The sequence below is a fragment of the Coloeus monedula genome (genome assembly GCF_965178545.1).
Source record: "Coloeus monedula genome assembly, chromosome: 10".
In the NCBI taxonomy this organism is placed as follows: domain Eukaryota; kingdom Metazoa; phylum Chordata; class Aves; order Passeriformes; family Corvidae; genus Coloeus; species Coloeus monedula.
This window is the reverse complement of record NC_138790.1, coordinates 22386667-22443883: the sequence shown is the minus strand read 5'-3', so window position 1 is coordinate 22443883 and position 57217 is coordinate 22386667. Positions and strand designations below refer to the sequence as shown.

The 57217-nt window shown below is 41.3% G+C and overlaps 2 protein-coding genes across 4 annotated transcripts; both read left to right on the top strand.

The window, feature by feature from the left end:
- The first annotated feature begins 3935 nt into the window (after window positions 1-3935).
- Window positions 3936-31036, top strand: PRKCI (protein kinase C iota). Of its 3 annotated transcripts, XM_082288164.1 has the most exons (19): window positions 3936-4334; window positions 4841-4885; window positions 11461-11582; window positions 16024-16113; window positions 17462-17512; window positions 18635-18720; window positions 19748-19888; window positions 20734-20788; window positions 21274-21332; window positions 21800-21976; window positions 22700-22797; window positions 23775-23861; window positions 24452-24587; window positions 25095-25182; window positions 26099-26224; window positions 26328-26407; window positions 27348-27437; window positions 27735-27850; window positions 28559-31036. In XM_082288164.1, the coding sequence occupies exons 1-19, from the start codon at window positions 4219-4221 to the stop codon at window positions 28644-28646; spliced, it is 1851 nt and encodes a 616-aa protein (XP_082144290.1). In that variant the 5' UTR covers window positions 3936-4218; the 3' UTR covers window positions 28647-31036. The 3 variants fall into 3 exon arrangements, with proteins under 3 accessions (XP_082144290.1, XP_082144291.1, XP_082144292.1); XM_082288165.1 differs by lacking the exon at window positions 4841-4885; XM_082288166.1 differs by lacking the exons at window positions 3936-4334; window positions 4841-4885; window positions 18635-18720 and having other exon boundaries at window positions 11536-11582.
- Window positions 31037-34901: 3865 nt separating this feature from the next.
- Window positions 34902-53925, top strand: SKIL (SKI like proto-oncogene). Its single transcript, XM_082287687.1, has 7 exons — window positions 34902-35002; window positions 35911-37828; window positions 42643-42740; window positions 44122-44363; window positions 44569-44810; window positions 45821-46045; window positions 48836-53925. Exons 2-7 carry the CDS (start codon window positions 36722-36724, stop codon window positions 48995-48997), a joined length of 2076 nt encoding a protein of 691 aa, XP_082143813.1. The 5' UTR covers window positions 34902-35002; window positions 35911-36721; the 3' UTR covers window positions 48998-53925.
- Window positions 53926-57217: the final 3292 nt, after the last annotated feature.

The following is a 57217-nucleotide window of genomic DNA, read 5'->3' as shown; positions in this document are numbered from 1 at the left end:
CATAAAGAGGGGCTCAGAGAAATAATCAGAGAGAGCTGCAATATACTAGAAAAAAAGCAGCTTTGCCAAGTTCTTAACAAACCACCCATTGGATGCTGCATCAAAAGGGAACATTATCAGGAGTTTCAACTCACACAGCTGGAAGAAGAACAGGACACTGCCAGGCTGCCACCCTCAGCTCCCAAAACACGACTACTCTACAAGCAGAGGGCTGCACGTGATGCTGCAGCTCCTGAGGACCTGCAACAGCTAAACTTTAACAGATACATGGTCACCTAAAGACCTCTTGCCTACCCTTGCATTGGGCACTTACATGGACTTTGCCATCAAAGAAAATTCGTGGCAATAACGGATGCTCTAAAAGCAGAGATCCCTGCTATTAGAACTGAAGAAAAAATATGATTTGTTGTTAAAAAATCAGGTCTGTTGTGCATTACTGATGCCAGTTGTCTACCTACATCAGGGCACAAGTTAAGACACACGGGTTCCCACTCCAACTGCAATAAACCCAGCATCATTCCTAAAACCCCTTTCTGTTAATTTCACATCATGAAAAGTATCTTAAAATAAAAAGTCCTGTCTCCTCCAGCGGACATTAAAAGCACTTCAAAATATTTACACCTACAACTTGTCTAGCTGGTTTTTGCAGAGTTATGCAACCAGTGAAATTAGCTTAAAACATTAGATGTCTCATTTCCTTCATTCTCAGCCGTGTTTTGGGTGTGTTATGAGCAAGATATGCAACATATCCCACTTAGTAAATATTTCATCACAAGCTCACTCCAAGAGAGCCGTTAATCCTTTAGCTCAAAATTATTTCGAAAATAATATTGTCATTGCTCAGGTTGTTCTCACAAAGGATGTACAATGAAAACAGTAAAGAGCTCCCAAATTTTTGGTCAGCATCTCCATCTATCCTCTGACACCTCACCTCGAGTGGGCATCAAATGTTAACTTACAAGAAAATTAATTTTGTTTAATGATGGAGACCTTGCGATGATGCTCCCTGAACAACTTTAACTCAAAACAATCTCTGTAATGCAAAGCAAGTTTTAGAAAACACATTGACTTGCAACAACCACTACGCATTTAAGTGAGCCCAAAACACAAAACACAACAGAAAACTATATTGAAAATATGTATTTATTCAAGCAGTAACAGTACAAGACACCACATAACTTCGGGTTACATTGTGCACAAGGTAAATATTCCAAAGTTTTGTTTCTTTATATTTTTCTTGGTCAAAGCAACCACCTGAAGTAAAAAAATACCTGCTATTCTATACCGATTAAGAAACTACCCTCACGGTGGACACGCGAATGTCATTACTCATGTTGTGGAAAGTTTTGGTAAATGCCATGGTAATAACAAACCCTGCTGAAAACCCACATCCACAACCACAACCATCCCCAACCACACAGTTTATTTCTTTTTTCATTCACAACCTCTCCCTGCAACTCCAAGGGGACAAACCACAAAAAAAACCAAACTAAACAAAAATTTCCTCCAAGGCTAACCCCTACCGTATTCCGTATTTGACAGAGGGCTACGAAATAATAAATAAAATAAAATGAATAACGAAGGTATGCTCTGTGGGAATACCCCCCACGGCATGCGGAGTACCGGCCCCGCGCTGAGGCGCCCCGGTGCCCCTTCGCCGGCCGCCCCCCGCCCAGGCCAGGCTGACCCACCCTCAGCCCCCGCCTCGCCCAGCCCGGCCCCGCCACCGCCCCCTCAGGAGAGCAAAGGCAGGCGGGCGGGGCCGGCCCGGCGCCGGGGCGCGGTCAGGGCGCGGGTTCCCCGCCCCCGCGGCCCGGCCGGGGCCCCGCAGCTGCTGCTGCCCGCGCTCCGCGCGCCCCGCCGGGACACTCGCCTGGGACGCGCCGCTCAAGGCGCCGCCGCCGCCGCCATTTTCTCGCCTCCCTCACGGGGGAGGTGCCGCGCGCGCGCGGGGCGCGGCCGCCGCCGCGCACGTGACGGGTCCCGCCGCCATGTTGGCGGCGGCCGTGAGGGGCCGGTGCTGAGGGAGACCTGCAGCGGGCCCGGAGAATTGAAATATGCGGTGTTTTCAGCCCAAATAACCTATCGACTTCTGTTTGTAACAAAACAGGGAGCCTCTTTCAAGTGCCCCCCGGATTTAGCAGCTGTTGCTTAGACACTGCCAGCAGTGCATCCATCCTAATCACAGTGTGAGCATCTCGGGTTTCCTTTTGGAGGCTCTGCTTGCTTCCTTCCACCCTTCCTGCCACTCACCAGCTCAAAGCACTGGGTGAATATGAGTTAAAGTAATCATCTCTGTTATCTCTTGCATCACGCCTCTTTGTTTTGGCACCTGATACATACACGCTTGCAAATCTTTGTACTGTACGTACAGGAAGCCTGTATTTGGATGACTATGGGAGGTGCCTTCAGGCTAAATCCTCTTAACTTCCACGCCTGACTGAGTTCAAGAAGTGTCTGGACAATGCAGTCAGGCACGTGGTGTGGCCCTCAGAGATGTCCTGTGCAGGGCTAAAAGCTGGACTTGATGATCCTGATACTCCTTTGGCCATCACCACAGGAGCCAGGCTGGGGGATCCCCATGGAAGGGTTGGGGCTGTGGGGGCCACACTGGGGGACCCCAGAATGGACCTCTGGAATTCCATTCGGAATGGAAGTCTATTCGATACCGACTGCACAGGGAGGTAGTGGAGTCCTCATCCCTGAGGTGTTCAAGGAACGACAGGACATGACACTCAGTGCTCTGTTCTGGCTGACAGGGTGGGGATTGATCAAAAGTTGGGACTCAGTGATCTTGGAGGTTTTTTCCAGCATAAATGATTCTGTGGTTCTATGATTGGGGAGCGAGGGGGTGGGAAATTGCCACATATGCACCAGCTAGTTGGGATAGGTAAGTTCTTTGCAAAGAAAAGAGACTCAGCAAGTGTCTAACAAAATTCAAACACCTCCCAAGGTATTAGGGATGAACTTAAGCTGTTGACAGGTGAAGCAGTTGCACTGAGCACAGGTGGGATGCCTGTGACAAGTAGTGACAATTCCACAGGTCTAATGAGGATGCCTCATTTCTGTAAAAGATGACGTGATTCAGCAACCTGCGTCAGGGCTTCATCACCCTCACAGGGAAAAATTTCTTCCTAATATTTAATCTAAACGTTCTCTCTTTAAATTTAAAGCCATTCTTTTTTGTCCTGTCACTCCATGCCCTAGTCCCAAGTCCCTGGCCAGCTCTCTTGGAGTCCCCTTTAGGCACTGGAGGGTGCTCTAACGTTTCCCTGGAGCCTTGTCTCTAAGCTGAACAGCCCCAACTCTCAGCCTGTCTCCAGAGCAGAGGAGCTCCGACTCTTGCACCCTCTCCGTTGCCTCCTCTGGACTCGCTCCAGCAGCAACTCGTTCTTCTGTAGATGGACCAGACCTCAGAGCAGGACACAGCACTGCAGGTGCTCAGTATGAGGTGGAGAATCCCTGCTGCCCACGCTGCTGGGGATCAGCCCGATCGGTACTTGGGTAGAACAAGTTTTCCTCCTTGGCTCGCTGTCACGGCAGCACCCGCGGCTGAAGCATCCCACATCCAGCATCCCGCATCCCGCATCCCGCATCCAGCATCCCGCCCCGCCGGCGCCACAGCCGCGCCACCGTCCGCAGTCCCGTCATGCTTTGCGCTGGGCCGTACCAAGTGTGGGTGGCGGAGTGACGCACCCCGCGGTGCCGCCCCCGTTCCGGACGCGGCGGTGGGAGCGGAGGGACCCGGGTGCGCGTTCGCACCCGCCTGACCGGGAGCGGCCGCTGTGGCGACTCTGCTACGGGGCCTCCGGTTACCTGGGTGCCGCCGCTGCCCCCCCTCCGCCGCGGCGTGGAGCATCCCGCTCCACAGGTGTGGAGTCCCGCCGGGGAGAGCCCATGTAGAGCGCGGGGGGACACCCACAGGACTGACACCCACATCCGGGGGCGGCGGAGCTGCTCCCCGGCCGCTCTCGGGGCGGCTCCTCCGCCCCGACGGGGGACATCCGGCGCTGCCCTTCCGCGCCGCCCCGCGCGGCTCCGCGCTCCCTCCCACCGCCGCTTCTGCGCGGTCCCCTCCCGGCCCCCGCGCGTGGTGCCGCCCGGCGCGGGCGGGGCGCGCTGGAGGCGCGGGGGTCGCGCAGCCGCCGCCCCGGCCTGGCTCGACCCTGCGGTTCCCCCGCTCCGAGCCTGCGGCTGCCCTGGCCCGGCCCGGGGGCGATGCCGACACAGCGGGACGGCAGCGCCGGCAGCACCATGTCGGCTCCGGGCGGCCTCGGGGGCAGCCTCGGTGGGGACGGCGCCCACCAGGTCCGGGTGAAAGCCTACTACAAGGGGTGAGTGCGGGCGCCGAGCCCCCGGGGGCGGCCGGGCGGAGAGGAGCAAAGCGGCCCCGCGGGTGTTCGGGGTACCCGGCACGGACTGCTCTGGAGGGGCTCCCGTGGGTACTCCGGGCTCAAGCCCCGGGTATCCCCGGACTTGCAGGGGAGGGGGGAAAGAGCGGAGGAAAAACACTGCGCGACCAACCAGCCGTGCTGAAACGGATGTCAAGTGCAGGACTGGAGTTAGGGTTCAGGGGGGAAGCCAGATCCTCCCTTCTTCTGGGATGGCCTTCCCGCTGAACAAGGATGTGCCTGAGCAGCCTCTGCCCTGCTCACCCTGCTTCCCGTCACCCCCAGGCCCTGGCTGTCAGTAATAAGTACATATTCCTTCATAACACACGCCAAAAGTCGCACTTGGTATGTTCGGAGTGCAACTTTGGTCCTGGTCTCTCTATGTTAAGTAATGTTCAGGACTAAAGGAAGAGGATGTTTGTATGAAAATTTGTTTCATGGATTTTTAGGCTGTTTGCCAGGCACCGAGCGATTTCCAAGGGAGTCTGTCAATGGTAAGCCAGATGCATCTACTGTCAATTATGCTTTTTCTGTTAAAAAAAAAAACCCAAAATACTAGGTGTCTGCAGAATGGAAATCTGAATTTTTGGGCCTAATTCAGTGGCTGTCCCGCAATAACACATAAAGCAAAAGAAACATCCTGCCTTGGGCTCACAACACCTTATTAAATAGTAACAGTTACAAGACTTAATAAGTTTCGGTGCAAGGGTTGCCAGTGGTTCATTGGGCCATTAAGTCTGAGGGGAGGTGATCTAAGCAGAAAACAATGTAGGTTGCATTTTTGGATTGAGTGAACACATGATGCCCTTGATAGCTTCCTTCCAGTTATCTGTGTTACCACAAGAAGAGGTGTACTACATTTTCAGTATTTACTCTCTGCTGTCTCTGGCTGTGTAATTTTAAGGAGAAGTATAGGAACCACACTGAGCATTTGGTATTTGCTGCTGTGTTTGGTTTCTGGCTTGTGTCTGCTTTGAGACTTTTCTTGACAGAAGTCTGTTGAAGTTACTGTAGAGACTGGCACAATCTGTGGCTTTAAAGGACATGTGAGACACTGTCAAAGTATGTGAAATTCTGAGCTCTTTGTTTCACAGTCCCTTTAATCCACCTTTAAAGAAGTGAAGATGCCCCTGGCTATCAGCTGGCAGAAGTGTTCATTTGGTCAGACAGTGAACTAAAATGGGAACTGGTCTGGGTGAAAACCATTTATTTTTCTTCTGTTGGGTCAGTTTTAATCTTGATCACGTCCACATGCAATCACATGGGTTCTTGCTTTAGCACAGGGAGGTTGTGGAGCAAGGACAGGGAGGAAGCAGCCTGGGGTTGTGGGAGTGAGGAAAAAATCTGCTACATTGGACAGGAATGCTGGCTCATGACACTGGTAATAATTTCACAGGCATTGGAATGTTTCTTTTGAGTCCCGTCCATTGACTTTTTATCTGTTAATGCAGTTATCAGTTTAATAATGGCACTGAGTCACAGAGGGTGTTGGTTAACCATTGTGAATACCAGCAAACTAACAAGCTGAATGCCTTAGTCATGATTTATTTTGAGATATAAGCAAATTATTCTCTCCACTTTCTTACAACAGAAAGTCTCAAGCCCCTTCTCAGACTTGCACTATCAAGTGGGTATCAAAGCCAAACATTTTATCTGCACTTACCCTGAAATGACTTGGAGACTGAGGACTAAATGCTGATACCAAAGGCAGCTTTTCCCCCATTCTTCAAATAAACTGTCTCAGAGCTGGATTGAGGAATTAATGGGAAACAGTGTTAATCAGGAAACGTTAATCTCTCCTAATTTCCTTTTAATGGAAGCATTTGAGTGGGTTGTAGAAGTTATTGGGCAAGTCTGGCTCGGAAGGTCTTTTCATCTTCCAAAAAGAGTTTCTGGTTGAAAAGAAAAAGGAACAAAAAACCACCAAGCCAACCCAACCCAGCCACTTAGAAGCACAGATTTGTTCTTGAAATGTTTGGGAATCTGATAGTTGGGATACTTGCCTGGGGCAAAGAGCTGAGCCTGAATCCCCAAAACTTGGCTGGGTCTGGCCGGGAGCCCAATTACTTTCCTCAGCCAAGACAAAGACTTCACACAGGACCTTTTGAAGAGTCTTTGTTTCATTGAACTGTACAGTGGTAATTCTTTGTCTTAAATTCATGAAATATGTTAAAACAGGATGGAAAATTTTCCTAAAAGCGAACAGAGATCATGAGAATAAGGGGATGGAGAATTCCCAGAGACTTGGGAATTAAGGCATTCAGTTGAGTTTTTCCAGGTATTTCCTTCTCTCAGGTAAACTGTGCTTATCTTTCACGTAGGACTGGTTGTTTAAAATGCTTAAAATAGTGTTATCTATTTTAAAGAGTTACTGTGATCTGTGCAGTCTGTGTAACAGAGGTTCCTGAGGCAGTTTTTAGGAATTCACTATGTTATTCCAAACATGGGGGTTTTTGTTGATGCAGTAACAAAGTATAGCAGCTCCCAGTGTATGGCACTGATCAGCATCTGTAATTACAACCATTTCAGTGCTCTGATGATATTCAAAGTTTACCTTTTGTCTTACTTCATTTGCTGGAGATGCTTTTTGTCAGGTCAGTATAAGAAGTTGTTATATTATTCATACATATGTTGTGGGAGTAGAGAACAGGTGGGAATAATTCACTGCTCATGCTCAAGGAATCCTGTAGAATTCATGCTGATTTAGAAAAGAAGCAAAACCAAACAGCTATAATAATTTTTCTGTCATGATTAGAACTGCTAGCTTGTATTCTTTCAGTGCCTGACATAGATTTTATGCTGGTTTTAGCTGCGTAGGCTGTAATGTAGGTTAGATTTTTAATAAAAAGGGGTAGATACCAATGCTTTGCCCACCTTCAGTTTGATTTGGTTGAAATGAAGAGCACGCCTGACAGTCCTCTCATGATACATGTTAAACCTGCTTATTTTCTTGATTTTAATGTAATTACATGAGTGGAAAAAGTGTGAGGAGAAAATAAATTTTAGTTGTTAAATCAAAATGTACCTCCATAAAGATTTCCAGAAAATTTATTTCTTAATGATTGTTGAATTCTTCCATAATTTATTTTTATTTATCTTGGGCGCTTTTTGATCAATTCTTCGGCGCAGTGACTTCTGTTGTCTGTTGACATTCATGTTCTTCACAGGAGAGTGTTCAGCTTAAGAAGACTTTGGACTAAGCCTGTGAATACATTTTCCCCCCTTCTTGCTGTTTCAATATTGATTTAGCTTTCTGACAATATGTTTTTCCAGAAAAACAGACTCGCACAGGGGAAAACAATGCTTTAAATGGTTGTGAATGGCAGTGGCTGCACCTCACAGTACAGAAATGACACTGACACAGCAGAATTCCCCCAGAGTCCTGTGGGGCTTCATTGCAGTGAGCTCTAATTAGACATTTTCAAAAGCCTTAATGACTGGCCCAGGTGTGTGATACATGCATGAATATGTAGGTAATATGTATGATGTATCTGTACATTTCCACGTACATAATAAGGGGTATATGAGGCTGCAGGTGGAAAAGTCTAAAGCAGTAGTGTCTGTTCTTACAGGGTGGTTCTCTCACAGGAGTTTAAGCTCAGTGAAAATGAGCTACAGATAATTGTATTTAATTGTTGGCATTGGTTTGGGGTTTTTTGTGTTGGATGGTTCTTTTTTTGTTAAAGGATATTACAACTCTTGGATGATTTGTAAAAGAAAATGAGGAAAGCTGTTTGATCTCAGGAAAGGTGGAGAATATGGTCTTCTAGATGTATTTAAAATACGTTCTCTAGTGTGTTTAGATTTACCATTTGCCTTTTCTCAGTCTTCCTAAGATTTATATTTACTGATTCTGATATTTGCAGGATATTGACACAGGCCTTCTAGTAGTATGCATTAAATTATCTTTATTAATATTTATGAAAGATAGAAGTGATAGCATTTTCAGTGAAAGTAATTCAGGACAAGTGCTGTCTTGTTTATTTGCATGTTTCCTACACACAGGTCCCTGATTAAGACCAACTATAATAGTGCTAAAACAAATTGTAAAAAGTCTGGTGCTTCCACAGTAAGAGTTAATTGGCACCTCCAGATGTGGTGATACAAATGTGTGCTTGAATCAGATTTTCTTCTAATTTCCTGTGTGTGCCAAGAGGTGACAAGTAAGGATGTTTATTTCACCTTGGAATAGTTTCATGACAAACACGATTATTCCAGGCAGTGTATAACCTTATCTTCATCACAAGGAAAGGCCTATTGTCAAGAAGAGTTTTCCCACATCTCAGTAAAAGAAAACATTTTGTATCTTTAATGCAAGTCAGCAGGCTATGGTCCATATTAACTTTCCTTTGTCCCTTAATTTGGCCTACTAACTTTTATTTAAAATACAAAATTTTGTCTCAATAGAGTTTAGCTTCTCCTTGGCTTGAGTGAATCCACCTTTTTCCTGGAGGAAGGCATCATCAGTGCTATTAGGGGCAAGAAGTGTGGAGACACGAAGGTGTGACAACAGAATCACTGTGAAAGTGAGACCTGTGTCTCAGGAAATGTCAGGGTCATCAGTGGAGTTCAAATGGCAAAATAAAGTAGTAGGAAGACCTGTAACCTTTCAGTTCCTGTGTTCGTAGATGTTGTTTGTGGAACCTTGTTTATACTTAACATCATCTTTCTCTTGTAACATTGCTATTGGCTAGAGTTCTCTGAAAGACTGGTACTGTCCGCTGTAGCAGAAGAGATATTCCAAATTGTTTAGTAACTGATACATGTCCTGCTGGAGGTATTAGAGTACTAATTTAGAGAACATGCTTAAATTCTGAAATAATTAAACTCTCAGGTTCTGTGAAGGACAACTGGTTTGCCACTTGAAGATACCAACAAGTAGTAAGAGATTTTTTTTTTCAGTTGGTACCAGCTTTTACTTTAGAGATATGAAGAGATTCCAAGGCTGTTCAGTACATCTTAACATTGTGACTTTTCCTGTTCACTGCAGTACAGATAAATCTATTTCAAGTGAACTTGAATCATCAAATTTGAAAATATGCTGAACAGATTTTGATAATACATATATAATTTAATCTTCGGTTTTTGCTGAAACATCAGTGATTACAGTCTTTAAAAGTGTGGTCTGTAACTCTGTTTTTCTGGCAGTAACAGTCATTCAACAAACTTTCTACTGAATAGTTCAATCCCAAAAAAACCTACAATGTAAATACATAAAAATATAGATACTTTGCTTCTCTTCTCTGTTCAGAACTAATTTTTTGTTTAAGAACATATTCCAAAGTGGATATATCTGTGCTAAAATGTCAATAAATGAAGGAATGGTAAACTCTAGCACCAAATCAGTGGAGCTGCTAAGTAAGCAATGCCTTTTTTCCTTCCCGGAAAAACAGGAAATACGGGTTAAGGCTTTGCCTCCTAATACAGGGTTGCTCTGTGGTGGCTGCCAGTGTGTCTGTGACAGTAACACACTGTCAAATCCGCCTTCTTGGCATTGGGTTCCCAGTTGGTGTTTTTAGAGAGGATGTGAAGGGAGACCTTTGTGTCTGAGAGACCTTTGCCATGTTGGATGGATGCAATTGGGACTTTCAAATAAAGCCCTGTTTGGTCTAAATGACTGTGCTATGTCTAAATACTGGGGTTCAAATGTTGTTCTGTTTCGCATTTTGTCTCATGTGGGAAGAACAGGAGTGATTCCTCTACCAAATCATGTAGCAGCTTTTTGACTGCTTTATTCAGATTATTGAAGAGATGTCATGTTTATCCTGGACACACATCTGCCCTATTTACTGGAGTCTGTCCCCTAACTAAACCCAACTGATGATGCTCATAAATCCAGAAGCAGGCTCGCTGTTCTTCCACAGTGCTTAGAAATTGCCAGTTAAATTTATTCCTGCTGCTGCTCTAAGAGGAGCCTCAGGCAAGCAGTTTATTTTTTGTGTGCTCTCTGCCCCTCCTGAGCGTTGTTCCAGCTCCATGACCACAGCATTTTATGTTAAGTCACCTTCTTGATCCCAATCTGCCCATGCACATGATGTTTTAAAGATATTAACTTGCTGTGTATGTACACTTCAATCTGGTAGGAACCTTGATGCTATTTCTGACCAGGTGAAAACTTTGTTGCTTCAATAATTTACTTTAGCTCTCCTCAACAGTCATGGGTGCTGGCACCCACCGGAGCAAATCCAGCTGGATGAGGTTTTTATGGGAAGATTAATCTTGTAGCTCAAACATGGGGCTTTTGTGCTATGTTTGAGGAGTGTGTTGTAAACAGCCTTCCTCTAGCTGTACCTCACAATTCCTTTGGTTAAGGGACTGACCCCTGAGTCACCTGTTCCCCTTTAAGGCCCAGCCAACACAGTGGGTCAGCATTTTTGCTAACTTATTAAAATCAGGTTAACTCATTTTTAATTGTAATCCTCACAGAAATACTCATTCTGCATAACAGTAAAGCAGTGCATTTCAATTCTAAATATATGTTTCTCTGTCAGCCTTCCCCTTCATTATGTGAAGCACCACTCTTCTTTTAAAGGCACTTTGAATATTTGGCACATCCCCCCAAATCTGCTAGGAAATCTGTTTAGTATTTGTCATTAATTTTTCATAACATCTACACAATCAAAATTTAGTTGGGGTAGATGTATGTGTTTTTACATTTTGATATCTAATAACAAAATAACTGTTAAAGAGGAAGTAAAACCAGAAATATGTTATGATCATAATATAAAGCATTTGCAGCATTTCATTCTTGAGTTTCCACTGGTGTAAGAGATCTAATTTCTCTCTGTGGTTAATGTCTCCTGCAACTCACTTCATAGTTAATTTGGGCATAAAATCTGAGGTTTTTTGAAGAAGATACCTGGAGGATTGAATGTCAAGTAATAAAAATCACTTAGAGCCTGACTTTGCTATAAGAAGGGAACTTAGGTACTTTATTTTACTTTAACATTTTGGAGGTAGTTTAATCAGGGATGGGGTTTATATTAGTGGTATATGGAAGGTGATAGAGATGATGATCAGTGTTATGTTTTGTGAAATAGTTTCTGAACTTTATTTTTCTCTTGCTCAGGGACATCATGATAACCTATTTTGAGCCTTCCATCTCCTTCGAGGGACTGTGCAGTGAAGTTCGAGACATGTGCTCCTTTGACAATGAGCAGCTTTTCACCATGAAATGGATTGATGAAGAAGGTAGATCAGTGCTCATCAATACATTGCTCTACATCCTACCTTTTCTTTCCCTTTCATCTTTTCCTTTCCCTCTGCCTTCATAAGATAACCTTATAAAACATAGAATCTGACTCCAAAAATAAGTTATCCAATGCCTTCTTAAGTAGAGCTTAATAAAGAGGTATTTGTTTCACAATACTTAGTGTGTAGCTTGCTCTCTGTCTTTTAAACCAAACAAGACCTCAGTGACTATGAAAATGTTAATTCAATGTTAGGACTTCTCATGAAGGCAACAGAAAGTATTCCCTTATACTGTTGAAGATTCTGTTTATATCTTATATTTTTGAAAGAGTTAAACAGACATTAGGTTTTACAAATTGCAGTATTTATCTAAAATATTGATACAATTTAATGTATAGTTGAGTTGTATGTGTAACCAAAAACATTTTATCTCAAGTGTTATTATCAGCTGTTACTTTAGCAACCTAAAGTCTATTAACACACAGCTGCTAATAAAACTTTTTCTAAATACCAATGACATGTAGTAACTTTTCATCAAAGCGCAGAGACAACCTTGACTGAGAACTCTACATCTCTAGTGCTTACATTATCCATCCTAAAGTTTGCCTTGGATGAAAAGAAGTCCAGTGTGTTCTCCCTGTTAACAGATGTCATCCGTTGAGCGGTGTGTGTACAGTGGTATTTTTTTTTAAAGGTTATTTGTAGGTTCTGTTTTCTCAGTGGAATTAGTTCATTTTACACGTAAGTTTTGAGCTACAGCTACAACGAAGAGCCCTCTGAATTATGAGACTGCTGTGGAGTTATTTTAGCTGATGCAGTACATAAAAGGCTGCAGTGTGCAGTGATTTGTTGGCTGTGGTTGGTGTTTGCATGCAGTCATCAGCATAAATGGTGCTTATAGAACTGTTTCCTCCCATTTAAAACTGGGCTACTGCCAATTTATTCAGAGCTTAAAGTTAAACATGGAGCAAAGCTGGTTTTTGGAAGTGCCATGTAGGCAGGTGTGTTGAAGATTACGTGGTCTTGGGAGTCTGAGCAGGTGGGGTTTTTTCTTCCCCTCATCATTCCAAAGTTATTTATACCAGGCAGATGCAGTACAGTAAAATGAGCAATGTTTATGGCTGAACTGTGCAGCAGAGCTACTGGGAGTGAACATTTACTTTATAATAAGCTGGCTGTGTTGTTTTATCATCAGGAAGATAATGGACTCGTCACTGTAGAGGAGTTTGCAGTGTCAGTCATAGTAAAAAGTATATATATAATTTTTTACTAAACATTTTGTACTGATTCAATAATTTACATGAAGCCACAGTTTGTTCTGTCTCAATTTCTGCTCTTTAATTAGAGTTACTTTTGTAAAAGAAAAAGCAAGGCTGCAGTTTGACTGAATTATTTTCATGTGTTCATATAGGATTTGATTTTCACAAGCAATCCATGTTTGCTTTAATCGTTGACAGTTTAATGTCAGGGGAGAAAAAGTTAATCTGCCAATGAGGAGTGTGTTTAAAACAAATCCTCCTGTCTTTAGTGAATAATTCTTGCATGTACAATGCATGGCTTCTTGCCAAGCCCCCTGCCTCCTCTCTCAGCACCACTCTGTAGTGTTTTCAGTTGATACTCTTTCTAGAAACCTGTTTTCCCTTACTGGAAAATTCCTATATCACATCCTCTTCACCAAAACTGAAGTTTGCTGTTTAACAGTAGCATGAGGAAAGGTATGTGCTGTGGGCTGGTACTTGTTACACTATTACTCATGCTTTTTATAGTGTAAGAGAAGATAAGGGGTCTGGGGCATCACTATTTCCTGACTAAACTGGATTTACCTGGTCACTAAGGTTTTGATTTGTCATATAGTAAATGCCTTTGCAAGATGAGGGCATCATGTATAACTACTCTGATTTCATAGAGGTAATGGCACACAAAGACTGATCTAATTTAATTGAGCGGAGTCATCTCCAAAATCCTCAGATGCAACTGGAAAACAGAATGAACTTGATTAGATTTTAGACAAATTTCTATTTTTTCCATATATGGTCAGTTCAGCTTCTCTCTGCTTTCTGAAACATCCTGTGGGATGGACCCTGGCCTTGTGTGTCACTTCAGTCTGTTGTTTCTCAGTATATAACTCAAAAGTAAGTATTTTCCTATGTATCCCAGTTGTCTTTGACTGCAAAATTTGTACTACTCAAGCTCGTTGAAAGAGATGTCCATAAACCTTCTGTTCTGAGTTTGCTTGTTCTTGAGACCCTCTTTTGCTTCTGCCAAAAGGAAACACAGAACTGTTTGCACAGGTGTTGGAAACAAAAGAAGAAAAACTAGTTTGTTGATTCCCATAGTGAGTCTGAGTAAATACAATTGTTCCTTCTCCTCCCACCCTGCTCTGCACAGTGTGCGTTTGTGCCGTGGGTGGGCACTGTGGTGTCCAGGTATCCAGCTGTTGGGGGGAGTGGTTTGGTGGTAAATGACTGTAGGTGGCTTCAAAGAGTCATCTTTAGGATTTTGGTGTGCAGAAAACAATAAAGACAGAACACTGAAAATGGACCATTTACATTTATTACTGATATTTTAGCAATAGAATAGAATGCATAGAATCACAGAATGGGTTGGGTTGGAAGGACCTTTAAGATCATTTCATTCCACCCCCTGCCATGTACAGGACACCTTCCACAAGACCAGGCTGCCCAAAGCCCCATCCAGTCTGGCCATGGACACTTCCAGGGATGGGGCAGCTACAGCTTCTGTGGGCACCCTGTGGCCAGGGTCACACGGCTCTCACAGGGAAGAATTTCTTCCTGATATCCAATCTAAACCTACTCTCTGTCAGTGAAGTCATTCCCCCTGTCCTGTCACTCCAGGCCCTTGTAAACAGTCTCTCTTCACCTTCCTTGTCGGCTCCTTCAGGCACTGGAAGGCCACAATTAGGTCACCCCAAAGCTTCTCTTCTGCAGGCAGAACAATCCCAATTCTCCCAGCCATTCCTCACAGCTGAGTCCTCCATCCCTCTAATCAACTTGGTGGCCTCCTCTGGGCTGGCTCCATCAGGTCCATGTCCTTCCTGTTCTGGGGAGAAGATACATTAGAAACAAATGCATTGTGATACATTAGAAACAAAACAAATTATCTGGAAAAACTTCTGGGGGCTGAGTTTAAATACCCCCAGCTGCTGGGTATGTGATTCCACTGAAACGCCTTAGCAGTGCCTGTATTAATTTAGAAACCTTGCCATATAAAACACAAAGAGAATAGCTGAGAGTCTGTTGCATGAGAACTTTCTAACTGTGGCATCGACGGAGGACTCAAAGCAGTAAAATTTCCAGATTGGATCCAGTTTAGCTGGGATGGAAATTACTTTGCCTTCTTCCAGTTTGGTTACCCATAACCAGTTTGCCACTTAAAGACATGGAAAGTAGTATTTCTGTTAAAAATTAGAAATATGGAAAGGCAGACTTGCTGTATGGGATTTGGGCTAAAAATAAACTTGTGCTCATGCTGGAGGACGAGCAGGCAGAAATAAATCCCTTGTTCTTACACAGAACATCTTGTGTAGATGAAAAGGGGGGAGGAAGTTAAACTAATAATGAAGTATTTTCTTTCTTTGGGGCAGTGATGACTGGGACAACATTGTTTTAAAAATGTTTCAGTTACAGTATTATTTTGAAAAAGGCTTATTCTTTTAGGGGGCTTCTTTTTTTATAATGTTACTAATCTGCATCAGACACCAAAGAAAAGACAGTCTTGTTTGAGAAACTTTATCATCAAGGATTTGGCATATAATTTAGTCTGCACCATCACAAATGGTCAACAAAACTGCAACGGTTTTACTAAAAAAAATAAGAAACAAAGCAAACCAACTCCCACTTTTTTTCTGCCTTGGTGCCCTTTCTTTAAAAGATTTTATTTCAAATAGCCCTGTGAGTGTGAAAGTAGTAGTTACAAATCAGAAAAATGGGGTGTTGTACTTAGATTACATTATTTGTCAAAAATTTCCATTTTTGTTTGAGGAGAGACTTGAGCATTGACTGCTTTTGCAGCTCCTGGTGCAAGTCTTGGCAGTGCTGAAGCAGCTGTGAAAATAGAATTGACTCAGTTCTAATTAAAAAACCATGAAATAAAAGGTAATCTTAGAAGGTTTTTAGGTGCTAGAATATAGCCTGCACTTCCTGTACTGAAATAATGTGTAACCATGCTTGTAGCAATGATGGTTTGTTATTATGATCTGCTCACCTCTTGGGAATATCCCATATTTTTATTTTCCCTGGAAGAATTCAATATGACTATTTTCAGATGTACTCTTTGAACAGTGTTAAAAAGAAATACTACCACATTTGAGAATATTGGATTTTTGCTACAATAATTATCTTGGAACCAACTGTGAGGGAACTCCTGAATGGTATGGAACTAATTGGGTTGAGTTTTGTGTTGTTCTGTTTTCTTTCCACAGGAGATCCATGTACAGTTTCCTCTCAGCTGGAGTTAGAAGAGGCCTTTCGGTTGTATGAACTAAACAAGGATTCAGAGCTTCTGATCCATGGTAGGTGAAATTTACTGAAATTTACTGCTGCTCATGTTAGTACCTGTGAATGAGTGGAATTCTTACCTTGCATTACCTGTACTTTTGGCAGCCTTCTCCCTTCAGGCCTGTGGCCATCCTGTCAAGGGATGCTGATGACCATTCACTGTACTTTTAGCTCTTCTTTATTAAATTAAGGGAGGAAAATATACTTTGCTGTTAGTTTATTCATGAAACCCAGCCCCTGTCTTTTCATTCATTCAGCCCAAGTGCCTTCATACACTTGCTGGCAGTGAATGGTAGAAGAGATAAGTACAATTTATTTATTTATTAGATGTGTATATTATCCTGAAGTTGATTATGGATAAGTGCTTTAGAGCAGCATCTCTGTTAGGAAAAAAAGTTAATGAGCTCCATTTGTGATACCAGATTAATGAAAAGTTTGACTTTTCTAAAATTAAGTACTTCAGTTTTAAAAATATTATGCCCCTGTTGAATGTGTAATTGTTCAATTTTTATTCTTCAGGGTTATATGTCTGTTTTGGCAGCTTCTGCAGAATATTTTTCTAGCTATTTGTAACTTTTTACCAGTAGAAGGTCGGTCTTGGTTTATCAGAGATTAGAGCAGAGAAGTGATCATTATGAAGTGTTGCTGTGTTACACTACAGTGTCTTAACAGGCTCCTGCTCTTAAAAAGATGCAAAAAATCTAGTTTGTCGTCAGCCCATTTGAAAGAAAAAGACAGCTTGGCAGCTTCCCACAGAGAGTTTTAAAAAGGGGAAGAATATAATCCCTTTGTAGATATGTTTCACTGCTTCTGTACATATTACTTGAATTTTTGATCTGCCCTTTCTCCATTATTTTTTGTGCTTGATAAGCTTCTGATTAAACTGGCACCAGGGCTGTCTCTCCACAGCTATACTTCTCTCTGATGGTTACTGAAGCCAAATGAACTGTAAAAGATGGGTAGTGTTACTGAAGCTAAATAAACTGTGAAAAAAAAAACAAACTTATATAGTCAACATCCTATGTAACTGTTAGGACACTGTCACATAATACATTTATAATGTTCGGAAATCTTGACTAACTGTGAAGATTGGTCACATGAGAAAACAAAATAATTACTTTTTCTAGTTACTTTCTTTAAGAAATAACTTGATTTATTCTGCTTTTTGCTTGTATTTCTCATGTATGTCATTGCTATGCCCAGCAAAAGGGCTTTGTGATGCTTTGCTGTTCTTAAACAGTTCTGTTCTTCAATGCTGTTCTCTAGATGGTTGAATGCCTTTCAGGAGTGTTGTATTTAGCCCAAAGATTTATTTTCTGTCTGAAATAAAAAGCTAATCAGAAGTCAATGTCTTTCTTGCAGTATTTCCTTGTGTCCCAGAGCGGCCTGGCATGCCTTGTCCAGGAGAAGATAGTAAGTAGGCATTTTAGTTAAGGAATACAGAAAATCAGATTTCCTGTTTTAACAGATTTTGATGTTTGGTATGGCATCCTGCAGTTATGAATATTAATAATGCAAATCTGTACAAATTAAATATTTAGAAGGAATAGAAAGTCCTGCTAAACTTAATGTTTGTCACTTCTGAATCATTGTTAATCAGCATTTCACATTCCTGTTAACTACCCATGTCACTCTGCTTTCCTTGCTTTTGCCTCTTCTATCATGACAGTTTTTTATCTTATTCTTGTCTTTTTGGGAGTTGCCAGATTGCTGGCTGACAACTGTGAGCAGAGGCTTATAACCAATGATAACAACTTGTGTCACCATTTACAGATCTGTGGTTAATTCATTTGAAATTCAGGAGGATTCTCCAAAAGCCTCCCTTGTGTTAACTAATGTTCTAGACATTAAAGAGGTAATTTCCCCTCAGTCTTAAAGTTTTATAAAAGAGTGTGTGTATGTTATGCACTGACACATCTGTCAGCTTGATATCCAAATCTCTGACAAATGTAAATGTGCGTGTTCAAAAGTTAACTTGGGCAGAATGGGTAATGCTGGTTATCCGAAAAATGAGGTTGCAGACTGAATCAGATTTACAGCTCAGTGTAGTTTTTCAGTTTTGTCTTCTGACATGCCTAAAGTAATGAAAAATAAAGTAATAGTTTAAAAAAAAATAGTGGCAGCTGTGGATTTAAAACACTGGAGTATTTGTCAATCAATCTTATAAATCAGGACGTGCTCCCAAAATTCACCTTCCTTCCTCCTTTCCCTTCCCCACAGCTCCTCCCCAAGTTGAGGTGTATACTTTGCACACAAGCACTTGTATTGTTTGGACAATTTCCCTTTTCTTGACTCACTGTTCCTTTTAACTTCAGAAAATCAGAATTAACTTTGAGTTGATCAGGATTATTCTACTTCAAATATTCTCCAAAACTTAAAAAAAAGAAAAAGATACTTGGAACATTACTCTGTTTCTGTAAGGTGTAGGAATGAAACTTTACTCTGCAAGTCACTCTGCACAGAAACCTCCAGGAGAAGATGTTGTAGTTCTGTACTTGTATTTGTCTGGATATAATCCTGTGTTTTTCCTCTTAGAGTCCATTTATCGCCGAGGCGCCCGCCGGTGGCGAAAGCTCTATTGTGCAAATGGTCACACTTTCCAAGCCAAACGATTTAACAGGGTGAGACTCTTGTTGGGTACTTAAAGCCATGATACAGGGATGTCTTACTTTGATAATGATGATGCCACTGCCTTGAAAAGTTATCAGGTAGTTTTATTCTCATTTTTGTTGTTGGTCTATACACTTTTGGTAATCCTGTATTTTCAGGAGACCTAATCAATATGAAATCGTCAGGAACTTAAAATAGAAAAAACCAAAACAAATTGGTTGCAATTCACTGTACATATACTCTGAAAACATAATATTAAAACTCCTGTGTTCACTTAAAATCTTCCCAGAGTGCAAACTGGAATGTATTAGATGGCTAAAAGTAGGTTTTCAGTTTTTCAGCTTCTGGGAGTAAAATGGTCTGAACTTGCTTATGATGCACAGACTTTTCTTTCATGACTTTTAGAGGAGAAAGCTGTGATGTTTCTCCAGGCAGCCTGTTTCTGGTGCCATGTAATCTACTGAAAATAGCAAACCATTCAGAATGTTTTCAGGAAGCAATGGTCAAATAGAATTAGCTAAGGACCAAGAAGGCTCTGCTGTGTTTAAAACAGCAGCAGCAAAAACCAAACCCAAAATATTTGGGTAAGTCAGGTCCCTTGACAGCTTCAATAATCTTTCCTTCTTCTCTAAGCTTAGTGTATTGTGTGCTTAATGCTTGAGATTGTCTCCACTAAACTTCATCTTGAGCATCCTCATGTCTAACTTCAGCTTTTTTTGTTGTTGTTTTTTGACCTCATCTGGGTTAAAGGCTGTCAAGGCACCATAGTTAAATCAGTTTCCACTCTTGCCTCCGTAGGCACCCTGTTTTCATGGATCTTTGGAGTTGTTTTGTGAATGTCCTTCAGCGAGTGTTGATCTTCCCATTCACGTTGTCTGGCTGTTTAAGGTGTTGAAGCTTCTGCTCTCCTGCCTTCCTCTGTAAGGACTCACCTACAGAGAGATGAGGAGATGAGCTTGGTTAATGCAAGTGTGGCTGGATAGTTTTTATTGTTTAGTTTTGCTCTTTAATTAGAGTTGTGTTGGTTTCTGATTGCAGAGAGCTCACTGTGCCATCTGCACTGACCGGATATGGGGCCTGGGGCGCCAGGGGTACAAGTGCATCAACTGCAAACTCCTCGTTCACAAGAAGTGTCACAAACTTGTCAATATTGAATGTGGCCGACATACACTACAGCCAGTAAGTAAAATTGTTCTGAAAAGTTACCTGGGAAAAGCAGCAACCAACCAATCAAACAAATAAACCCCCCCATTTTATACTATTGATTTTCAGGCTGCAGCCTGCAAATAATTGCAGTAGTTGAAACATCATTTTTATGGTTACCATGACTTTTGTGAGAAAGTTTGGGATTCAAGGAGCAGAGTTGCAACTTAGTAGCAAGACAGGAGTCTAATGTGCACATCTGATGTTTTTCCCTTGTCACATATGAGGGACGTTTATCCCACTGTTCACAGGGATGTTACATAGTGTGTACATATGCACGCACACACTATTTTACATCTTCAGAATGGACTACCGGTAGAGCAAATTATCTAAATATCTGATACATTATTGGATTATTTCCCATTTACAGCAAAGGAATCTGAAGTGCAGAAATTTTGACTTTTCTCCCAAGAAATTCAGTCATTTTCAGTTCTTAAGTCCTGAGAAAAATTGAGATTGTTACTGCTCCTGGTTTAATAAAATGGACAGCTACAAGTCCATATTTTGGGAATTCTTTTGACTAGTATGTATACTGCTGAAGGACTTCAATTTTTCTATCTAATTTCTCATCTCCTGTATTTCTTTCTCTGTTGTACCAAGTTGTCACTTCTGCAGCTTTTGGAAACATGTCATAACTTCCAGAAAATAGGGAAAATAAAGAATGCAGTGGTTTATTTCATTGTATATGTTTTAGTAACTATGTTGACTAATCAAGTTAAAAAGTAGCTAGATTGTATTCTTCAAGGGTCGTTAATTTAGTTTATTGTCCAAGTGTCTGACACTTGGACAGTCTATTACAAAAATCCTATCTATGTTTGCAGGAACCAATAATGCCTATGGATCCATCATCAGTGCATTCAGATAATGTAGAAACAGGTAAGATCAATAATTTTTTTCTCTAAATTACTGTAAGTTGCTGAAAAGTGAACTTTGAAGTAAAATTATTTTAAAAACCCGTCTTTACTTTTTCATAGAATACGAAAAGTAAGACAGCTTCTTCATGCTAAGGGGCATATAAATGTAAAAATTCCAGTATTGTATATCTTATCAGTTTCAGAAACTTGATTAAAAAAAGAAGAATTTAGGCTATCAGTTACATTTAGTAAGCTGAGTACTTCAAATGCCCTGATCAGGCAAAAAAACCCAAACCCTTAACAGCAGTAGCAGAGCTCCTGCTGGAGTGGAGGCCAAACATGTTTATTCTTGTGGCAGTCAGAGTGATGGTCCTAATGCAAACCTATCAGTTTTGAATTCTTGCAATAGAAACATTTAAACTGTGTTTCTCTGAATGTGGAAATTTTAAGGCAGAAGAAAATCCTGTTGTGTTTCATTAGTCTAATAAATTTTTCTTGCACTTCCAGTGATTCCATACAATCCCTCGAGTCATGAGAGCTTGGACCACGTTGGTGAAGAAAAAGAGGTAAAATATCTTAACCAGGTTAACTCTCTACATAGGATCACAGAGTATCTGAAGTTGGAGGGAACCCATGAGGTTCACTGAAGATCTTAAAGCCTGTGTGTCTCAATTTCAAGATTTTAGTAATTTAATTTGTCACAAACTGAAAATTAGCACAAAGGGCACATTTGGATTGCTCCTGAGGCATGTGCATGTATGGCTGGCATGCTTCTTTATTTTGAACCTTGAGATGTGCTTTGATTTAGAAAGTGTTCCAAATTCTTCCAGTTTGGTTTGTTTCTTATCTGCCAAGTCTCTTTTGCCTCCTTTGTTTCCCAGCACATTCCTTTCCAGGACAGTACAGTCTTAAGATAACAAGTGTTAATTGAATTACTTGTTTATATTCATTTTGAAATGTTTGACATGCTGACTTTTGCAGTTGCTGACAGTTGCAAGGCTGCTTCCTCATTTCAGTGCAACTTTATCCACAGGCAATGAGCATTAGGGAAAGTGGCAAAGCTTCCTCCAGTCTGGGCCTGCAGGATTTCGATTTGCTCCGAGTCATTGGAAGGGGCAGCTATGCCAAAGTGCTGCTGGTTCGGCTGAAGAAAACCGAGCGCATTTATGCCATGAAAGTGGTGAAGAAGGAGCTCGTTAACGATGATGAGGTGGGCAAGGTGTTCTCAGTGAATTGGGCAGCTCTTCCAGACAGCTCCAATGTCCCCCACGAGGTGGGAGCCAGGTCTGGGCTGCAGCACTCAATGAGAATTCTGCACGTGGTTTTTTGGTACTGCTCTATAGGAGGTTCACAAGGCAGGTAGCCAGGTGGAGTCTGATTTTCGTATGTTCAAGTCTGGGTTTTTGTCACAAAGAAATCTCACCATATTATTTTAATTTCTTGTTAAATCAGACTCCTATCTTAATTTTTGCACAGTGATTAGTAAAAACATGTCAGAAATTGCACTATTAAACTGCTGAAAACCTCTTGTTACTGAGGATTTCCCCTGGGTTTCTTTAGGCTACTCTGAAATGATTGAAGTGACTGTGGCTTGCTGTCCAAGAGATTTGCATTTATTTCTCAGTCTACCATTGATTCCTTCTGCATTTCTTGGTGCTATTTTACATTTCCTTGCACCAGTTTATCTTTTATAGATCAGTGTGTTTTCATTCCCAAGGTGGTTACACAGTGAGGCTAAGAGTAAGGGACATTGAGGAAAAAAATGTATGCTGTCAGCTGTTGCTTCACATTTCAGAACTATAGAATATTTAATTTCTTGCAAGTAAAACAAGGACAGCAAAGCCCTTTTGTGTCTTCCTGCTAATTGTCATTAATACTTGAGCTAAGAAGTGCAACAGTCCTTTTCTGAATGTCACTTTTCTTCAAAAAATAGGATATTGATTGGGTTCAGACAGAGAAACACGTCTTTGAACAGGCCTCAAATCATCCCTTTCTGGTCGGACTGCACTCTTGCTTCCAGACAGAAAGCAGGTAAAGGTCATAAATTAATAATAAGATAGTCTTATTAAAAATACCTCATCCTATCAGGCACCTCAAAGGCGTATTTAAAGCATAAAGTGTTAGGTAGCAAAGTCAGTGTTTTGTAAACCACTGTAGTATTTTATGATCCAAATGCCATGTGCATCTAAGGCTTTCAGATGGGGAAGATGCAGAAGAATGTAGAGTACTGGTAGATGTGGTGGGGAGGATTCTGGAAAGGAAGAGAAGTGCAGCTAGTAGGAAAAAAAAAAGGATTGAGAATATGTGGTAGGAGAGAACATAGAAGGAAAAAAGGCATGAGGAGATGAAAATCAGAAGTACAAAAACTGAAGAATAATTGTCTCAAACTTGCCTGGATTCTCTGAAGATGAATCTCAGAAAATAGAATCTGAGTTTTCAAAAGGAAAACTGAGTAATAGAGATGAAAATGATTATTTTTCTATTCTATACAGTAATAACTTTAAGTACATATAAAATACAGCTATTGTATATTTGAACAGTATCCTTGCTGTTTCAAAAAGGTGACAAGCTAGTGGAGGGAAGTGAGAAGAAAGAGTATTTGTAATACACTTACTGTATTAACCACAAACAAAGGAGACTAAAGGGATCAGGAAGGAAAATTAGATTTAAAATTTTTTTTTTGGTTTGTGCATAGAAACTGATGTGGCTCTATACAGTCACATGTGTAGTAATGACAAGCAGTACCTGTAATGGATGAGGAGTATGAGAAGGATTACTTACATTCCTTTAACAATGAAGGAATTACCTAGAGAGACTTTGTATACTTGATTTTTAACTTTGGAAATTTAGTCAAAGAGTGGTGGGGGCGGGGATGGGAATGGTGAAACCAGCCTGGTGCCAGAGAGATGGGTAGAGTGGAATGGACATTGTTCTACAACAGACCTGTAACATCTCACACCTCTTTCAGCCGTGCACACAATCATTTGTAACAATCCTGTGTGTTCCAGGTTATTCTTTGTTATAGAGTATGTCAATGGAGGAGATCTGATGTTCCATATGCAGAGGCAGAGGAAGCTGCCAGAGGAACATGCCAGGTGTGTCTTGTTCCAGATTTCTTGCATCAAAACAGTGGTTTTCTGACACAGTGCAGCAGTGCAGAGATTGAGGGATGAGCCAGCAAAGCCTCTCCAGATGTTAAGGATTTAAGAAATGTGAAACTGCATCCTCCTTTTGCTGCTGCAAGCCACTGTGTTTGTGTTTCGAGAAGGAACTGTAATAGCATTCAGATGCTGTTCGCATTGGCATTACTCTGTATGACTTCAGTCTGCTATTTTTTTTCTAGAAAAACAGTTTTACAGGTTTTTTTTTAATGTCTAATGATATCAATGTGTTTCTTGTACAACAGCCACTACCAGCTGTCCAGGCAAATGCTGAGTTCTTGGTGCATATGCTTAATCTCAGATGGTGAGATAAAAGGGATGATTGCAGTAGGCATTACTATTAACTAAAAACAATTTTTGAAGTGCATGGAAACATTTGCGTGATTATAAACAATTTGCCACTTCTCTGTGGAAAAAGAATAGAATACTTGGGATTATGTATAGAAAATATCATACTACCAAGACTGTGTTATTGAGCTTTGAGTTTTGATTACTTAAGTAATCAATATTTCTTTTTACACTAGGTTTTATTCTGCTGAAATCAGTCTAGCATTGAACTATTTACATGAGCGAGGGATAATCTACAGGGATTTAAAATTGGATAATGTGCTCCTAGATTCTGAAGGTCATATTAAACTCACAGATTATGGCATGTGCAAGGTAAGATCTAGTTTTTTGCTAACCAGGAAAATCAACAATTAAGAAATGTTATAAATTAAAAGATGCAGAGACTTCAAAAAGTGAAGTTTCAAGTTATCTCTTTGTACACAGTGCACACAGGCTGTATATTCATTTCACTTCCACACGTGGAGAAAAGGCAAATGCCAGAGTGCACAGACCACACTTGCATGTACTGTTTATGTTTTTATAAAGCTTCTGGATCAACTTGTCTGGGAGGGGTTGGCTGAAATAGTCAGGATAAGGTGATTTCAAAAGAGGTTGAAATTATCAGTCACTTGCTCCTGTTTGGATTCTGTGGCACTGCCCATTTCTTCTGGGAAAACTTTTGTCACTACAAAGACACTGGATCACGGGTTTGACTTTGCTGTGGAATTGCCATTATGCTGGTTATTCAAGACTTAAATTAATTCTAAGTAAAGCTCTTAACAGAGGGGTGTGGGATCTTCAGTTAACTGTAAAGTATTTTCTTCCCATCTTTTCCTGAAGGAGGGGCTGAGGCCTGGTGACACAACCAGCACATTCTGTGGGACTCCAAACTATATTGCACCTGAGATTCTCCGAGGAGAGGATTATGGTAAATGGAATTTCTTGATGCTAGTTTATAATTTTCACCTTATCTCTTCTTACTGGAGTTGTTTAGCAGTAGAAAGTAAAAATCTCCATTAGGCACATAACCAGTCTTAATTCAACATCCTGTCTGAAAAAGTAAATAAAGCCTTCAAAGGAAGAGCAGAAAACTTCATACAAAGTAAATGAGATACTCTGCATTCCACATTTTAAATTCTTTTGACCAGTCTTGAAGAATAGCTTGAGTCTTCCAAATATATTATTGTTTATAACTATTTTAGATAGTACCAATGATATACTTGCAGTCTGGCATCGTGTTTGGTTTTGGAGCTTTACATTTGGTAGCAATGATGGATTAGATATAAATTCATTGCAAAAGGCCTAGATAGTAGATGTCCCTTTACATATTTGTTTTTAATCTACCATCTTATTTCAGTCAAATGTCTCTTTCATACTGGCTTCAGATATTCCTGCTTATCACAAGCTTGCTAGGCCGGCCAGCCTGTATGAGCCCCAGCCTGGCTACTGGGATTTCCTGTAGCAGTGAATAGTAGGGGAGATAAGCTTTGCTCCATGAATGACTGACTTACTGCTATTAAGACTCACATAGTTCCTCCTTAGCCTTATCTCCCACCCTGGATAATGCACTGTTGGTTAGTAATGACTAGGCTTAAATATTATCTATTTGTTAAGGTCTTAACACCAACCTTTAAACTCTGCATTTCCCCTGTACAGCATCTCCTCCTGTTGTCTACGTAATGATCCACGTAATGTCTGGTACAGCCGTTATCTCTCCTTTATTCAGCTAACCAGAGAACTGGCAATACTTACATTTTTGAACTCGTTCTTCTCTGTCTGTTTTTAGCCCCAGAGGTGTTGGTATTTTTGTTGTGAAATGTGGTGTTTTCTCTCTTGAATTCCAGGCTTCAGCGTGGACTGGTGGGCCCTTGGTGTGCTGATGTTTGAGATGATGGCGGGCCGGTCACCGTTCGACATTGTCGGGAGTTCTGACAACCCTGATCAGAACACAGAGGATTATCTCTTCCAAGGTAAGTACCATGGGTGTTCCTACACTTCAGTGCTTTGCTTCCACTTAACCTTTAAACTAACTACAAAGATGCAAAGGCTGATAGGAACCTTGTTTTCTTGCAGTAATTTTGGAAAAACAGATCCGAATTCCCCGATCCCTCTCTGTTAAAGCAGCAGGTGTTCTAAAGAGTTTCCTTAACAAGGTAAGAGCTGATGTACTTTATCTACCACATACAGAAACAGGGTAGAAAAGATGAGAGCCTAAAGCACAATTTCATTGGGGCTGGGGGCCCTATTCTAGATACTTCTCTTAAAATCTGAAGCTCCTGGTTCTCAGACTGGGATTGTGTGTAAGTTTCAAAGTGAAAGGCGTAGAAATGCTCCAAGTGATTTCTTTAAGCTGGAGAATTGAACGAACTTACCAGATTTATTTTGGTTCTGAGAGAAGCAGCTTAGCAAATCACTTGGACAGCTTCTGATGACTTCATGGAGAGAGATGCAGAGGCAGGATGTGCTCGCTGCTTGCTGGAAGCTCTCTAGCCTGAGAGTCAGAAGGTGCATGTGTGGTAGTGGATGATGAGTCCAAGCACTTGCTGGCTTTTAGTGAGTGTTATGTGAGTGGGAAGAAAGAGATACAGGAGAAACCAGATTTGGTAAAGTTATTCTAAGAAAGTAACACTGTTCACTGCACACTGTTACAACTCCCTGGTAGTGTGTGCATGTGTGTACATGGAGATGGAATTGTCGTACTAAAATAACCTCCTTTCCACACTATTTACCAGGAACTGCAGTTACTGCCCCAGTGTGATTTCCTGGCATAGTCTGTTCAGAGAGGAGCAAGGGAAGGTGGGGAGAAAGAATCAAATTCATTAGTAATCTAACAAAGCCTGCTCTGACACCTATGGTATGTTTAAACAGATCTGAATGAAAATGAAGAAAAGCAGCATAGCCATTTATATTCCTTATATTCCTGCCTATTTCAGAGGGTAAATTGGAGCAGTTTCCAAAATAAATAATCCTAACCTAGTTCTTTAGTGTTCCTTGTAATTCTGGTGTTTCATCTCTCATGGGATTTGTAACAAAGGCATTTTATTCATGTGTAGACCGTGGCATCCATTTAGAAATATTTTCTTCCTTGCCCAGGATCCAAAGGAACGCTTGGGCTGCCATCCTCAGACAGGGTTTGCAGATATCCAGGGACATCCCTTCTTCCGCAATGTTGATTGGGATCTGGTATGTGAATGCCCACTGCTGTGGCTGAGTTTCTTTGCATACAGTGATGCCTCGACAAAGTTGTTTGGAGCCTAAGAGAGGAACTTAAGATCAAAATCCTTAAGATCTTAATTTATGTTGTACCAGAATTACCATACACAATCTTTTATCCCTTTTACAGACAGTAAGTGCAGTAGATTAATAGAATGATTGTAGAAAGTATAATAAATAAACTTAATAGTAATTTCCAGCCTTGTTTAAAAATAATTCAATAGGTTGTAACTAATTCTCAGTGTGACTAAGTGCATTTATTCTTAGATGGAGCAAAAGCAAGTGGTGCCTCCATTTAAACCAAATATATCTGGAGAATTTGGTCTGGATAACTTTGATTCCCAATTCACCAATGAACCTGTGCAGCTCACTCCAGATGATGAGTAAGTAATGTAGAATTTTAAGAAGTTCAGATAAGAGAAGACGCTTTGTTTGGCTTGTTTGGGTGTTTTACACTGTTGGTAGTCAGGTAAGATTATCCTGGCTGAAAAACCTTTATAAAAGGCATGATAATGTGCTTGATTTTGGTAGTGGATTTGTGGTTCTTAACTCTTGAGGAGCCCTGACCTTTCTAGCGTGATTGAGCTGCTGTTGTTCACATTTTACAAGTTTTTGTAATGTTTTATATAACATTCACATAGTATGTAAACACAGTCAATATTAATTGTTACCTGTGCACCTTAATCAAGTCTGAAATCCAACTTCCTTCTTCATCCCTTTCTAAAGACAGACTGTACAAAAAAGGTTTAGAAAAGTTGCTGATGCAGGTGCAGTATCTATCACATCCTAATGTTTTCAGGTCCTTACAAAACTGTCTGTTTAGGGCATAGTTTTAAAACTGCAAACCTTGCAGACTGCTTTGTGGGAGAGTGAGTACAGCCCAGTCACTGCTTTTGAGGGGTTTTGTGTTTTGGTACCATTATTGGGGTTAAAAAAACCCAGTGGTAACTGTAAAGGTAGAGAGAGATGAAAGAGAGAAGTGAAATGTTCTCAACTGCAGTCCACTGTACAGGTTTTAATTTTAAGTCAAACTATCAGTTAATGTTAACTTTTTACTTTTGCTGAACTAATGACTTTTTTAATCCTAACAGTGATATTGTGAAGAAGATTGACCAGTCTGAATTTGAAGGCTTTGAATACATAAATCCTCTTTTGATGTCAGCTGAGGAATGTGTCTGAATTCTCCATTTCTTAACTGTGCCAATCGTTACTCCATTTGTTCCTGCATGGATAAACATCTCTCCATTTGGATGCACTTGCATAAAATGAGTAACTCAACATCCTGCCCTTGCCACCTAGTGTGAATTTTCTTTTTGTATTGATTGTTGTCCAGGACAGTTGTTATGCTGAACCTTCAACTGCCAGATTTAAAATGTTAGAACTTTCTAACAATTTTGCCAAATTTGAATTTTAAAACAGGAGTTGGTCTCTGGGGCTCCTGACTGCACAAAGGGTCTGGCTGTATAGTTTGCCAGTACAATGTTCTGGGCAAGGAAAGGTTTTCAGTGCTTAATGAACACAGATTGTATCAGGTGATGTAATAATCCTTCAAGGATTTCAGATTTTTCAGCAAGATGAGTAAGAACTTATCACTTCTGTAGTTCCAAATGTCTTCTCTCTAAACATCTGATATCCCTGTTCTAGACATAGAAATTAGAGCTATGTTAGTGCCCTTCAGACTGAAATGACAGCAAGGAGAGCAGATATTTACACTGAATAGGTCAAGACTCTCTGCTTTCATGGGGAATATTGATCCTATCCTGAAGGAGACTATTAACTCCATATCAGAATTGGTAGGCTTTGCTCCAAAACTCACACTAGGAATTGTACACTGATACAGAGAGTGCCTTTCTATCCTGGCCCTTTCAGCAAGGGTTGGACACGGCATCAAGTGTCAGTTTAATTAAAGAATTCAGTTAACAGTTAGAGAAGTTAAAATCTGTACAGCATAATTTAGCAGTAATGAGCAGCTAATACTGAACCTCATACTATTTATTGCTTTTATACTTGCTGTCTTAACTGCATCAGAACTGCACACGGTACAGCCACAGCCTGGAAAAGGACATCAGTTCCTTTTTTATCTTACTGCCACACTGCTGGGAATGAGTTCCACTTTGCCAGTGGAAAAAGCTTATCTAGAATAAAATAGGTGCTGTCCTCAATGACTCCCATAACTTTTGCCCTTAGAGATGGTGATTTGTACTTAAAATCAAACCTGAAATGTTGGTAGCAGGCTCAAAGAACGCAATTGAAAGAATGGTTCAAACTAGGACTAGGAGGTGTGTTCCTTACATTTCATGTTAGGAAGCAGTGTAATATACAGCACAGATAATCCTTATTTTTAATGCTAAAGCAGCAGTTATGAATGTGATGGGCTGAAGAAATGCCAAATGTACCACTTTTTTTTTACTATTATTTTGGGGAAAAGGGATTAAGACACTGAGGAAAGGAATCTGTGTTATGTAAGAGCCACAAGACAAGCTAAGTGTCACTGAAAGCAGATCTGAGTATCTGTAAGCACAAGTTGGCAAACATTACCTGAAGCTTTTAGTAGACTTTTGCTGGCCAGTGTCTTTCTGTGAAAATCCTAATTTTCACTAATTTCATAGCACAAGTTTTCTGGTGTATGTCTGTTCACTTCCATGTCAGCTGCCAGCAGAGAGATTGCACAAATCCACACTGGTGTCACGGTATGAGATTTAGTTCATGTTTTTCTTTGCAATGTGAGTAGGAAACTCTTTAGTATTGGGCTGAGTTTCCAAAACTGGGAAGTGATTTGAGGGGCTTCAGTTTCAGGGAAGCATTGAACCTTCTCACTGTTAAAAATCAGGTTTCCTTAAATTCCAGTTGTGTCTTTTCAAATGTACAATATCAGAGTGAACCTTCCTTTAAAGAGCAGCTAATGACTTCAGCACATTTAATTTGGGTCAAGTGAACTGCTTACGTGCAGTTTTAAAATGGTGGTTGTTTAGCCTCTGACTCCTGCACCCACATGATCAGTTTAGACATCAGGGCACAACTGATACTAAACTGGGAAATCATATAAAGCAAACAAGAAAAGCCTTGTCTCTACAGTGGCATAATTTCCTATGAGGTATTAAGGAAAATGGCTTTATGTAAGGAAGGGCATTTCTGCCATTCATCAGAGAAGACTAAAGCAAAAGTTAATTGTTTTTTTTATAATGTCACAGAAAAAATACTTTTTCTATTTACATATCTAACCATTAAGAATGTTGCAAAATGACAAGTAAATTACTGTAAATCCATTTTTAAACTTTAATTTTCTCCAAAGTGCCATGATATTAACTGTTATTTTTCATTGTTAAGCATATAGTAACTGTCATAAATATTCAGAAGGGACATTGGGTGTAAACAGTCCAGTGCAGTAGGTTTTGTTTTTTGGAGAATGTGTCTGCATCAGAAGCATGATGTATTTATGTGGAGTAACCTCCTTTTTGTATGCGAGTTGGATTCCTATGGGTGCTCTGCTAGTTAATATTGTCACTACTATTTTCCTGTTTCATATGGAATATGGTCTTGAGCGTTGTTGTGTAATCATTCCCTTTATTTGTGCACACTTTTTACTTTAAATAAAACATTTCTATTAGACCTCTGTGTGTTAAAATCTCAGAGAAATACTGTGAAATGCTGGTCTTTGCTTGGGGTCATCATCTGACCCTTTTTAACTATCCACATCCCATGGGAGCCTTGTTCTAATCTTTTCATTTCTTGTAGAAAATTGCACTGGGATAGGCCACAGCAACCCAAGAAATGCCTTTCTCACCCTGCATTTACTAGACGTGTCTGAGAGTGCAGGTTCTGCTCCAGCATCATTCCCCAGCTTCATGCTCATCTTGTCCTTGGGAAAAATACCATCCTTGTAGGTTCTGGTTTTCCTTCCACCACCAGTGATGAGACAAAAGCAGTGAGGCATCAATCCTTTGCAGAGAGACAGAAATCTTCAGGGAAAATACAAAATGCTGCTTTAGCCTGTTGGTCCAAGGGCCTCTTTCAACTGGAACTCGTACAACGTCATCTCAGCTGCCAGAGCTGGGATTTGGAGTTCACAGCAACGCTCTCTCGTCTGCTGCACTTACTTCTGCATGATTTATTTCTTTGTTTCTTCAACTCCTCCCCTGCATTCTCAGATTTCTGACACAGAGGGTGATGGCACTTAGCTCATACCCTGCCACAGTTGCAGTGGTTTAATATCTTTTTTAAAAGAGATTTTGCCTTGCCTGTTACCACGGGTGTGTGTCGGCAATCCTGGCGGGTGCTGCAGATGGCTGCGTATCTTACATGCTTAACCTCCCCCCACGCACGCTCCCTGTTTCTGTTCAGTTGGGTGCCCAGCTGCTCTCGCCTCAGTCTGAGCAATTGTTTACACTGAGGCACTCTATGAAGGAAGCTAATAGCTTGGATAATCTATATATACACTTGATAAGTGCTAACCAAGCATCCTCACTTCAGCATGGATGGTGGAAGGCGTGTGAGTAACAGAGGTATCTGAAACTGGCCACAGAATAATGATGTTTCCCTGGGAAGAGAGAAGGTAGGGATTGGAGCCCCGTTGGGAGGGAGATTTTACCATATCGCATTTTTTTGCAAAGAGTTCCCCATGGGTTTATTTTAAGAATTTTTTTTTCTGCTTATGATAAAGGGATCTGGACTGCATAGTTGAAAGGTGGACTCTTACAATTTAAAGGTAGAACAGCATCTACATCCTGGGCCTGTGCAGCTTTTTCAGGCATAAATAGAACCAGGAATCTTTTGTGTCCACGTTTGACTTCTAAGTATGAGCAAAGAGTCTGCGCTTATACCCCCCTTACACCAGAGGAATAGTTCAAGTTCTTCAGTTTTGTGCACTGTCCCCACTCTGACTCGTCCTGTAAGATGTGGTGTCTGCCAAAATCTATCAACTTTTTGTGCTTAAAACCCAACCTGTAATAAGGTATCTTATTTCACAAGAGTGAAACTTCCTATGACAGATTAGCTAACAGTCTGAACTGTTACAATTTACTATTACACATTGCTACCAAAGTGGTTTTTTTTTCTTTGAAAACCACAATATAAGCTCATCAGAGAAGAAAATGCACCATCTTTATTCAGTTAAATTGTGCTCTCCAGGGCACAGTTCATAGTTAAATTGTGTATCTTCAGGGACTGTGTATCAGGGAAGTTTGTGAGCTTCCCCAGACCCTCAGCACTTCTTGAAAATTCAGACACTTTATTAATCAAAGCAAGATTCCTCTTGTGCTATTAATACACTTTATTACTGCTTGCAAAGGTCTGTAACTCAGGTTTTAGTCGCAGTGTCTTCAGAACTGCTTTTCACAGTCCACAGTAGAAGTTGTAGGCAGAGTTAACATCTTTTTTTAGACAATCCTCTACCTACAAACTTTGTCTTCCATTGCCTGATTATTGTAGCTCTATAGCAACACTATCATTACAGCACAATAGTTACCAGAATTTGCAACCTGAAATGGAACATTTCTGCAGCAGAACCTGAAAAAAAAAAAAAAAACCAACCAACAAATTAAACAATGCCACTGAATCCTAAACTTCCATTACATCAGTAGGTCTAATAAAAGATGGAATATCTGCCTACATATGTTGTCTTCCTCACAGACATCGATCAGTCCAGCTCTGATGTTAGACACCTTGCATTTTCTTCAGTAAATTCAAAAGGGATTATGATGCAGTGCATTTCACTGATTGGTATTTGAAGAGATTTTTTTTAAATCAGGTCCTGAGGCCCAAGAGGGTGAAGCAGAAAGGAATGTCTAGAATGCCTAGATAATTCCTTCACAGGTCCATGTCTTTCAGAATTAGCTCCAAAAGCTGGGGGATTCAGAAGTCTTGTTTTACTCTGCCATATTGTGGCTTTTAAGCAGACCTTTGTATCTGCTCAATAAATAAGTACCCGGTGTTAGTATCCTTCACAAATGTGTTTGCTTTTTTATAAACCCCTTATGGTTTGGGTTGGAAGGGTCCTTAAAGATCACTCAGCTCCAAAGATATTGTAGATATTGTTGCAGATACCGCAATTTATGTGGTGGTTTAAGTGCGAGTTAAGTGGCGACTCGTGAAGCAGCTTTGCAGTGATGCTCAAGAGTCTCTCCATCAGCGAGCCCGGCCAGCCCAGAGGAAATCTGAGCATATCAAAGGTGCGAAGTCAAGGATTAAAGAGCACCAAAAGCCTCTCTCAGCTGATCAGCAGCGAGGCAGGTTTTGTGCCTGTGCCATAATCCTCCTGGGACGGCATTAGGGAATAGCGCGGAGGGGATCTCGCCGGCCGCGGGCAGCGCTGGCCGGTGCTAAGCGGTGCCTGGTGGTTGTACAACTGCCCTATTTTCATGTGCTGTGCTTTTGTACTAGCATCAAAATATGTAACTGTGTGGGATGAAAGGAAACGGCAAATTGGATTGCGCCGTAATCCCAGCTGAAGCGCTATCTTCACAAAGATGTAAACTGAAAAGCTTTGGGCTTCTTGCAGGCAGAAGAAACTTGTAATACATGAACAAGTTGTACAGCGACTAAGCTGTCCCTGAAGAGCATCTTCCCCGCCTCTCCGCGGTTTGATCATTTCCCAAAACATCTCCTGCGCTTCAGCATCTCCTACGAGCCCGTGGCTGGAGGGAGCGGTCTGTGACACTGCTTCGGGGACAGACACCATCACAGTCACCCGCCTTCCCCACGACTCCCCGTCCCCAGCAGTGGGGTGTGAGAACACAGCCCACCCTTGGGACAGCCCTCGCTGGGGGTCACTGAGAGACCCTTGCTGAGGGACCCTCTTTGAGGGACAGTCACTCAAGGACTCTCACTGAGGGACCATCCTTGAGCGACCTTCTTTGAGGGACAGTCGCTGAGGGACCTTCTTTGAGGGAGCCTCGCTGGGGTACAGGCACTAAGAGACAGTCACGGAGAGCCCCTCGCTGGCGGCCTCTGCCCGCCACCGCGCCTCAGGGGAGCGACACGCCCGACAGCTCCCCGACAGCGCCCGGGCCTCCTCCCACCGGGCTTTTCCTCTTCTGCCATGGCCGCTCTCCCTCCCCCCCACCCCAGCTGCCGCTCCGTCCCCGTCCCTCAGCCGGCCCCTCTCGGGCGCTGACGGGGGAACGGCGGCAGGGCGGCGCGGGGCCGGATCTGACCCGGGCGGGCTGAGGGGACGCCGGGCAAAAACCCCCCACTTTCCCATGTATATTCACTTTTTAATCTATATTATATATTTCTCTTAATTTTATTTTTTATTTATCTTCCTGCGCTTTCCCTGCGGGCGCGGGGGTGGGGGAGGAGAGACCGGCCAGGTTTCCTGGCGCTGAGGCGGCGGCGGCGGCGCCGGGCGGGGGAGGGGCGGGCGGGCGCTCCCGCCGCTGCCCCAGACAGTGGGCGGGGCCGGCGCGCGCCGCCGGCGGGTTCGTGCCCGCGCGCCGCCGCCGCCGCCGTCTCGGTCTCCGCAGTGAGGTCACGGGTGGGCGGTGCGAGCGCGGCGCCTGTTCCGCTCCCCGCGGCCGCCGGAGCCCCCGCGGCGCCGGGTGAGCTGCCGGGGAACTTACCGGGAACGGCGGGGAGCGGGGCGGCGGAGCCGTGGGGGAAGGGCGGGAGCGCCCGCGGGGGATGGGAGGGAGCGGCGGCTGCGGGGAGGCGGCGCGGGGGCGGGGGGGAGAGGGGGAGCGGGGTACCGGGGATGGGAGGGAGGGAGGGACACGGGGGCGGCGGAGCGGCGCGGTACGGCTGGGGACAGCGGGGAGCCGGGCAGGGCGGAGGGGCAAGCCCGGCGGCGGGAGGGGGAAGGGCCGAGCCGAGCCCGGAGCGGTGCCGGCGGGGCCGGGGTGAGTCACGGCGCGGGAGGGAGCGGCGGGATGCGGCGTCCCGGGAGGGGCTGCGGGGCGAGGGGTCGGTGCCCGACATGGGGGGGGCCGGTGCCCGGCTCGCCGGAGCGCCCGTCCTGTCGGGCGTGCACGCCGGCAGAGCCGCTCCGGACCGCCCCCTCCCCCGCCGGTATCGCCCATCGGTCGTGGCTTGTCCTGATGTTCCGCGAGTTATTGGGAAACGCACCCTGCCTCTGGCAGGGAATCCCAGAATTGTTTGGGTTGGAAGGGGCCTTAAAGCTCATCTCCTTCCAACCCCCCTGCCATGGGCAGGGACACCTTCCACTATCCCAGGTTGCTCCAAGCCCCGTCCAACCTGGCCTTGGACACTTCCAGGGATGGGGCAGACACAGCTGCTCTGGGTAACCTGTGCCAGTACCTCACTGCTCTCACAGAGAATAATTTCTTCCTTGTATGAAATCTAAACCTTCCCTCTCTCGGCTTAAAGCCATTCCCCCTTGTCTTGTCACTCTATGCCCTTGTCAAAAGTCGCTTTCCAGCTCTCTTGAAGCCCTTTTAGGTACAGAGCAAACTCTGGGATTGCTTGTAATCGGCCTCTCTCTCTTTCACAGGTTATCAGGAAAGACTGGCAGAACTCTGTACTAGCACACGTCATGAATTCAGCCCATGGCCTGGATCTCACCTCTATTACTAATAACTCGGGCTGGGAAAATTCTGACACACGCCAGTGACATCTGGGCAAAAGGTGACTCTCTAGGGACGTTTAGTTTTTGCCGTCGATCTGGATCAGCCTTTCATTTGAGGATTTATTTGTGAACTGCCATAGTAGCTGTCATGGTGGTGGTGAAATCATAAAGCTGGCAGCACAATAAAGCAAGCCCTTAAGATTGTGTTTGATCTCTGGGAGCTGAAAGTGCTGAATAAAATTTTCACACAACTTAAACTACGTTTTGGATCAGTTGCGTTAAGACTGACATTCTTCAAACTGAGCCCATTTTTCTATTTTAATATTTAAATAGAGACTTATTTGAAAAGACAGTATATTTTTTAAAGGAAAAAAAAGATTGAGGATGAACACGCATCATTTTTTACTAAATTGCTGGACAAGACTACCGTGTAAAATAGTGGGTAGGGTATGAAGAAAACCTTTTGTATACATATTGCATTAGGGTTTTTATATTATAAAATTGAACAAATAACTAAGAAGATTGTGTAACCTCTCCATTAGTAATTTTATGGTATTACATGCAAAATGGGTTGCAGTTTTTACTGTTGGATGCTGAAGAAGTAATATTTCGGTGAAAGGAGTGTGCAGCTTGGTGTACCTGAGGTAATCCAAGATCACAACAAACTATTTTTTATATGAACAAGCAAGAAAATGCACATTCAGGACTGACTTAATTCAAGTTCTAGTGTTTAGCAATGGAAAGCCCACAAATAAACTTCCCTCTCGGTCTGGTTTCAGACCAAAAAAGGAGCAGGATCCAAGAGGATGGGAGTCCTCCATTGAAAAAAGCAATGACAGAAATGCATGTAAATAACAAAGTACAGGTTGTAATAAATAAATTGCCAACAATAAAGAAGGAAAACTTGGATGACTATGACGAAACTCCGGTGGAGGCTGATGCGGAAACCACCAAGCCAAACAGTGCTTCAGTATCTGAGCCTTTGAGTTTAAATCCAGGTTTGAAACACACGCTGGCACAGTTCCACCTAAGCAGCCAGAGTTCGCTGGGTGGACCCGCAGCTTTTTCAGCTCGGTATTCCCAGGAAAGTATGTCACCCACTGTCTTCCTGCCTCTCCCATCACCACAAATACTCTCTGGTCCACTGCTCATCCCTCCAGACAGCTCTACAGAACTCACCCAGACCCTGCTGGAGGGGGAATCCATCTCTTGTTTTAAAGTTGGAGGAGAAAAAAGACTTTGCCTGCCTCAAGTGTTGAATTCGGTCCTCCGAGACTTTTCCTTGCAGCAGATCAACACGGTGTGTGATGAACTCTATATCTACTGCTCAAGGTGCACTTCTGACCAGCTTCACATTCTGAAGGTTTTGGGAATTCTTCCATTCAACGCTCCATCCTGTGGGCTCATTACGCTGACAGATGCTCAGAGACTATGCAATGCTTTACTGCGCCCTCGCACTTTCCCCCAAAGTGGCAGTTTCCTCCCTGGTAAGAACACCTTGGCCCAGCTGAAAGAGACTGGCAGTGCCTTTGAAGTAGAGCATGAGTGCCTGGGCAAGTGCCAGGGGTTGTTTGCACCTCAGTTCTACCTTGCCCCGGATGACCCGTGTATCCAGTGCTTGGAATGCTATGGGATGTTCTCGCCCCAGACCTTTGTGATGCATTCACACAGATCCCCAGACAAGAGGACCTGCCACTGGGGGTTTGAGTCGGCCAAGTGGCACTGCTACCTGCACATTAACCAAAAATACCTGGGCACATCAGAGGAGAGAGAGTTGAAGCATCTCTTGGAGGAAATGAAGGAGAAATTCAGCGAGAAAAATCAGAAAAGAACTCGGTCCAAAGTAAGTTCACCTGGTGGTGTAAAACTCCCAGATCTCTTTCTGCTCACACGTAAATACTTGTTTTAGAAGCGTGTTACTTGGCTTTTCTAAGTGGGAATACTTGTCACATCAAGCCTAAGTTAAATTTGTGAGAGAGCTTCACCATGGAAATAACATTTCTCATTAAAAGGGCTGGCAATTTCTTTCCTCTTTGGGCTGCAAGCAACCATTCAAGCTAGCTTGGCTCAGTTGGTTCTTGTTCTGTCCTAAGGTATACAGACTCTGGAAAATTCAGCCTATTGTGGAAATTTTCATTCTCCCATTTGACCTTTGAGTAGGTTTATGCGGTGTGTGCTGCAGCAGCTGAGCAAAGCAGAAGGGAGCTTGAAAATCAAGTATTACAAATGAATTCTTTATTTGTACTCCAGCATGCACACGTGGGCTGGATGGCAACCTGGCTTGCTGGCCACCCATCTCATGACTTATGTGCAGGGTAATGGTGCTTTGCTAAATGGCTATTTAGAAGCCCAAAGTCTGCTTGTTCAGCAAGAGCTTTCTGTTTAAACCACTTGTGCAGTGAAATATGCCAAAAAGAGGGGGTTTTAAGCAGCCCAAGTAATGAGCTGTAGGCCGGTATCTTGACAATAGTTAATAATAGACATCTTATTTTTTCCTAAAATACTGCTGTAAGTCTGTGCTGTGGTTCCAAAATACAGAGCTTTTTTGTCCCTTGGAGTGCTTCTACTTTAAATAATAGGACAAGCAGCAGAGAAACATTAATATGATAGATGTTGCCATTCATAGAAGGCACAATTTTGGGGTGTAATTTAAACTTTAAGAGGTTTTTAAGGGTTTCTGCCCCATGACTGTTTCTTTTCAGTGTAGTCAGTGTTTCTGTGTCTGTTTGATGGCTGCTGGTTTGGTGATAAATCCATGTTGCCTGTTGGATGTTTTGCAGTGGATTTCAAAATAGCAGCAAGAGCAGTGCAGATGGTTGAGCCCAAAAAGGGGTGCTATGAGCTGACACCTTTCAGCACAAATTTCTGAAAAGTTGGTGTTGCAGGAAGGCTGACTGTAGTAACAGGTACTGTTACAGTGGTGCCAGTCTGCAGGAAGAGATTTTAACAGCAGATTCCCATGGAAGCCTGCAGTATGGCATGCTTCCACATGCTGAATTATTTGAAGATGCAGTCTCCTAGCAAAGAGACTTTGCTTTTCAACTGATAAAGACATGTCAGTCTTTATTCTTGCAATGCCAGTGTAGGAAATGAACTACAGCGTGGTGGATGCATCAGTGGAAATAGCCTTCCATATTCACACCTATAAATGCTGCTTCCCTTTCCACAGCAGCAAATTTCAGACAATGAGATCTTTCAGTTTCATGTGCAAAGATGAAAAAAACGCACCTGAAATTAACAGTGGCAGTAATTTGGACTGGACTGGTGTAAATGAAGTACTAAACCTCTCTGCAGTCTTCCGTAGCAGACCTGTGTAGTTCTTTCTTACAAAGCAACATACAACGAGTGAGAAGCTGTGAAAACATGAACAAAATACAGTGGTGGGGGAGGTTTGGGGATTTTTTTCCATCTTGTGGATATTCATCTGGGAAGTACAAAAGATTACAAGAGTATAAGAGGGCAGTTTCCCTGTCCTTGTCCTGGGGAAGCTTAGGCTGCTTCAGTTGTCTTTTTGTAGAATTACAGAATGGTTTGGATTAGAAGGAACCTTAAAGATCGCCTCACTCCACCCTCTGCCGTGGGCAGGGACACCTTCCACTAGACCAGATTGCTCACAGCTCCATCTGACCTGACCTTAAACACCTCCAGGGATGGAGCAGCCACAACTTCTTTTCCTCATTTCAGTGTTGTGGGAGAGGTATCAGGTACAACACTTAGACATTCCCTTTCCTTACACTTCCAGGGGAATTTATTTGCAGGATGTTCCATTCGCTGTTCTCTCACCTCCTCAGCACCTTTGCTGAGTCAGTCCTCAGAAGTGTTGACACATCTTTGTGGTTATCTTGGAGGGCCCAGGAGGAACAGTTGCCCTTGGCTAGGTCTTTCCCCATCCAGTAATAATGAATTACTTATGTCCCGTAGCCTTTGGAGCATCCTAGTTCCCGTGCCTTGTCTTTCTCCTTAGCATTTCACTCTGAGTTTATTCACCTCACAGTGCAAATACACTTTTGTTTCAGTATTTTAAGAGCAAAGTACTCTTGAGATTAATTCCTTTCTGTTCTTTGTGCTAATAACAGAGCTGTAAGCTGTGTGCTTGATTGTCATAATTTTCTGTGGAGTTCTAGACTGCAGTGCAACATCCACCTGCTCTTCATGGAACAGCTGTCACTGAGTCTCTGCTGATTCCTGCACTGACAGATCCTTGTTCCCTTTGACTTTGCGACAGTTTCTCATCATCTCTGCACTAAAACTTTGTCTTGCTTCTCAGACTGATTCCTTGAGCTGGTCACAGTGTGTGGGGGAAAGCTCACAGCATGGGGGGGTTAACATTTCTTCTGAGGGTTTTATAAATTCAGTCTCCGCTAAAACTACTGGCTTAATGATTACACTGAAACCATTACTTCCTATGTATTTTCTCCTTAAAGAGCAGCTCTGTCCAGCTAGCTTAGAAGAAAAATAAGGCATTTTCATGTAAACCTTTTAAACAGTTAGAGTAGAAGTAATTCAATTCAATTTATTGTGTTTAGAGAATTATTTAAGAGCATCTAAAATAAACAAATTGTTGGGTAATTAAATACACATGTGTATATTTGGAAGTAGATACCTTGTTTCATTTACCTGGATGGTGAGGGAAGAATCCTGTTAGAAAAAGACTTCATGTTTATTTATGTAACATTTCATTTTCTTTCCTAAGTAAAAATTTGATTGCAAGATTGCAGAAATTCATTTGCAAGATGCACACTAATAGGTAGACAATAAATTCAGTTTCCATTTGCAATAGGTAAAAAAAAAAAAAGCAAAAATCTGACCTAGTAATATGAAAATAGAGATGACCTGATAATTTCACATGTAAATATATAAGCATGTTAAAATGTGAGTCCTAAAATATGGACAAATGTGGTCTGAAGCTAAAATCAGATCACTGCATACTAGCTGCAGTATAAGTAGATTATCTGTGATTATTTAAATTATTATAATGATCTGAATAAGTAGAAAAAACTTGACGAGTGTCAGGATGAGGCCTTTTTTCTAGAGATTATTCAAATCTTTATTATTTAAAGCCTTATGAATTTACAACTCCAGAGCTTCTCTTCCTTGTGCCCTCCGTCCCGTTCTGTCTGTGTTGGAAGTGATTTGAGGAACTGTAGGGGTGGGGTTAAATTTCAGTTTCATTGTGAGAGCTGAGTTTCGTGGGCTGGAAGTTTTGGTCAGAATGGGGTGGGTGGGGTTTGGTCCCTGCCAGGGTGGGGTGGTGTTGGATTGTGCAGACCATGGCGCAGGTCACACTGGTGTCACTGGCGGCCTCTGTCTGCCAGCGATGAAGTTCTCCAAAAGTTTATTCCAGGGTGTGTAAATATAAACTCTCCTGATAACATAGCACATAAGAAGTTGTGAAGATGTTAGAACACTGCATGAACGTTTCAGTACAGGATTATTTAACTTTTTTAGCTTTATAGGCTGTTTTTTTAATTGAGCAGCTTGTCAAGGTCCTGGGTCTGGCTGGAGTGGTGTTGGCTTTCTTTGTAGCAGCCTGTATGATGCTGTGCTTTGGATTGGTGGCTAAAACTGTGGGTAGCACACCAGTGTTCTGGCTATTGCAGTAAAAACTGGGATTTTTGAGGAGGAGAAAGAGGGTTTGACATCCAAGGTGGAGGTTGTTTGGAGGCTGGCTGGGCAGTTGTATGAGGGAGGGACCTGAGCCGTGTTCTTTGCTTCACTTGTATTTTTCTCTTTCCTTCACCTCTTAAGCCAGCTTTATCCAGGGGCTTTCTTGGTCTTGTCCCTTCAATCCCCTGGGAATGGTGCTGAGGGAGCGGCTCTGTGGGTGCTTTGGCAGCTGCCTGGGGTCAGCCAACCACACCCTACCCAAAACCCCACATCCCAAGGCTGTTCTAATACAGTGGAATTATGACTCAATTTCTTAGCTGTGTGACTATTGTAAATTCATGATGAGACACCTTTCACTTGAAATTAAGAGCAACTTTGGAGGGGAGCACAAAGTATCACCAGGAATTTTGAGTAAAGAGTAATTTCAAAAATATTTCTTGAGACACACATAACAAGAATTGCTTTCCAAATTCAAAATAGACAGAAGTTTTTAAGATCATAAATTCTGATGCACCTAGGTTAATTTTGTTTGCCACTGCAAAGGGAATGGCATTGTCATGTTACTGGGAGCAGCTTTGACTGCTGCTGTAATAAAAATTTGTGATGACTAAAGAAAGTTCTGTCCCTGGAACACCAGCACGCTGTTTCATTTAATTTTGAAATAAAGTATCTAGCGGGTGCTTACTTTACATAGACACGTTATTACAAAAGGCTTCTACAACCTTTTGGGAATCCTAGGTCCTGCTTTCTGTTTCTCCCAAGCTTGTTTAGCAGAGTTCTGGAAACTCAGCAGAGCTTTTACATAGGTCTGTCAAGAGATTTGCTTTTAATTTCATTGCTCTTTTGCCCATAATGGTAAATTTGAGATCAAAGAAAATTCTGTGGCTTTCATCGCCCTGTATCTCTGCCAAAGACACCCCATTTCCCAGTACCAGTTTCTCTGCTGTGGCTGTATTAATGGTGTAAATGCCATTTCTGTGAGGAGTGTTTATGAAAATGTAAATAACCGGTATCCATGTTTCAATTAGCAATTTATTTTCTTTCCTTTAGGCAGAGCCACAGCAGAACCTGGAATTATCGCAGTGGTATCCAGTTATAAAGCAAGAAGCAGACACTGATCCTCAACCACCTTCCTTTTTCCATCCCAGGTAACTGAGTTTGTTATGTAGAACTATAAGCACTATCAAGTATTTAATTACTTTTGGCTATTTAGGGATAATTCAAATTTTAAAAAATGTGTTTGCAACCTGAACTGTTAGGAAAGCTCTTAAGGTATCACACAGAAATGATTTAACCCTAAATTTTTATGCATTTCTTAGTGTAAATACTAATGAACTGCTTATGAGTGTTTTTTGGGATAGGACTCAAGCTGTGACCTGTGGGTGTTCTTCTGCAGGCAATACAATTGAAATGTAGTTAAAACTTCCCTTTTCTTAGTAGAAATGACAGAGGTAATTTTTGATCTCTCATATTGTATGCAATGCATGCATGTGGAAAGCTGCACAGGGCCTATTTACCATGAGGACAACTTAATTTCCTTCCAGAAAAGACTTCAAGAGGTGTTTGAAGGCTTTCTTCCACAGTGGAACAAGGGCTGCAGCTGAATTGTCTGCAGACTGTTTCCTGGTTTTAGAAACCAAGTGCATTTCCTTGACTTACCCAGTTTGTCACCTGCATCAGCAAGGGAAACAGTTTTTCGTGATGTTCCTCTTGCCCTCACTCCTGTGGTTACACAGGTCCCGAATTTGGGTCAGAGCAGACCCTTTTTGGTGTACACACATCACACTGGTTCCCACGCAAACAAGGGAGTGGAGGAACTTCTGTGATGGGCCCTCATGTTCTGTTTCTGCTGGTACTTTCCATCAGAACCAGGAGAAAGGGAAGTGTTGAAGACAGCAATTGAACTCCAGTGACACTGGTGATCCTGGCACTGACCTGAACACAGCTGGGGCTCTCTTCCCTCTCTATTAGGCTTAGTGGTGAGGTTAGGGGGGACACAGGGATGCTCCCAGGAGTCCAGGAGCTGTGAAAATCCAAATGGGCAGCTCAGTGTACATGGGAAAGAATGTCCAACATTGGTCTCAGACATGCCCCAGGACTGTCTGAACACAGCTTTGCTGCTTAAATGAGGGCTCATTCCCACTTCACTGAGCACTTCCCCATCCTCCATTGCTAATATAAGGATTATGAAAATGCTGGAGAGTGTGGATTCTGTGACATTCTAATTTCACTCTCTGCATTTAAATGAAGTCTTCGTATGATTTTCTGTAATTTTTTTTTAATCAGCCATGTTTGGAGAATCCACTTGTTTGATAGCCTCAAAACCTTATCTAGATAATCTACTCAGTAAAGATGAAGTGTGTCATTAGGCTTTCCTTTTGCATAGGAAAAATTTAAAAAGGATGTGCTTATTTTTCATTGATGCTTTCACAGTTTGAACTCATGTAAAATTAAACTTACTGCTCTCAACCAGCCATCATTTATTATGTCTTACCTTTCACTGTGAATTTTACTCTTCTGCTCTTTCAGTTACTACCTTTATATGTGTGATAAAGTGGTTGCCCCGAATGTATCTCTTGCATCTCAATATAAGGATGTTGCAAAAGCAACAGTAAAAGCTTCAGAAGTTAATAAATCCTCACCTGGGCAGTCAGAGAAGAAGCTCAGTAGTGGAAAGCACAAAAAAGCTGCCTCCTATCCAGAGCTTTCTCTTGAAGAGCAGGAAAAAATTGACTTGAAAACTGGTGTGGAGCAGCCCCATAAACGTTTAGGTGAGTAGTGAAAAAAGTGTTAAAGTCTTCGATTTTTATACCACAGAATTTTGGAAAGCTTAACACTGAGCTAGAATTTTCTGATGTCACTTCAGATTTCCAAAAATTCCTTTCACCTTTATGTAATCTCAGTTTTCTTTGCATTTTTTTTCACTCTGGAAGTTGAAGTTCCTGTGATTATTGTTCTCTGCTCTTTTCTGTGTAGATCCTGCTGTGTCAACTCGTTCTGCGAGAGGTGGAAAATCTGAGCGTGTTTCTTCCAGTATCACCAGAGACTCTGGCCGTGGTGAGGGAGGTGCTGATGCACGAACCTTGTCCCCCACCCTCATGAAGGACATCAGCTGTGAGGATGACAAGGGAAGGATCATGGAAGAAGTAATGAAAACCTACATCAAGCAGCAGGAAAAACTTAACACGATTTTGCGGAGGAAACAGCAGCTCCAAATGGTACAGTGGCAGCTGAGTGCATTTCCCCTTGGACAGCAGGGAGCTGATGTGGGCTTGCTGGCTCCACAGTCACGGATTGCATTCATTCAGAAACACCAAAGCACACAGATCATTTTTCCCTCAGCTTAAATCCAGACACCAAATCTTCAATATCCCTTATGCTCTTGAGTTTTGAGGCCACTAATAATTGGTGTCTCTTCAGTTTGCAGCTGCCAGGTCCATGCAGCTCCTGCTTTTGCTGTATCCCCTGAAATTTCTGTTTTCAGGTTTTTAAGGATGCAGATATCAGTATTCTAGCAATGGTCTTATTGCTGCCCTGTATAAAAAAGAACACCACCTTCCTATTCCCATTTGCAAAGGCTTGCTTTTAGGGATTTTATTTTTAGTCTTTTCTTTAATAATGAATGATTTTAGAGGCTGGTGTTCATTTGTGACATTTCTGTTTTCTGAATTCAGTTAAATACTGTCTTTGCTTCTTGCATTCATGGAACAGACCTAATATTTTAATTTATTTTATTTAATTTAAATGCTAATCTCAGAATCTAGGAGCTCAGGTAGGGCCCTAGAGCTGCTACTTTAAAATTGTTCTGCTATTGGAGATAAAGCTTGTGGATAAGTTTAAAAAAATTATGAGTTTAAAAATATCAAAATGTCAGTGGACAATGCAATCAAACACTTCATTTTGTTTCTTGATGCTACACTTTTTGCATCTTCAAAGTATATTTTAGTGAATCAACGCTGTTGCTTCCTGAGGTTCACTGCTAGAAGTGCAAATTTGTTTCTGGTAGCTCCATGTACTTAGACGTATAAGTAATTTCTTAAAAATTAGATGCATGTTACAGAATTCCTGTCATTGATAAGCAGATAAATACCAGTATCAGGCTGTTGTTATTGGTAGTTACAAATGGTCTTTTTGGCCTCACTGGTTCCAGATACACTTTTAAATTCAGGTTTTTTTACTTTTCTGGTGTTAGAAGAGAGGAGTATGTGATCTTGATCTTTCTTTACAGGAAGTGGAAATGTTAAGCAACTCTAAAGCTATGAAGGAGCTGACTGAAGAGCAGCAGAATTTACAAAAAGAACTCGAATGTTTGCAAGCAGAGCATGCACAAAGAATGGAGGAATTTTATTTTGAGCAGAGAGACTTGGAGAAGAAACTGGACCAAGTGATGAAGCAAAAATGTAGCTGTGACTCCAATTTGGAAAAAGACAAAGAAGCTGAATATGCAGCACAGGTGAGAAGGGAAGGTTTATTTCAAACAGAACATATTCAGTGTAGCAGGAAATCGTGCAGTTGTGGTTCAGCTACCTTAAGGTTTCATTTTCTCTGTCCTGGCACCACAGACAAATACCAAAATAGGTCAGTGACAGCAATATTTATTTCCCTGTTCCTTGCTTGAAACTGAGGTTGAATGTAACTTACAGAAACATAGGATGTTATTGATGAAATATTAAACTTAAACATGAGGTCTGTTACATCCTCATTTAAAACAAATTCCATTTTTAATATATATGGGCTTGCCCATGATATAGACTTAAACATTATCATTATTTTATGTAAAAAAGAAATAAAATCCAAACCTCTGAACCATCTTTTTGTCACATTAGCAGCATACCTTGCTGCTCTTGCGGTTCCTTGGTGGTAGAACCTTCTGCACTCTCTGATGAGCCCCTTCTGGGCTCTACCAAAGCATTTGGCCAAGAGTTTTCTTGGAAATGAAAATCATGTTAGTGTCTCTCATTCTTGCCTCTTGGATTCATATGTCAAAACCTATGGAGCTGTTTTTTCCTCTCACTTTCCTTTTAGCTTTTACTATTGCTTCTTTATGTTGGAGATTATTCCAATGGGAAAAAGTAAAGTTATTGCCAAAGGGAACCTTGGAATGCCCCTTTTAAAAATCAGCTGTAGTTATGATGAAATTTTTTATTTTGCACTATATCACAGAAAACTAGTCTTAACAGACTCAATTTTAAAGTGAACAAAATCCAGAACTTGAGCTCAGTAAAGCTCCGTGGTCCTTTGTTCACGACTGTGTATATGTCCTGTTCTTACTGACTCAAACTGAGAAACAGGCAGTACTTGAGAGACAGGTTTTGGTATTTTTGGTGAGTAGGGCAGAGACTCGCATCGTAAATCCCTCTCATGAATTTAATTTCATGACATCCCACTCCACTGATTCCTGGCCTTTGCTGCCAGAAATAATCCTCTCTGACTAAGGCCTGATTTACTGAACATCTGGTACAAGCCCTATTAGTGCAAGTAACAACGTGTTCTAATTTATGGAGATCATCATGTATAGCACGTTTTATAGGGCTTGTGCAGCTTACTTCCTTTGGAGGGTGAAAACTGTGGGTTGTTCCCCAAGGAGATTGGTTGCGTGTTTCTTTTGAAGTTGGACTTAGAAAACTAAATACATTCCTTGTGTAAAAGTTTACTCTGTTATTACCTCTGTGGTAGATCTGTTCACAAGGTATAATTTGAACTTTTTTTTCCATTTATCACATCTTGCAGTAGATTCTGGTTTCAGGAAGCACCAGAGTTAAACAGGGGTCTTGGGAACAGGGAACTTCCCCAAGCTGTGTATACAGCATTTTAAAAAAGCCTTGATCTGATGTGTTCTTGAAGCAGTTGCCCGGGCTGCCTTTTCTGTCTGAGAGCTGTGGACTGGGAGGAACTCTCCTTGTGCATTAAACAGAATTAATAGTTTGGTATTTGCAACTTGCTTTAAAGTCTCTTCTCCTTTCTAGGCCTGGCACTGTCTTCTCCCCCTTTTTGACTTCTTTATTGAAATAGTTGCTTCACCCTGTCAATCACAGTAGGGCAGAATAACCAGTACTGGAGCCTTTCCTTAGAGCCAGAAATGAAAACTCAGCCAGAGACATGCTGCAGCATGCAGGCAGTGGGCACTCTTGCTCTGCAGCACTTCACTGCAGCACTTGTGCAGTCAGGACTTGCATTAACAGCCTGTCGCTGCCTAAGAACTGCTGAAGAATTTCTGGTTATAGAATTGGAGATGAAATGTGGTGTGTCTCTAAAATCAGCACAGCCATTCCTTCACCCAGTACATTCTGTAGCAGTTGGTGAACACCAATAATACCCTGTATGTTCCTGCTCTTTCATTCTCATGAACTGTCTTCCTTTTTTTCAGTGAGATGGATGCTTAGTGATGATGTACATCAGGTAGATACCTATCATTATAAAGGCAGATGGTGTCTTTTAGATGGAGTGAGGTCTTTTGGTAAGAAAGGACCCCATAAATCCATGGGAGAGAAGATAACTGGTGCCCAGTCTCCTCCCTGTTTTACTGCTGGTAGTATACTATAAGCAATAAGCAACTTTCCCATACTTGAGAAGATGTTTCCAGATGCCACTGTAAATAATTTTGGTGACATTCTAGCAAGTTTGTACCTTGCTGTATTCTAAAGAGGAAAAGAATACCTAATTTCCGTGGTTAAACAGAAAATATTTCAAAAAAATGTTTGTGTGGATTCAGGTTTATATTTGAACACACACACAGATGGTTATGTTCAAGATTTTCTGAATGTTTCATTTATACTAAGGAGTATCAGAAAACAGTGTTGGTGGTTTTGTTTCTTCTAGAAGTGCATTCAGGCTTTGAAATAAAGAAGTAATATTTTGTCAGGTAAGAGAAATGAACCTGGGAAATGAAAAAATGCAGTTTATTCTGGGATTTGTGACACATTCAATGCAGACTTCATCACAATCTTCTCAACAGATTCTGTGTGTTATTGGCAGTCTGGTGTGACAGTTCGTATAACTACAACTTACATGCATTTAAAAATTAGATTTTCTCTTTTTTTAAATTATAGTATGATGTGTATGCAACTTTGCACATTGACATTGTTTGCTAATGGTGTAATAGGTAAGTGCATAATTCTTGATAACTGCATAACTCTGGTGGACTGAAATACTTGGATGCATGGAGTGGCCATCTGTGACATCTTGATGTTTTAAATAAGTTTGCAGAAATTTACTCTGCCTCTCTGTCTCTCCTGTTTCACAGCTGGCAGAGTTGAGGCAGAGGTTGGATCATGCAGAGGCAGATAGACAAGAGCTCCAGGATGAACTGAGACAGGAACGAGAGGCCCGGGAAAAGTTAGAGCTGATGATAAAAGAATTGAAGCTACAGATCCTGAAATCTTCAAAAAATGGGAAAGGAAAATAGAAATTGGAAGAGGAAGCACAGCTGTGTCCTTCAAACAGGGTGTTTTGGTTTTAATGATTGTGAATAATTTTTGTGTGCTGAGAAAAAGTGTTCTCTATGGATTTCTATTTCCCAGACAGGTCCAGGTGAAGATATACATAGATATAAATAAATAGAGATAGATAGACATTTTTAGATTTTCCTAACCAATGAAAATCTGCATTGATTTGTACTGGTGTTTTTCTCAAACAGTGAAAAATACAAAACTCTTGATTTAGAGTGACCAGTTTCTGTCTATTTCTAATGCAGTCTTAAGGACTCTACACCTTTTAACATTGTCTGTTAAAACATATGTGGGTATCTTTATTTTGCTATCAATTGCACATCCAGTTATAAAAGTACATTAAAAACATCCTGAATTCTTCAAGGTCTAAAATAGTTTGGGTTTCAGTGAGAATTAAATGTTCTCAAACTGAGGAAAGTAAAGGCAGCTTTTTGTCTGTAGGGTAGAGCTCAAAATTGCCACGATTGGTTGATGATTGAGCATCAAAAGTGATTTACCAGCATGAGTTTTTCCCATCATTTTATTGTGTGAAGTCAGCTGTTCTTTTCAGTATTGTCTGTTTAACAACTCATTATCAATCTAAGGAATGTTAGAACCAGCACTTGCTTGCTCTGCTGGAAGAAGAAAACATTAGAGTTTTGGTTTGGGTTTTTTTTTTTGGTGAATTAAAAAATTTACAATTACAGTGGAATCTTGGGAAGTTAAAAACTCACAAGTTCTCTTCTGTTTTTTTCTCTGTAGTACGTATGAAAGAAACATGAATAAAAGGCTTAAAGGCGGGGCTTTTCCTTTTAGAAACTGAGAAAGCATGACTTAACTGTTTTTCAATTACTAATGCTTTCAAGAAAAATAATATTTATTAAGAAATATGTGTTAATTTCTTTAGTACCCTAAGCCTCCACACCTTGAGCTTCTTGCCAACTTGTGGTTTTTTCTTTCATTACATAGAACAGGCCTTAACTGACATTGTGATCATAGCTTAAAATGTAAAATTCTGAGATATAGCACTTTGAAAACTCATTTTGATAGTCTCTGTATTTGAATGGCATGGTAGGGTTACCATGAATTAAGAAAATACAGCATGTTTGTTAAGCTATACCATTGGGAAATGTGTAATTGTACAGAATTACTGTTTTATGTATATATATGATGTTCGAGTACTTCTGAAGTCTGGTTCCTAGTGGGTTAAATGCATGGCTACAAAGTTGGATGAAGAAAAACTTCTTTGCACTTCTCTCCAAAAAGTTGGATACAGCTGGCAGATGTCAGCTGATCATGTCAGTGATAGGAATATTTTAGTAATTCCAGTATTTCACTACATAATTTTCACTTGTGCTTTTAGTTTCTGGTTTTGAGGTACTTAAGTTTAATATGCTCTTAATAATTCAGTTAATTTTGGATGAAACCACTAGTAAAAACCTACATTGAATTGGTTTTCCCCTTAACTTGTAAAACTGAAAACTCTTGTTCTTTTTTGTTTCTCTTTTGGTGGTATAACAAGACTGAACATCACAGAGAAGGATAAAATTGCACATATCTTTAAATTGAATGAGAAATTAGGTGGTAAATTAAATGTCACAGAGTCATAGGATGATTTTTTTAATAACTGTACAATTTTGTTTGTGAACTCTGTCGTATTTACACTGACAAGCAAAGCAGGTTAGATTAAAAAAAATGAATTTTTTTTTGTCAGTGTTGAGAATCATAGAATGGTTTGGGTTGGAAAGGATCTTAAAGATCATCTAGTTCCACCTCCTGCCAGAAAAGAAGACCAGGATTATATTTTTCTCTTCTTCAGCTCCCATCTCCAAATTTTTGCTTTAAAAAAAAAAAAAAAAACAAAAAAAAACTAAAAAGGAAGAGGCCTGTCTTTGCAGCTTAGTTTGGAGGGAAAGGTGCTGACTAAATGGTTCTGGTTGCGTGTGCACCACTTGCTTTAAAAACACCGTGAATGTTTTGTTGTCCAGCCACCAGACCTGTGGGTACAGGGAGAGTAGGCAGGGGTATTGCTAGAGGTGTGATGGCTGGGGAACAGAGCTTGAAGTTGTCCAATGTGATTGGATCCGGTGTTGGATGAGCTGGGAAACTGGGAAGTTCCACCTGGGTGCTGCTGAAGGATGGAGAGAGTCCGTTTGTGTTGCTTCTCAGTGTTTTGAGGCAGGCTCAGGCTGTCGGTGTGGGAAAGGCCATAGCTCGTTCTCACAGCTGCACCACAGTATTTATAGCTTAGCTGTTGGATGTTTGGAATCCTCCTGGGATTATTATATTAGGATAGTGAATATTCCGTTGCCATTCAGGTCTTGTCTGTGTTCTGTGACTTCTGCTCAGATGTCTCCCTTGGCCAGGTTGTTCAGCAGTGGCAGTGGAGGGCTGGTGTAGCCCAGGTTCCTGTGCCTCAGCCAGCACTTGGGTCACTGCTGGAGGCTCTTAAAATGCTGGTGGCTGTCCTTTGTACCGATGTTTTCACTGTTGCAAGAACTCCAGCAGCCATAGGAAGTTTTACCAATTCCAGTTGCAGATAAGGCCTCGTAATCGTTTTCGAACATCTGGCTGATGAAGCTAATGGAACATTTATTATAATGACCTTAAAAGTAGCTTTGTAAATATTCCATTTAGTTAATCTAAAGTTAGAATGCATTTTAAATTATTGTAATCCTCTTAAAATTCTTAAATACTACTTTCAGGCTCTTGACGTAACATAAACAATTTTCATATGTGTAGACTTAATTTTATACTGATTTTAAGTAATAATGTATACATAAATGTGCCATAGCCCTTTGTGTGCTCACAGTCTTTGAAAGACAGTTTTTTAGTAAATTGTAAATAATGCTCTTAAGTTCTAGAACAAATATATGTTGACCTTGTTTTCGCTACTGTATCCTAATTCTATCGAATGGTTCATTTTACAGCCTGACATAGGAACTTGGAATGCACACTTGAGGGCCCTCACTTAAGTGCACACTTAATGGTAGAGACTGAATCAGTCATTAGGTCTTTGCTTCTAGTCATAGCTTGCTCATTTTATGTATTGTTATTTGGTTTGCCTTAGTCATTGCTTGCTGATCTTTTCAGGCAAGAAGTAATTTTCCTAGATAGTTGTGACATGAAGCCTGTAGAACAAAGTCCTAAAATTGTCTATAATTTGAAAGTTGCTTTATTAAGCACGTACAGCAAGATGGAAGTTGCCTAGTGCACCTTTTGGAATCAGTAGGATTCAAGGTGGATACCTAACCTGCTCCTATACTTTTTAAAAAGAGAACTTTAACATGCTTTGTATACTTTAATCAATAAAATATAAGAGCTTAGAGAGTAAAACTCTTGTAATTTTGGCAGTCTGGAAACACCCTCACTCACAGTGTAATCAGGTGTCCCTCAACGAAAGAGATTTTTATCTAAATCTCCAAACTTAGTTAAGTCTGTGTTTTAGTTTTAGTAAAGCATATCGTTCAGTTTGAGTATTTAGATGAATGTAGTTATGTTTCACATTCTTAAACTAATTTTATTCTATATTTAATATATTGATAGCTTAGGTGTAAAACCATCTGTACATAGTAAAGGCATAATGCAATTAGTGATGTAGGAAAAGTTGGAGCATAAAGCTACTGGTGGCCTGAAAAGAAATATGTCTTGGCCCGTATTTTAGAAGTCACAATGTTTTATTCATTCATTCTTGTTTTGTATTGGGGGAGGGGATAGCTAGAATGTGTTATAAAATTTTTGGAAACCTTCCTAGCATTAGTTGGGAAGTTGGCCTTGAAATGCTGTCATGGTCTGCTTCCTAGAATTCACTTGTTTGTAGAGTATATATTTTGATTGTCAGTAAAGATAACAACTTTGTATTTTTTCTGCACTTAATTCGTGTAATTAATCCATACAACAGAGTTTTCTATAACATGGTGAAGTCGACAAAAGACGTAATTTCTCCTACCTATTAATCTGTGCTTGCAATATTTCGGTAATTTTATTTAAGCCATCGATAGTGAACAGCAGAAAGCTGCAAATTTCAGTTTTGTTTTTGCTCATTACATTTGTAGTGTGAGTGTTCATTGGTTTTCTTTACAGAAAGCTTGTAGAATTTTCTATTTGCTGCATATACCTATTTAAAAAATACAGTCATTTTTTAGCTTTTGTGAAAGCAGTTATTGCTTACAAATTGCACGATGATTTTATAGTGTGTCTCCATTACTTAGCAAATTGTTCTTTTCAGGGTTAGTGGTTCAGTTGGAAAATGCTTGAAAAACGAGCTCTAAGCACTTCATCAAGCACAGCAAACACGGTATAAAATTTTGCTATTTGAAAATTATTAAGTGTAACGATATCAATTGAATTTTTTTTCTTCTAAGAGATACCTCACTTAAAGGAAAGCACAGCTGTACTGTATTTAAACGAATTCTAGGAAATAATAAAAAGTTGGTCTGAGATATTTCGTTGCCATCACGTTGCTTTCTGTGATTGACAGAACATTTTTTGTGTTTTCATCCTCACTCTCTGAAGTATTTATTGCTGTCGACATGCCAGTATAATTCTCTCAAATGACAGAAAGTAGCTGCAAAACAACTGAGTCCGTGTTAGCTCAAGGCAACAGGTTGAATGACTACTCTGAAACCATAGGAAAAGCCTGTGAAAAACGATCAGTGCATTCAACAATTTTTAATACTTTGCCAATGATGTACAGTCTTACTGTCAGCATTGCTGTGGTTGCATTACATGACACACAAAACTGTCCTCTACCTCACGTGAGATTTAACAGATATTTTATATGGTTTTAGTAAACAAGATGCATCTATCTGGTCACTTAGTTTACAAATTTTGAATTATATTTATTGCAACATGACATACTGTGCTCTTAGCTTATACCTCAATTGTATTTTGTGCTGTTATCCATTTCCATGCCTTGTAAATACCTGTATAGATCGTGGATTCAAAAACAAATAAAGAACTGTAATGTCAGAACACTTGTCTCTGTCGTATTTTTGAACACTGGCTTCTAAACTTGGCTCTTTGAAGGTGTTTAACTTGGGTCTTTTCTGAGGAGCCTTCCTTGCTTTGATTACAGTAAATTAAAATCTGATTACACTGAAACTTGTTAGCAGAGCTCCCACAGCCTGCAGCAGGTCCCCAGTTCTCTAAAGAGTATTTTAAGCAAAATCTACAAGATCAAAGCCTTCCCTCCCCATGGATCCGCTTTCTAAAGCTGTTATGATTCTGTAAAGGTATTGGCACCAAGCTTTCTATGTATCTTGGCATAAATTTGGTGTTTATACCTGAAAATAGAACTCCTTGCATACTTGGCAAGTTCTCTGGTGCCCAGCTTTGTTGCTACTTGACTGCTCAAGCAATGTGTGAGTTGTTCACAGCTCTCTTCCATAACTCAATAATAAATGAGATTAAAAACACACATTGCCAGATAAAATACTGAGATTTATACAAAGTTAAAATCAGAAATGAGAATTTTACTGTATTTGCTGAAAAAATAGTTACTTCTGATGGCAAGTGACTCTCAAGAGTTCTTAGGTTTTGTAAACCATGTGGTTATATTACCTTAACATTTTCGTGTATCATCAAGGAGCTTAAATAGCAGAAAAGTCAGAGTAGGAGAGGGAAGGAACAACAGAGGAGAAAAGAGGGAGCAGCTCCTCTAAACGGCATGTTCTTCCACAGTAATTTATTTACATTGAGCTTCCATCACTTAAAACAATAAACTGCATTCTGTTGGTCACTTAACCTCCCCTATATTGTAGTAAAATATAACTCTTGCTACTAATTATATTTTGGAGATTTTCTGGGGCATTTTATTCATACTGCGAGGTTTCTCTTGGCAGGTAAGAAAGCACCTGCATATCCACTCCCTTTGCTATTTTTTCTTCCCCTCAAATCAGTACAAAAATACTTTGTCATTGTATTAAGGAGCTGCTCTCCCATGTAGGAAATCCTGATGGTGTTTCAGATAGTTGCAAACCCTTAATGCTACCATGTGCTTGCCTGTATTTTGCAGATAAAGAGAGAAAGGAGCAGTATGAACCAGGATAAAGATGAAAATGACAATGATCAGCCCAGCCTTCAGTATAGAACAGAATTAAGAATTGACTGTACCACTTAAATTTGTTTCTTTCTGCATACCATTGTGCTTTTTCATACTGCTGTATTTCCAAACAGGGAAAAAACCATCAGGCTGAAAATGTAAAGAAAAAGTTCAAGGTGAGTCATGTGGATGAGAAAGCCATGGGGTTGTTGATAGCTTGGGTAGCTATGACTAATTGCAATGCCTGTCTTTGTCAGAGAGAACAATGCGGATCAAGGGAAAACTCTGTCAGTGAAGGGTAAAAAGATTGATTTTTAAAGAGTTCACACTGTTGCTGGAATAAATGCCTGTGTAGCACTCACTTTTAAAAAGACAGCTTTTAAGACTGTTGCCCAAAATGCATCAGCTTATTTGGTATATAGCTGGCAAGTCATTCCTTATTTTACTGATCATGTAAATCATTGTCCACTTGTCTCATACCAACTTACATTCACTTAACTGTTGGTGGTGTGATTTACAACACTGACAAAGTAGTAAATGTCTCCTGTCTCTCTTGACTTTGATGAAATAATTCACACTGTGCCCTGTGGGCACCAGCTCGAGTTCTGTTGAATAGTGCTGGTTACCAAAGCATCAAATTTACTCCTTGCTCCTGCATACTCCTTGATAAAAACATTTCTTACGGATAACATGAAGACTTCGTGGTCTTAAATGTAGGAGACTGAACTATGGAAGGATGTGTAACATTGTGCATTAGGATGTGCATGCACTATCACTGTGTAAAATGATCCCAAACCTCAGCTTTGGGATGAAAGTCGTCATCTTTTGAATTCAGAAGGTGACATGTGATCTGTCCAATGCCATTGCTCAGTCCAAGAAGTGGAACAGCACTAGTTTCACCCCAGAGATAACAAGTTTATCTCCTGAATATAAATAAGCAGGAATATTTTTTTAGGGGAAGGTTAAATCCATCTAGAATTGAACCCTAGACAACATAAAAGCGGTGGTTAGACATCAGTAACAGCATGCTCCACCTGAGGTGGGTGCAGTAGGAGGATAAGCTGTGCAGGAAGGTGGAAAGATGTCAGGAAATTTCATGGAAGGCCAGCTGGCAGCTTGGCTTCACAGAAACACCATAAACCAGGTATAGGAAAAACTCCAGGAGTAACCAACAATATAAAACAAATGTGAAAACAATTATTAAATTTATATTTATTATAAAAGCTTCTCTTTAAAAAGAATTTTCAACTATTTTGGTAGTCCTCCAGTGTTCAGATGAAGCTTTGACAGAATACTGTGACCTCATGTCCTTGAATTTTGGATCTAAGGAGTAGGTGACAAATGAAGCTTAGGATGCTCTTGTTCGTATTTTTCCCATTATTTGTTAAAGAATGGAAAAACTACCCTTGGATGAGGAGCGGGATATATTTAATTCCTGGCATTTTAAACTCGGAGTGGAGTTTCCAGTATTTCTTTCTCCCTGACAGCTCTAGGAGTGAATGAAATTCATTGTTGCGTCACTTTCTTGTGCCTTTTCCCTGCCCGTGCACCGCAGACAGTTCTCCACTAGTGGTCTCTCCAGGCATGTGGCATCCGCCTCACTCCAAACCTTCCCTTCGCAAAACCAGCAGCGCTGGAGGAGCGATGGAATATCCTCAGGGATGTGCTGGCACGCGAGAACACACATACGTGTTGGGAAAATACAGAGCGAAGTTAGGAAAATAGCCTGCCTGTTTCTCCTGATGCAGAACGGGAGGATCTGAAGTTTCTCCACCTCTTTGAAGTGGGCTGCTCCTGTTTTACCAAATGTACTAAAATTCGCACAGTAAATTTACTCAGACTGAAAGTCTGAGTTAAAAGCTGCTCATTTTAATTTGAGCATTCAAAAATGGGACTAAGGTGCTGTTGAACACGTGTTTAAGACTCAGTGAGTGCAAGTTAATATTTCTGAAAACCCAGGTACAGGAGAGAATGCAGTGATGGGTCTTTCATATTCTTACAATTACTGGAAACATCAGGAAAGACCCAAGATTGATTCTGTCCCTTTCCTGCAGCTGTGCTGATGGCTTTGATGAGGTGATCAATTCCATCTCATGAGTAACTCTGCCCAGCACGTTTCTTCCCTTTACATGAGAAGGTATCAGTGTGACTATTA

Bases quoted from the DNA above. Each gene is read 5' to 3' on its own strand.
- PRKCI (XM_082288164.1), top strand. From the start codon at position 4,219: ATGCCGACACAGCGGGACGGCAGCGCCGGCAGCACCATGTCGGCTCCG. The intron at 21,977-22,699 runs GTGGGCAAGGTG...TTCAAAAAATAG, and splicing joins AGCTCGTTAACGATGATGAG to GATATTGATTGGGTTCAGAC. The intron at 27,851-28,558 runs GTAAGTAATGTA...TAATCCTAACAG, and splicing joins CAGCTCACTCCAGATGATGA to TGATATTGTGAAGAAGATTG.
- SKIL (XM_082287687.1), top strand. From the start codon at position 36,722: ATGGAAAGCCCACAAATAAACTTCCCTCTCGGTCTGGTTTCAGACCAA. The intron at 37,829-42,642 runs GTAAGTTCACCT...TCTTTCCTTTAG, and splicing joins AGAAAAGAACTCGGTCCAAA to GCAGAGCCACAGCAGAACCT. The intron at 46,046-48,835 runs GTGAGAAGGGAA...CCTGTTTCACAG, and splicing joins AAGCTGAATATGCAGCACAG to CTGGCAGAGTTGAGGCAGAG.